The sequence below is a fragment of the Triticum aestivum genome, chromosome 4A (genome assembly GCF_018294505.1).
Source record: "Triticum aestivum cultivar Chinese Spring chromosome 4A, IWGSC CS RefSeq v2.1, whole genome shotgun sequence".
Classification (NCBI taxonomy): Eukaryota; Viridiplantae; Streptophyta; class Magnoliopsida; order Poales; family Poaceae; genus Triticum; species Triticum aestivum.
This window is the reverse complement of record NC_057803.1, coordinates 626,227,793-626,299,881: the sequence shown is the minus strand read 5'-3', so window position 1 is coordinate 626,299,881 and position 72,089 is coordinate 626,227,793. Positions and strand designations below refer to the sequence as shown.

General features: G+C 45.7%; 1 pseudogene; it reads right to left on the bottom strand.

Moving 5' to 3' along the window:
* Positions 1-26,372: 26,372 nt before the first annotated feature.
* Positions 26,373-50,456, bottom strand: LOC123084130 (uncharacterized; annotated as a pseudogene).
* Between the last annotated feature and the right edge of the window lie 21,633 nt (positions 50,457-72,089).

Genomic DNA, 72,089 nt, shown 5'->3' with positions numbered 1-72,089 from the left:
GTTTCAGCTCTTCGAACATCTCATATGCTCCGTGATGCTCAAAACGCTTTTGGAGCCCCGGTTCTAAGCTGTAAAGCATGCCGCACTGAACGAGGGAGTAATCATCAGCGCGAGTTTGCCAAGCATTCATAATGTCTTGGTTCTCTGGGACGGGAGCGTCACCTAGCGGTCCTTCTAGGACATATTGTTTCCTGGCAGCTATGAGGATGATCCTCAGGTTCCGGACCCAGTCCGTATAGTTGCTGCCATCATCTTTCAGCTTGGTTTTCTCTAGGAACGCGTTGAAGTTCATGTTGACATTAGCGTTGGCCATTGATCTACAAGACATATTTGCAAAGGTTTTAGACTATGTTCATGATAATAAAGTTCTAATCAAATTATGAACTCCCACTTAGATTAGACATCCCTTTAGTCATCTAAGTGTTACACGATCCGAGTCGACTAGCCCGTGTCCGATCATCACGTGAGACGGACTAGTCATCGTCGGTGAACATTTTCATGTTGATCGTATCTTCTATACGATTCGTGTTCGACCTTTCGGTCTCCGTGTTCCGAGGCCATGTCTGCACATGCTAGGCTCGTCAAGTTAACCCTAAGTGTTTTCGCTGTGTAAAACTGTCTTACACCCGTTGTATGTGAACGTAAGAATCCATCACACCCGATCATCACGTGGTGCTTAGAAACGACGAACTGTAGCAACGGTGCACAGTTAGGGGAGAACACTTCTTGAAATTTTATAAGGGATCATCTTATTTACTACCGTCGTTCTAAGTAAACAAGATGCATAATACATAATAAACATCACATGCAATTATATAGTTGTGACATGATATGGCCAATATCATATAGCTCCATTGATCTTCATCTTCGGGGCTCCATGATCATCTTGTCACCGGCTTGACACCATGATCTCCATCATCATGATCTCCATCATCGTGTCTTCATGAAGTTGTCACGCCAACGACTACTTCTACTTCTATGACTAACGTTTAGCAATAAAGTAAAGTAGTTTACATGACGTTATTCAATGACACGCAGGTCATACAAAAAATAATGACAACTCCTATGGCTCCTGCCGGTTGTCATACTCATCGACATGCAAGTCGTGAATCCTATTACAAAGAACATGATCTCATACATCACAATTCATCATTCATCACAACTTCTGGCCATATCACATCACATGATCAATCGCTGCAAAAACAAGTTAGACGTCCTCTAATTGTTGTTGCATCTTTTACGTGGCTGCAATTGGGTTCTAGCAAGAACGTTTTCTTACCTACGAATCACCACAACGTGATTTTGTCAACTTCTATTTACCCTTCATAAGGGCCCTGTTCATCGATTCCGCTCCAACTAAGGTGGGAGAGACAGACACCCGCCAGCCACCTTATGCAACTTGTGCATGTCAGTCGGTGGAACCGGTCTCACGTAAGTGTACGTGTAAGGTTGGTCCGGGCCGCTTCATCCCACAATACCGTTGAGCAAGAAAAGACTAGTAGAGGCAAGTAAGATGACAAAATCCACGCCCACAACAAAGTTGTGTTCTACTCGTGCAAAGAGAACTACGCATAGACCTAGCTCATGATGCCACTGTTGGGGAACGTTGCAGAAAATTAAAATTTTTCCTACGGTTTCACCAAGATCCATCTATGAGTTCATCTAAGCAACGAGTCTAGGGAGAGAGTTTGCATCTACATACCACTTGTAGATCGCGTGCGGAAGCTTGCAAGGTGATGATGTAGTCGTACTCGACGTGATCCAAATCACCGATGACCTGCGCCGAACGGACGGCACCTCCGCGTTCAACACACGTACGGAACAGCCACGTCTCCTCCTTCTTGATCCAGCAAGGAAGGGAGGAGAGGTTGAGGGAGATGGCACCAGCAGCAGCACGACGGCGTGGTGTTGGTGGAGCTGCAGTACTCCGGCAGAGCTTCGCTAAGCGCTATGGAGTTGGAGGAGGTGTTGGGGAGGGAGAAGGAGGCAACCAAAGGCCAGGGCTCAAGGTATGAAGTCCCTCCTCTCCCCCCACTATATATAGGGGTGCCAAGGGGGGGTGGCCGGCCCTAGGAGATCCAATCTCCTAGGGGGTGCGGCGGCCTAGGGGGGTTTCCCTCCCCCCCAAGGCACCTAGGAGGTGCCTTCCACTAGTAGGACTCCTCCCCCTTGGAAACCCTAGGCGCATGGGCCTTGTGGGGCTGGTGCCCTTGGCCCATGTAGGCCAAGGCGCACCCCCTACAGCCCATGTGGCCCCCGGGGATGGGTGGCCCCACCCGGTGGGCCCCCGGGACCCCTCCGGTGGTCCCGGTACAATACCGATAACCCCGAAACTTGTCCCGATGCCCGAAACAGGACTTCCCATATATAAATCTTTACCTCCGGACCATTCCGGAACTCCTCGTGACGTCCGGGATCTCATCCGGGACTCCGAACAACATTCGGGTTACTGCATATACATATCCCTACAACCCTAGCGTGACTGAACCTTAAGTGTGTAGACCCTACGGGTTCGGGAGACATGTAGACATGACCGAGACTCTCTTAGTCAATAACCATCAGCGGGATCTGGATACCCATGATGGCTCCCACATGCTCCTCGATGTTGTCATCGGATGAACCACTATGTCGAGGATTCGATCAAAACCCTGTATGCAATTCCCTTTGTCAATCGGTACGTTACTTGCCCGAGACTCGATCGTCGGTATCCCAATACCTTGTTCAGTCTCGTTACCGGCAAGTCACTTTACTCGTACCGTAATGCATGATCCCGTGTCCAACACCTTGGTCACATTGAGCTCATTATGATGATGCATTACCGAGTGGGCCCAGAGATACCTCTCCGTCATACGGAGTGACAAATCCCAGTCTCGATCCGTGTCAACCCAACAGCTACTTTCGGAGATACCTGTAATGTACCTTTATAGTCACCCAGTTACGTTGTGACGTTTGGTACACCCAAGGCATTCTTACGGTATCCGGGAGTTACACGATCTCATGGTCGAAGGAAGAGATACTTGACACTTGCAAAGCTCTAGCAAAACGAACTACACGATCTTTTATGCTATGCTTAGGATTGGGTCTTGTCCATCACATCATTCTCCTAATGATGTGATCCCCTTATCAACTACATCCAATGTCCATAGTCAGGAAACCATGACTATCTGTTGATCACAACGAGCTGGTCAACTAGAGGCTTACCAGGGACTTAGTGTGGTCTAAGTATTCACACGTGTATTACGATTTCCGGATAATACAGTTATAGCATGAATACAAGACAATTATCATGAACAATGAAATATAATAATACTTTTATTATTGCCTCTAGGGCATATTTCCAACACCGGGAAGAGAACACGGTCTCGAGTTATGCTTGAACGTAGGTTGTTCTAGGATCACTTCTTGTTCATAGTTGTTCGACCGTGCCTTTGCCTTCTCTTCTCGCTCTCATTTGCGTATGTTAGCCACCATATATGCTAGTGCTTGCTGCAGCTCCACCTCATACCTTTTACCTACCTATAAGCTTAAATAGTCTTGATCGCGAGGGTGTGAGATTGCTGAGTCCCCGTGACTCACAAATTACTTCCAAAACCAGATGCAGGGACCGATGATTCCGCTCCAGGAGATTCGACTAAGCTCAAGTGGGAGTTCGATGAGGACTCAGGACGATACTACGTTTCCTTTCCAGACGATCAGTAGTGGTGCCCAGTTGGGTTGATCGGGGACTTTGTCGCTTTTGGGGTTGTTCTTTATTTTGGTTCCGTAGTCGGACCTTGAGTGTAACTGGATGAATGTAATGATATTTATGCTATTGTGTGACATGGCGAGTGTAATCCAACTGTGTACCTCTTTTCCTTATTCTTTTACATGGGTTGTTGTGAAGATTACCTCACTTGCGGCATTGCTTACAATGCGGTTATGCCTCTAAGTCGTGCTTCGACACGTGGGGGATATGGCCGCATCGTGGACGTTACAGAATGGCACCGCTGAAGCTACGTGGTTACAGTCTCTGCTGAAGGAACTGCAGGTAGCTCAGCCTCGACCCCCTGTACTGTGGTGTGACAATCTCGGGGCGACGTATCTCACTGCGAACTCAGTTTTTCATGCACGCACAAAGCATATAGAGGTGGACTTCCATTTTGTGTGGGAAAAGGTTGCCATGGGTGCTCTGGACGTTCGGTTCGTCTCGTCAGCAGATCAAGTTGCAGACGCCTTTACTAAACCTCTCACCAAGCAGACACTCAAGCGACTCCGTTCCAATCTCAACCTCTGTACCGGTTAAGATTGCGGGGGAATGTTAAACGAGTATGTAGCCTAACCGTAGGTTGTTAGGATCAGCTCGTGTGCTGTATAGATAATCATCAAGTTAGGTTGTTGTAGATAAAATCCTAACTGAATTGTATCTATCTTGTACCCTGCCTGAGTATAAATGGAAGGCAAGGCCTGACACATAAGTCACGGCAATTCATTACTTCTGACTAAATCAAACTTTCACTCCGTTTGATTAGATTTTGATCTAGCTAGCTAGAAAAACATTTCACTGAAATAACGTATAAACGCGATGAAGTGCGCGGGGAGGAGGGGGGCTATAGCCCCCCTGCACATTATGTATTAGTCCCGGTATTTTGTTTTGCAAATCAGAACTTACCTTTCTTTTAATAATTGTTTTTTAGATAACTCATCATTGATGCCAAATGGTCAAATCTTGTATTTCTTATCTATGAAGACGTGGCCCGTATGTCATCCGGTTCCAGGTCAGCAGCGACGCATTGGCACAGCAGAGCGATCCCGTGGCCAGCGCCAGGCCGTAGGCTACCTCGTACCTCTGGCACGTGGCTGCCTGGTGTTTGCCAACGCAGAACTTCCTGAAGGTGGGGTCGATGATGACACCCAACATGGTAGGGGTGGGCATAAAAACCTACGAACCGAAAATCGAACCGATACCGAAACCAAAATACCAAATTTTAGATTTTTGTCGCTGCTATAGTAAATTTTGTTTTCTAGTATACTAACCGAATTTAATGTGGACTATCTTGGCATGGTGATTGGGGATGGGGGTGGTGGCGGCAATATACCTGTGCGAGGTGAGGTTGGGGGAGGAGCTGTCGGTGGTCTTGTGTAGATCAGTACGGGGGCGGGACATCGGTCGACCTTCAGCTCGAGCTCGCCCCAGGAGGTGGAGGAGGAATTGGTGTTCTGGGATATAGGGTTGTGAGAATGGGACGACTGAGAGCATGGGAGGCAAACCTGAGAGTGTAGGGGCGTGTGCTCGATCGGTGGGTGATTGTAGTGAAAGTCGGCGCCGTTCGTTCTTTGGAGACACAGGGAAAGATCTTCGACGAGGTGGCGGCAAGGGAATGGGTCGAGCACCTTGGACGAAGCACGGCTAGGCGGCGCCAGGAAAATGGGCAGCACACAAGGGAAGGGAGGAAGGATGGCTAGGCGACGGGTGTCGTTCTTCTTCCTCTCCTCCCGCCTTCTGGTCGATGAGATTGAGCGAGAGCTTCAATATGATGAGCCAGTTTTGCCCTCTTGCCGCGCGCGAGAATATTTCCTCTGGTGGAGTAGCAGCCACATAGTGGAGGTGGCTGATGAGTTTCTGTTTTGGAGTATCATGCATGCATGGGTGTGACCAAGAGACGTTGTGAAAAGGACCTAGTGTTGTTCTAAGCCCGAGGTCATGTGAGCTCGGTGCAAAGTAAAATTAAAAATAATTGATTTTTTTATAAAAACTCTGTTTTTTTGTGTGAAAGATTGACAAAATGTTTGTTTGCTTGCAAAATTTCATCACCATATGACATTCGTGCAAATCATGGGAAAAAAATCAAGGCCCCAAAATGTTATTTTCAAACGCATATTGAAGCATCGATTTTGTTATTTTCCTCGATTTTCATGAATGTCATATGGTGTTGAAATTTTGCAAGCCAACAAACATTTGTCAATGTTTCACACACCAAAAACTTCATAATTTTTTGAATTTCTTTTCATTTTTTTTGATTTTACTGTGCTCGGAAGTAGAACATTCGCGTCGCCTTAAGTGGGGGAAAGTACGTGTAGGGCGTATCCCACACAACTTTGGAGAAATTGAGGGAATGAGCTAGCTCTGTGGTATCCACTACATCGATCAATGATTGATTAATTTCCCACTGGACACAGCATGAGTATGAATGCACGGATGCTGGGCCGTCTCCAGAAATACAGGGCCTCGGCCGAAAACCAAAATAGGGCCCAAATTTTTGACGAATTCATATAACAGAAGAATTATTGTGCGTGGAGCACACTCTCACATTCTTATATAATTTGAAGTCTCTTTTATTTTGTACAATATTTATGCAAATATCAAATACAAATCCTAAAAAGGGAATGGGGTAGTAAAGCAATAAACAAACCTCATGTTCAACCTCTACAGCATTATCATCACGAACATCATCGACATTTACATCTGCAGTTCGATTTTCAGAATCAAGTTGAGAGTCTCTCACAAAGTATCTATCAAGTACACCCGTTTGAGATTTAGCCTCAACTTTCGTCTTTTGTTTCTTCTTACGCTCTCCAGCACCAGAACTGTACTTCCTAATTCTAGTAGTCATGATGAAGATTCAGGAAGAAAACCTAAAATAATGCAAGTGATCAAATGAAATGTAATTAGTTTCAAATAGTAAGGATTACCAGATGACTAGATCGTTCAAACACAAAAACATAAATTGAAAAAAAGAACCTTGCTCTTGGAGATTAAAACATAATTGGTAGTCCAAGAGTGTGGGTATTCCTGAATCCTGATCGAAACAACGAGTGGCACCTCGGTCCGCGGCTGTTGCATCCTCGGGCAGCAATTTGATCAGCCGATGGGATCGGACCTGAGGCAACTATGGCGGCACCATTACGTAGAAGGAAAAAGTCGAAAACAAACCTTAAATTTGTACGTGAAAGCTAAATCAAACCCTGAATTCCCAATCCCTGAAATCAGCACACCAAACTCTCTAATCCTGGTGTATTTTAATCCTTGAGAGGATTGAGCTGGTATTTGTTGAACTGGGCCGGCCTAGTAGCGCAGTCGCTCGCGGCGCACTACTCTGGTTTTTCTTTTTTATTCACACATGCCTAATTTTACTCAGCAGCCAATGTACATTTTTAACGCATACATGAAATATTTTTTTGATAAACTATGGACATTTTTAAATACATTACATACATTTTTTAAAATACATGTTTTCAAATAATTTCTGAATACATGGTAATATTATTCCAAATAGACATTTTACATTTTCTTAATGCCAATAAACATTTTATAAAACTACACGAACATTATTTTACATTGTTCAACATTCTAAAATTGTATACACTTTTTCAAACACATGTCACACATATATTCTGGTAAGGGTATGACACATTTTCTTACAACACGAAAAAACTTTTTTTACATTGTATACACTTTTTAAAAATCGCATGAACACATTTTTGAAACTCGTGAACATTCTTGAACTGTTACATTTTTTTGAATCTACGAATTTGTTTTTGAACCACACGAATAATATTTTACATTGAATAAACCTTTGTTTGAAATGGCCCATACATTATTTAAAACCCGCGATATTTTTTATATGTCACATATTTTTTATCACACCTTTTTTTCAGATTTCAAAATTTGTTCCTATTTTTAAAATATTCAAAAATTGCTCGCACTTTAAAATTATGTTCAGTTTCAGATAATGTTTCAAAAATTGTTCTGACTTTAAATTTATGTTCAGGTTTCAAAAAATGTTTATTTTTCAAAAAGTGCTCACACTTTAAAATTTTGTTCAGGTTTAAAAAAATGTTTATGTTTCAAAAAGTGTTCACTTTTTCAAAAATTATTTTAAAAAAATTGTTGGTTCTTTAAAAGTAGTCGGAATTTTCAAAAAGTGTTACCACTTTATAAAATGTTCGGAGATTTCAGAAAAGAATATGTTTTCAATACTTCTTTGCCCCTGGAGAATGTTTCCAAAGTTAGAAAAGAATACGTTTTCAATACTTTTTTCCCCTGGAGAATGTTTCCAAAGTTAGAAAAGAATACGTTTTCAATACTTTTTTGCCCCTGAAGAATTTTTCCAAAGTTCGACGCTTTGGTTCTACTTAAATATTTTGGGCTTCTGTTTAGGTCACTCATCGTTGTCTTGTGTAGTGGCTAGCAGAATGAGGTCAACCCTGCTAGGTCCTAAGTTCGACTGGACGGAAGTCATTTTTGATTTGGAATTATTACGTCGCGTGTTTAAGAAAAAGAAAGATTTTTTTACGTCACGTGTTAAGAAAAAAAATGCCAAGTGGACAATTCTTGTTTGAAAAAGCTCTCAAGGTTTAAAATAGACCGGAATCAAAGAATTCAGTATGCTTCAGGGATTATTACGTCGCATGTTTAAGAAAAAGAAAGAATTTTTTACGTCGCGTGTTAAGAAAAAAAATGCCAAGTGGACAATTCTTGTTTGAAAAAGCTCTCAAGGTTTAAAATAGACCGGAATCAAAGAATTCAGTATGCTTCAGGAATTTGAAGTTTGGGGTTCGATTTAGCTTTCGTCTGCAAGTTCAGGGTTTTTTGGGCTTTTTCCTTCTGAAAAGGGAGAGCCTCAACAAGCAAAGAGTTTGAGTGATGTCCCCAGCAGATACAAAACAGCATGCAGTAGGTACACACCAATCAAGTACAAAAAGTCATGGCTGGCAATTCCTCGGTAAATTCAAAGAGAGAAACATGCATCCAGATTGCAATACACAAATAATTCAGCTACTACATTGTGAGGTTCACACGAACCAAGTATGCTAAGGCCTTTGACAACTTTTTTTTAAAAAAAAGATGACCCTCGGCCTCTGCATCTGGGAGATGTATGCAGCCACTTTATTGATTATTTTCAAGGACCTTACAAAGTATTACAACAATATGCCTGAATTCGCCATCTTGGTAACATTTGACGCTACTCCTATCCAAATGATAAAGGCGTGCTAACTGGCCACTACCCAGACCACTCATCTAAGCCTAACATCAAAATGATGAAGGGGTGCTAGCTAGGCCACTACTCAGACCACTCACCTAAGCCTGCCTAACATCAAAAGTCGGAAGCCACGGTCGAGCCACATACCGGGTCTGGGGTACAAACCTCAGTCCGACGCACTCGTGTGTCGTCGCCGCCATCTTCCACAGGATCCGTCTTCAGAGCAAATATTGAGGCTTCTACCTTGTCTGGCCACTCAGCCATCGACGTCACCACAACACCAGACAGCTTCGTCCTCCTGCGCGAGTCCATCGCCACACATCGGACGCCGAATCTCCACTGCGCCACGCCGCCGAGATACGCCGCCATCAATGAGCACTAGTAGAAAAAGAGGCTTCCGTCCAGCCTCATTAGTCGCGAAACTGTAGGAACCGCGACTAATGAAGTCTTCAGTCGCGGTTCGGCAGATGAACCGCGACCAAATGCCTGGGCCCAGGGCGCTCGCGGGCTTTAGTCGCGGTTGGCCAGGCCAACCGCGACTAAAGGTGCCCAAAGGCCTTTAGTCGCGGTTGGCCTGGCCAACCGCGACTAAAGCTCGCGGGCTCTAGTCGCGGTTTTCCAGGCCAACCGCGACTAAAGGTGCGCAAAGGCCTTTAGTCGCGGTTGGCCAGGCCAACCGCGACTAAAGCTCCTCCCCTATATATACCAGTTCAGCACGCTCACTTAGCCATTTGGTGCCACTTCTCTTCACAAGCTTCACAAGGGGGTGTAGGTTTGCTTTTGGTTCCTCTTATGCACACAAGGTGTTTGATGAAATGCCCTAAGAGGGTGAAACAAACATGATATGAAGTGTTGGAGCCACACTTGAGGTTCCTCATTTATTTTTTCCTCCTCGATCGCGGTTAGCAACTTGAACCTTTCATGCATGTGTGTCATTGATAAAATATGCATGTGTGCAGTTCATTGTTTAATTTATATTATTTGTAGCTAGTTAGTTTAACAAATGCATGATGGTTAATTATATATTTTATATTATAATAATGCAGATGAATCGGCAATGGATGTACGGTAACCGACTCTCCGGCGAGTTCACTACGGGTTTGAAAGATTTCCTCGTAGTGGCTAATGCGAACAAGCAGGGGGGTTTTGTTATCTGTCCATGTGTTATCTGTAAGAATCAGAAGGGTTACTCTTCCTCAAGAGATGTTCACATGCATCTGCTTCGGCACGGTTTCATGCCAAGCTATAATTGTTGGACCAAGCATGGAGAAAGAGGGGTTATAATGGAAGAAGATGAAGAAGGGGATGATTTCATCGATGAAAGCTATCTTGCTCATTTCGGTGATACTTTCATGGAGGATGCTGAAGGTGAAGGGGAAGGTGAAGAAGAGGCACGTGATGATCCCGTTGATGATCTTGGTCGGACCATTGCTGATGCACGGAGACGCTGCGAAACTGAAAAGGAGAGGGAGAATTTGGATCGCATGTTAGAGGATCACAGAAAGGCGCTGTACCCCGGATGCGATGATGGTCTGAAAAAGCTGGGATGCACACTGGATTTGCTGAAATGGAAGGCAGAGGCAGGTGTAGCTGACTCGGCATTTGAAAACTTGCTGAAAATGTTGAAGAATATGTTTCCAAAGGATAACGAGTTGCCCGCCAGTACGTACGAAGCAAAGAAGGTTGTCTGCCCTCTAGGTTTAGAGGTTCTGAAGATACATGCATGCATCAACAACTGCATCCTCTACCGCGGTGAATACGAGAATTAGAATGAATGCCCGGTATGCACTGCATTGCGTTATAAGATCAGAGGCGATGACCCTGGTGACGATGTTGAGGGCCAGAAACCCAGGAAGAGGGTTCCCGCCAAGGTGATGTGGTATGCTCCTATAATACCACGGTTGAAACGTCTGTTCAGGAACAAAGAGCATGCCAAGTTGTTGCGATGGCACAAAGAGGACCGTAAGTCGGACGGGGAGTTGAGACACACCGCAGATGGAACGCAATGGAGAAAGATCGACAGATGGTTCAAAGATTTTGCAGCTGACGCAAGGAACATAAGATTTGCTCTAAGTACGGATGGCATGAATCCTTTTGGCGAGCAGAGCTCCAGCCATAGCACCTGGCCCGTGACTCTATGCATCTACAACCTTCCTCCTTGGTTGTGCATGAAGCGGAAGTTCATTATGATGCCAGTGCTCATCGAAGGTCCGAAGCAACCCGGCAACGACATCGATGTGTACCTAAGGCCATTAGTTGATGAACTTTTACAGCTGTGGGGTGGTGTCCGTGTGTGGGATGAGCACAAACAAGAGGAATTTGACCTACGAGCGTTGCTTTTCGTAACCATCAACGATTGGCCTGCTCTTAGTAACCTTTCGGGACTGTCAAATAAGGGATACAATGCATGCACGCACTGCTTACATGAGACTGAAAGTGTACATTTGCCAAATTGTAAGAAGAACGTGTACCTTGGGCATCGTCGATTTCTTCCGAAAATTCATCCAGTAAGAAAGAAAGGCAAGCATTACAACGGCAAGGCAGATCACCGGCCGAAGCCTGCGGAACGCACTGGTGCTGAGGTATTTGATATGGTCAAGGATTTGAAAGTCATCTTTGGAAAGGGTCCTGGCGGACAATCAGTTCCGAAGGGAGCTGACGGGCACGCAGCCATGTGGAAGAAGAAATCTATATTCTGGGAGCTAGAATATTGGAAAGTCCTAGATGTCCGCTCTGCAATCGACGTGATGCACGTTACGAAGAATATTTGCGTGAACCTCCTAAGCTTCTTGGGCGTGTATGGGAAGACAAATGATACAAAGGAAGCACGGCAGGACCAGCAACGTTTGAAAGACCCTGATGACCGGCATCCGGAATGGTTTCAAGGTCGTGCCAGCTACGCTCTGACCAAAGAAGAGAAGGTCATCTTTTTTGAATGCCTGAGCAGTATGAAGGTCCCGTCTGGATTCTCGTCCAATATAAAGGGAATAATAAACATGGCGGAGAAAAAGTTCCAAAACCTGAAGTCTCACGACTGCCACGTGATTATGACGCAATTGCTTCCGATTGCTTTGAGGGGGCTCCTGCCCGAAAATGTTCGAGTAGCCATTGTGAAGCTATGTGCATTCCTCAATGCAATCTCTCAGAAGGTAATCAATCCAGAAGTTCTACCACGGTTACAGAACGATGTGATCCAATGTCTTGTCAGTTTCGAGTTGGTGTTCCCGCCATCCTTCTTCAATATTATGACGCACCTCCTGGTTCACCTAGTCGAAGAGATTTTCGTTCTCGGTCCTGTATTTCTACACAATATGTTCCCCTTCGAGAGGTTTATGGGAGTATTAAAGAAATATGTTCGTAATCGTGCTAGGCCAGAAGGAAGCATCGCCAAGGGCTATGGAAATGAGGAGGTAATTGCGTTTTGTGTTGACTTTGTTCCTGACCTTAAGCCGATTGGTCTTCCTCGATCGCGGCACGAGGGGAGACTAAGTGGAAAAGGCACGATCGGAAGGAAATCAACGATATGTATGGACGGCCATTCTCTGACTGAAGCACACCACACTGTACTGACCAATTCCAGCTTGGTGGCTCCGTACTTTGAGAAACACAAGAATATTTTACGCTCGGACAACCCGGGGAAGCCTGAATCCTGGATTAGGAAGGCCCACATGGAGACTTTCGGCAGTTGGTTGAGAAAACATTTAATGAATAACAATGATGTTGTAGATCAGCTGTACATGTTGGCCAAGACACCATCTTCGACTATAACGACTTTCCAAGGGTACGAGATAAATGGGAATACATTTTACACGATCGCCCAAGATAAAAAGAGCACCAACCAAAACAGTGGTGTCCGCTTTGATGCAGCAACCGAGAATGGGCAAAAGGTCACATATTATGGTTACATAGAGGAGATATGGGAACTTGACTATGGACCCTCCTTTAAGGTCCCTTTGTTCCGGTGCAAATGGTTCAAGCTAACAGGAGGTGGGGTAAAGGTGGACCAGCAATACGGAATGACAATGGTGGATTTCAACAATCTTGGTTACCTTGACGAACCATTCGTCCTAGCGAAAGATGTCGCTCAGGTTTTCTATGTGAAGGACATGAGTAGCAAACCGAGGAAACGGAAAGATAAGAAAACGATCAGTGCATCATGCGATGATCCAAAGCGCCACATTGTTCTTTCAGGGAAAAGAAACATCGTGGGAGTGGAGGACAAGACAGACATGTCAGAAGATTATAATATGTTTGCTGAAATTCCGCCCTTCAAAGTGAACACCGACCCAAGCATTAAGTTAAATGATGAGGATGCTCCATGGATACGGCACAATCGTAAGCAAGCAGGGACACAAGGGAAGAAATGATGTGTAATAATTTATTGTATCAAACCTTTTGTCAAACCTTCAAGGGGTTTTAAAATGAATTAGTTTTATTTTTCTGATTTTTTGATATATAATTGTATTTTTAAGATTTGAAAATGAAGAAAAAAACAGAAGAAAAAAGGAAAAAGGAAAAAGGAAGAAAAAACAGAAGAAAAAAACAGAAGAAAAAGGAAGAAAAAACAGAAGAAAAAACAGAAGAAAAAAGGAAAAAGGAAAAAGGAAGAAAAAACAAAAGAAAAAACAAAGAAAAAGGAAGAAAAAAATAGAAGAAAAAAGCAAACAGAAGAAAAACATAAGAAAAAAGGAAAAACAGAAGAAAAAACAGAAGAAAAAACACAAGAAAAAAGGAAAAAGAAAAAAGGAAGAAAAAACAGAAGAAAAAACAGAAGAAAAAGGAAGAAAAAACAGAAGAAAAAAGGAAAAACAGAAGAAAAAAACAAACAGAAGAAAAACATAAGAAAAAAACAGAAGAAAAAGGAAAAGGAAAAAAGGAAGAAAAAACAGAAGAAAAAAACAGAAGAAAAAGGAAGAAAAAAACAGAAGAAAAAAGGAAAAACAGAAGAAAAAAACAGAAGAAAAAAGGAAAAAGGAAAAAAGGAAGAAAAAAATAAAATATGCCACCTACTGGGCCACCACGGCCTGAATACGACTAGAAACCCATTAAAGGGCCAGGATTCAGGCCCGCAGAAGGCCCAGTAGGCCCACAGGCACACAGTGACAGAATAGGCCCGTAAGCCTGCATTTGAGAGGAGCTCGAAGTGGTAAGCGCAGCCGCGCTTATAAACCACTGTCGAAGCCTCTCGGCTAGCGAGGTGGGACTAAACATCCCACCGCACCGCGCCAGTTCTAGCACAGCCCTTTAGTCGCGGTTGGGGAGGCGGACCGCGACTAAAGGGTACCTTTAGTCGCGGTTGGGGTGGCGGGCCGCGACTAAAGGGGTGGCGGGCCGCGCAGAAAGACCCTTTAGTCGCGGTTGGGGTGGCGGGCCGCGACTAAAGGGTGCCCTTTAGTCGCGGTCCGCCTCTCCAACCGCGACTAAAGGGTCTTTCTGCGCGGGAACGGAGGCGGCGCCAAAACCCTTTAGTCGCGGTTGGAGAGGCGGACCGCGACTAAAGGGCACCCTTTAGTCGCGGCTGGGGTGCGGGCCGCGACTAAAGGGTACCTTTAGTCGCGGTCCGCCTCTCCAACCGCGACTAAAGGTGCGTCCATAAATACTGCACTTAGCAGTTTCGCCACTTCCCATTCTGCTCTCTCTCGACGCCGAAGCGCTGCCCCGACGCCGACGCCGACGCCGAAGCCCTGCGCGCCGACGCCCCCGTCCCCAGTGAGCGCCGCCCTCCGCCCGTGCCCTGCCGTCCTCCGCCCGCCGCCGGCCCGTGCCCTGCCGTCCTCCGCCCGTGCCCTGCCGTCCTCCGCCCTCCGCCCGTGCCCTGCCGTCCTCCGCCCGCCGCCCGCCGCCCGCCGCCCTGCCGCCCGCCGCCCGCTGGCCCTGCCTGCCGTACGTCCTCCGCGCGCCGGCAGAAGAAGAAGAAGGAAGAAGAAAAAGGAAGAAGAAGAAGAAAGAAAAAGGAAAAAGGAAGAAGAAGAAAAAGAAGGAAGAAGAAAACAAAAGAAAAACAGAAGAAAAACAAGAAAAAGGAAGAAAAAAGGAAAAAGGAAGAAAAAAAGAAAAAGAAAGAAAACAACAGAAGAAAAAAAGAAAGAAGAAAAAAAAGGAAGAAGAAAAAAAGAAAGAATTTTTAAAATTAAATACGTGAAAAGGATAAAAACAGGAAAAGAAAAAATGAAATGAAATGAAAAAGAAAAGAAAAAAGAGTGTGGCCAGCACCCCCGCCCTGCACATGGGCCATCCCGACCCCACATATATTCGTCTCCCCTCTCCATGACGCCGTGGTGTCTTTTTAGGGATCGAGAGGGGACGGCGAGGGTTATAAATGTGTTGTCCTCGCCTCCCCTCTCCGTGACGCCGTCGTCTGCCGCCCCGTCTCGCGCTCTACCGCGACACCCTCTCCCACCCCTTCCTCGCCCCCTCCTTTCGCCACCGCCCTTTCGCCACCGCCACCGCCACCGCCCCCCTTCTTCACTTAATTAATTTGTTTTTACTACATGTTTTCAGGACTGACATAATGGCGGACGATAGAGCTGACCCGATTATGGACAACTATGATCCGGACGGTGAAGCACATATGTTCGGCATCATAAACGGCGATATTCAATATGTGCCGACCGGAGAAGAAGAAGATGATATCTCTTCTTATCTGAACCTTGACGGTGAAGATGAAGGGCGCCGTCAGCAAGATGATGCCGAACAAACGTCGATAAACTACCGCGCCGAGGTATATATATACATTGAGCCTCTGGTGATACAAACTAACTGATTTGAATAAATATGTGTGTACTAACGCGCGCGACTCTTTCTTATTTTAGCCCTCGGCCGGATCGTCGAAACAATCGAGTACGTCGTCAAAGCGTGGCGCAACCAAGACGATGAAACAAGGAGAAACATGCACCATCGAGGTTGTCGACAGTGCAACCGGCAGGCCGCTGGAGCCCCGCAAGAACGCCACCAAGTTTGTCAGCCAATGCGGAGCCATTGTTAGAGACAACGTCTCGATCACCGTCCAGGAGTGGAATGAGCCAAAGAAGGCACGAATTGATGGTTTCACTTTTGTCGATAAGAGAACAAAAAAAGATTGCTTCAAGAAGCTTATGGAACATTTCGTTCTACCTCCGGAATACAACAAATTCGATGAGGAGGGTAACAAGATTGAGGAAAACAAGGAGAGGAGGAGGCTAGTCAAACAGTTCGCTCTTCATAAGATGGCCGACGCATTCCGGAAATTCAAGCAAAATCTAGCCCATGACTTTGTCAAGCAGAACAAGACTCCGGATTTCAAAGGACAATATGAGAAACTGAAAGATGATTGGCCAGAATTTGTGAAGCAAAAGAAATCGGAGCAGTTCATTCAAATATCGAAAAAAATAAGGAAAATGCGGCTAAGAAGGAGTACAATCATGTTATGGGGCCAGGAGGGTATCGCCTTTGGGAGCCTAGGTGGGAGAAGATGGAGAACGAGCTGAGGGCGCGAGGAATCCGTCCAGGTACAGAGGGATGGGACCCAAGGGCCAAAAGCTGGTGGTACGGGCATGGGGGAACGCTGAACCCGGAGACAGGGGAGTGTGTTTACCGGGGCAAATTAATTAAACCCACCCAAGCCCTTATTAACGCAATGAGGGATGCTCAACAGGGGAAGATCAAGTTCAACAGAGAGAACGACGCGCTGACAAAAGCCCTCGGGAATCCTGAACACGGAGGACGTGTACGAGGCATGGGGCACATTCCGTGGAAAATAGGGTTCCCCCAGAACGATGACCCGTACGGTTACAGAAGCCGTAAGAGAAAGATGGATCAGGAAGCAGATGTTGTGGCGCGGTTGGCATCGGAAATGGAGGTGATGAAGAAAACCATGAGTGTACTAGTAGCCGAAAGAGATGCAGCTCGGGTGCAGCATGAAGATCATCCAGCGGATCTCAGAAGCCAGCAGCGGAGAAGCAGCGTGGCTTCCACGGAGGCCCCACCGGAGCCTCTGGTGGTCCAAATTACTGCACCGGAGCCTCTGGTGGTCGAAATTACTTCATCGGAGCCTCCTCGCTACCCCGTGGACGATATAAAGGAGATGAAAGAATGTCATCTGTATTATCCTATCGGGAACATGTCCATGAAGGTAGCCATCGGCAGTGCTTTACCATGTTTACCTGGAGCACTCCACCACAACAACCCCATTCAAGATGGCTATGCTCGTGTCACGGTGGAGGACATAGTCCAAGGGTTTGAGGACCTGGAGATTTACATTGCTACACCTGAAGGGGAGAAAAGACTTGGAGATGTCAAGCGCCATTTCATTCTATGGCAAAAGAAGTTTATCAAGTTTCCAGGCGAGGCGCCAAGGACAACAAGTCCACCCCCCTACGGTGGTGGTGGTGGCGGTGGCGGTGGTGGTGGTGGTGGTGGTGGTGGTGGTTCACCTACACCTCCGTCACGTCAGCCGACGCCGCCCCCCAGTCCACAACGTCCGGCGGGTGATCAGCCGCCGCCCCCCAGTCCTCGTCCGGCGGGTGATCAGACGCCGCCCCCCAATCCACCTCCGGCAAAGAAGCAGAAGCAGTCCTGGATTATTAACCCGGACCCTTATGTACCTAAGACCACAAAGGTACCGGAGCCATCACTGAAGCCTCTCCCCACAAGGCCTTGGGAACGTAGTGCCGAGGAAGTCGACGCGGCCGCGGCTGCTGATTTGGAGAAATGGAAGGCGGACTGCAAGAAGAAAACAGAGCCCGAGCCCAAGCCAGTATTTTCTGATGAGCAAAAGAAGTGGGCTAAGTCATTTTTTAGCACACCGTCCCAAGCCGCGAAGAATCTGCCTAACGACTATGCACGTGAACTTCGCAGGCAGGCACTCATGTTCAAGGAGAACAAAGAGCGGGAGAAGGCCGAAAGTAAAAAAAGCGGGAAACAAGTTGCCCAGCTCGGGGAACAAAGTAAACAATCGATTGCCCCGCTTATAGTGGAAGCCTTCTGTCCGGATGACCCCGAGATCATACAAGCTGCGGCAGCACAGGGATTGACTGTAACGAGTGCCAGAGAACAAGCGGCCAACTTAGGTATTACTCTTCGTGAACTGTTAGGCCTTGATGAGGCGCCAGTGAAGGAGGTAGTAATTACATATGTCAAGAATGGGCCTCTCGTCGAGCCTGCGGAGGAAAAGGATCTACCTCCACAAATGAAAGGTCTGCTGAAATGGTACAAGGGTTACATAAAAAATAAAAACGCCAAAGAATATATTTATGCGGAAGTTAGACATGAGCATCACTTCAAACATTACTATGTACAAATTGAACTGAGTGAATTGTTCCAGCTTTTCAATCTGCGCGAGCTCGATAAATCTATCATCAGTTGCTACGTTCTGTAAGTGATTTATTAATTTCTACCCCATCTCGTTCATATTGCCTGCACTATATATATGTCCTAACTATATTGTTGTGTTCGCTATTATACATGCAGAATGAAGATTAAGGAATGCAGAGTAAGGAACATCCATGATGTTGGGTTCATTGACCCACACATCGTTAATGGACATGTGTTGGAGCGTTACCCCCGCCGACGTGGAGGCAGACCTGTGGCAGTTTCTTACAAAGCAGGAACTCAAAAGTGATATTCTATTTCCTTACCATTTTGAGTGAGTGTTTCTGTCTTGAGCACATTCTCTTTTGTTTACTCCATGCATGGTATGTGGCCGGCTAATCGATGAGTTATGCATGACGTACTGTGCATGTATCGTGTCCGCAGGTTCCACTGGATCCTGCTAGTAATTAAAGTTAACACCTCAGAATGTCTCGTCCACGACTCTGTGAATATGGATCCAAAGCTTTGGGGCGGCATGAGAAGAATGCTGCAGAAGTAATTATTTTCATTCATTTGCGCTCTATATCGATCGGCCTATTTCGTTCATTTCCTAATATCAAGTAACTAATTAATAACTCTCTTGTTCATTTAATTTTCTTTGCCTCGTAGGGTTTGGAGACGGTTCATAGATACAAAGGTCGGTGAATTCAAAAAAGAGCTAGAATTCAAAATGTTAAAGGCTAAGAATGCTGGGGATATTCAGCCACCGGAGACCAATCTATGTGGATACTATGTCTGTGAGATGATCCGGAGATACACCTCTGAGCGGGTTCCGAGTGATACCAATGCTAAGAGGAATAACCTCCGGTGGATGCTTAGTCCAGAAGCTCGCTTCCGACCACTTCAAGAGGAACTAGCTGGATGGTTCAGCAGGGAAGTCCTCCATCCTAAAGGAGAACACTATTACGAGGACGTAGAACTTTATATGCATTAAATCATGTATGGAAACTTGTTCAAAATTGTATATGGTCATCCGATGATATTGAATATATATTGTATATTCCTCTTGAATTCTTTTCGGTTCTAATTTCAAATTTATTTGAAATTGTACATTCATATGCATGTATGTAGTACCGTAGAATATATGAAACTCCTTCTAAATTAAAATAAAGCACAAAAGAAATAAAACAATACAAATTAAACAGAAAACAGGTTTAAGGGGGGAGGTTTAGGGGGGGGGCTAAAACCCTAAACCTGCGGCGGCCTTTAGTCGCGGTTGGCCAGAAGAACCGCGACTAAAGGTCCTCCGCCCCGACGGCCACCTGGCGCCCACGTGGACGGGCCTTTAGTCGCGGTTCTTAAGCAACCGCGACTAAAGGGGGGGGGCCTTTAATCGCGCCCGGTCGGTCGCGGTTGCGCAACCGCGACTAATGGCAGTTGCGAACCGTGACCAAAGGCCTTTTTTCCACCAGTGGAGTAAGACCAAGCACGGTGGAAGAAGGACTCCGAGGCTGAGCACATAGGCGGTAGAGCGCCAACGCACCGCCACCAGACGAACTCTAACCACGCCACCAACTGCCGCCAAGCATCCACCCCAAGCTCACCACGAACGACACCCCCAAAAGGGTGATGACGCCCGGACATTACTAGGAAAAGGGCTATAGATAGGATTGACACTAATGGCGCACCAGGGAAGTAGTGCGCCACTACTATATACTAATGATGCACCAGTTGGTGATGCGCCATTAGTGTGGAAGACACTATTGGCGCACCAGAAAACTGGTGCGCCACTAGTGATAATTTTTTTTTATTTTTAATACATACTAATGGCGCATCCTACCTCTGGTGAACCTCACATTACTAGTTCTAACTAGTAATGGCGCACCAAACATGGAGTGCGCCTGTACTGAATTTTTTTTTATTCTTTTTTTGCAAAACTACTAATGACGCATCGCCTCACAGTGCGCCATTACTAGTTTAAACTACTAATAGCGCACCCTGTAAAAGTGCGCCATTAGTGTATATATATATATATATATATATATATATATATATATATATATATATATATATATATATATGGCGCACCCTGTAGAAGTGCACCATTAGTATATATTTTGATATCATGAATATTTTTAAATATCATGGACACTTTTTGATATCATGAGATTTTTAAATTTCATGGGCACTTTTTGAATTCATGAATATTTTTTCAAATTTGATGATATTTTTTCATATTCAATATGATGAAATATTCAATATTCATGAGGACACTCGATCTCGATCCCCCTCCATCTCGATCTCGATTCCCCCTCCATCTCGATCTCGATCCCACCCGCGCCTCCTCTCCCCTCTTCATTTTTAAAAAAAATAATAAAAAAGTGTAGACTACAATTGTTGTTAAACAACAATTATTACTGTTTTTATAAATAAAATTACTGTTTCATATTCATATTCATTTTCTAAAAAATTATTACATGCAACAAAAAAATTACTTATGGCGCACCTCTGGCTAGTGCGCCATTGCTATATATAAAAAAAGATTACTAATGGCGCACCTCTGCCTGGTGTGCCATGCTATGTAAAAAAAAGATTACTAATGGCGCACCTCTGCCTGGCGCACCCTAGTAATTCCCTCCCTCGTCAGATCCCCTTCATCCCTCTCCCTCGCCCCCCGAGCTAATTCCCCCCGCTGGCCTGACCCACGCCGCCGACGACGACCCCCCGCACCCTCCCCCGCTCCACCACCGCCGACGACCCACCGCACCCTCCCCCGCTCCACCGCCGCCGACGACCCCCCGCACCCTCCCCCGCTCCACCGCCGCCGCCGACCCCCTACACCCTCCCCCGGCCCGCTCCACCGCGGCTGCCGACACCCCGCACCCTCCCCCGCTTTTGATAATATTTTCAAATAACAAATTTGATGATATTTTCAAATAACAAATTTGATGATATTTTCAATTAAAAATAAAAAACAAATTTGATGATATTAAAAAACAAATTTGATGATATTTGATGATATATTTTGTTCTAGTCCTCATGAAAATAACAAATTTGATAAAAACAAATTATTAGATGCAACAAGAAATAATGAAAAAAAGAAGTTACTAATGGCGCACCAGAGGAGGGTGCGCCATTGCTATCAAAAAAAAAGTTACTAATGGCGCACCAGAGAATGGTGCGCCATTGCTATGAGTGTTTTTATGGCGCACCCCTCGATGGTGCGCCATTACTAACATTCCCCCCTCTATAGCTGGATACCCGGCCCTTCGCCCGATATCTCCTTCCCTCTCCCTCGCCAGATCCCCTTCCATCCCTCGCCACACCTGCTCCGGCTCCTCCGCGCCGCCGCCCCCGCGCCCCCCGACCCGCGAAGCACGTGGCCGCCGGCCTCCCCACGACCAACCGAGGCGCCCAGGAGGACCGCCGTCGTCTTCCTCTTCGACTACGAGGACCCGGACGAGCTCGGACGCCCTCGAGCCACCCCTTCGACGCCGCCGCCGACCCCGACCCCGACCCCTCCGGCGACTGGCCACGCCCGCCCAGGTACCTCTCCTCCTTCCTCCCTCTCCACCCTTCCTCCCCATTCCCTCCCTCCCTAGTTCTTCTTGCTATATGGATCAGAACATATGGAGCATTACTATTGCTATATGGAGCATTACTATTGTTCTTCTCTGAACCATTACCATTCCCTCCCTCCCTAGTTCTTCCTCCCCATTAATTTGCAGGATCAGAACAAGTTTGTAACAGGATGCTCTACAATGTTGATTAGGTGCATTACTATTGCTATATGGAGCAGCAATTTACTATTGCTATATGCTCTAGTTTGTATCAATGTGATTGTACTTTTTCTTGTCATCAAGTTTAGTTGATGTTTATTTAAATATAGCTTATATGATCAGCCACTCTATGTATGATTGTGGCTTGAAGGTTCTGGAAGAACGTTTTTCCTTCAAATTCTATCTGGTGGCATTGTCCTAGACTCCCTAGTTGTGTTGTTAATTGTGCTTCTATTAAAAGAATTGGGAGTTACTCACTGTATTAGAACTCTGTAGGTTGAATTTTGGTTAACTAATACTGACGTTAAGAGAATGTAAGCACCTATTATTGCTACTGATATCATTGGCTCATTGCTGCCTTTGTGCAATGCAGAACTGTTAAGAGTGATTTGGAGGATTCAAGATTCTGTGAAGCTCTTTTGACATTTAAAACTCAGAACTGAAGGTACTTAATAAACTCAAAAGCATTGATGATAACTCTTGTTGCCTAGAAACAGAGGTAGTATACATATTGCATTGCTGGTGTTTGTTTATGTTCAGAGTTTAAGCATGTGTAGTGTAGTGTAGTGAGCTTGTTCTAGTGTAGTGAGGTCTGAACCATTGCACGATGTAGTGTAGTGTAGTGAGCTCTGAACCATGTTTAGTGTTGAGTACTTCAAGTTTACTGAACCTATTCATTTTTGTGGACTTAGTGAACATGATAAGACAAGCCAGATGCTCTATTTTTAATTAACAGTAATCCATGATCAGCAACAGTTTCTTTCACTAATTTTCAGTTAACAGCAATCCATGATTTTTTTTTCAGCTAAAACTATTCATGATTTTTTGTTGGGTGACCTATTAGATCTGGAATGGAAGCTCACATAAGTTGAGCTGATTTTTGTCCATATGAAAGCAGAGGACCATATGGTCTGTGGCCTTTTCATCCATATGAAAGTAGAGGCACATTGTGGCGCTAGTTTGCTGGGTTTTGTCTCCGACCATCGTGTCGTGATGATTTTGCAGGTACCTCGAGAGGCCCTTGAGTTTGCCGGAATGTCGATTAACTTCCGTTCCGGAAAATTCGGGTACTCCATATGTCTTATTTTCAGCAAAGGTCATGCTGAAATTTTCCGTGAATTTTAGCATGACTTTGCTAAAAATCATACATATGGGGTACTTGCTACTAATGCATGGGCCGGGGTATCTTAGTACTTAATTAAGTAGGATCAACTGCCCCGCCATTCTTGCTGCATTAAACCATAGGTGGCAATAGAGCCAAGTGATTAGGCCCAACTTAGAATTCTCGTTAGCATCGATAAACCCTAGATGATAAACCCAACATAGGTGGCAATAGAGCCAAGTGATTAGTGCCAAGTGATTAGGCCCAACATAGGGTGCCTCGGCATCGATAAACCCTAAATGATGAAAACTTAACTTGGCTTCTATAGGGTGCCTCGGTGTCGATGAGAACCTAAATGATGTACGCTTAGGCTTTTAGGGTGCCTCGGCGTCGACAAAACCTAAATGATGAAATCTTAGGCTTTTAGGGTGCCTCGACGTCGACAAACCCTAAATGATAAAACCTTGGCTTTTAGGGTGCCTTAGTGTTGATAAGAACCTAAATGATGAAAGCTTAGGCTTTTAGGGTGCCTCGGCGTCGACAAACCCTAAATGATAAAAGCTTAGCTTTTAGGATTCCTTGGTGTCGACAAACCCTAAATGATGTAGTTTTGAATTATGAACGTAGGATATGTCGTCATCATCATCGAATGACGGAAGTCTCCCGACGGAGTGCGACTGGTGCCACAACGATCGAGGTCTGTGCGACATGCCTCACCTGAACGATGATCGGCGCTTCAGCATTAAGCTCGAGGAGACCTTCGAAGTTGAAACGGTACACAACGACGACAAGTGTTATTTTCATAATTAAGCATGACTTCAACTATTTCAACGTGTAATTTTCATCTTATACAATTCGAGTACAGCTTATCCCATGCCATGCAAGACGCTATGTCTTGGAGAGGATGGATTTTGAAGACCATGAAATTTCTGAAACAAAGAAAATTCACCTAAGGACTCATCACGATGTGGACTTTGAAGTAAATCTATATAATTCTGAGAGCGTAACCCATTTTTATTGCAAAAATTGGGAAGCATTTTGCAAGATGTATGGTTTTGATGAGGGTATGCTTATCACCATGGATCTTGGTAATCCTGACATCAACCAAGACAATATGGACACTTGGGTCCTTGTTGATACGCCTCCAGTTCTACCACTATGTGAGTTTCTCAAACATAGTTATTAGCTAATTTATATTGTTTATGTCAAAATAGTTGACAGCTTATTTCCATTGACAGCTTATTTTTATTGTTCAAAGAATGTGCGGGAGATGGTAGACAAAACCCACTACACCGATGGCTCCGAATTAATAACTTACAAGGAGAAAAATCATTTGGTCGGATTTTGTACTGACATTGAGAATTACAATATCTACAATCAAACTCCTCAAAATTATGGTAAATATGTGCCACTAGTGCATGTGGTAACTACCATGGAGATACCCTGGTAAGATTTTTACTATTACGACATCCGTGCATCTTTTGCATACTTCTAAAACTAGTACATCATTGCTAACTATGAAGTTATTACTATGTTTTTCAACAGATAATCCCAGAGAATTGTGTGCCTCATATGATGTATCTGAAAGGTAGTGTTAATGTTTCGAACATACAGCTAGGTCGTCCTACGAATCTCAACTGTCCATACGAGATTTCTAAAAGAAGTGGAGACATGAAAATCAAAGGATGGAAAAAATGTATGGACAGTCGTAAGGAGCTTCTTGGAAGCAAAAGGAAGCGAAGCGCAAGAATTGGAGACAGGATGTTCTCCATTCTCCATAATGGAGAGTCAGGGTCTATATTGTTTTATGCTATTTTATCTTAAGTAGGGTATTTAGGTCCTGCCTAATACTGATGATCATGTGCTAAGAACAATTAAGTAGGGTTGGTTCGAAGACTATCAAGATGATGATCGTATGACTTGTTATGAATAACAAGTAGAAGTTGTATGATGATGATTAGTAGGACTTGTTAGGATTAGTATTACTTCCGACAAACTCGATACTCCCGGTCTCGAGACTTGTAATGTTTTATCTTTGTTCGGTCTTTTGAATTCGGAGACTAATATGATGAATTGTATTCGGAGACTAATCTTCTATTATATTCGATGAATCTGTTGTTGTTGTGTGCTACTGTCTATATTCTGTCAAATAATATATTTTGTAACATGTGCAAAAATCAGAAAAGTAAAAAAATAAAACCTAATATTCATACTAATGGCGCATCACTATAGAGTGCGCCATTAGTATGCCAAGTATACTAATGGCGCATCCATCCACAGTGCGCCATTAGTGTGCCAAAGCACATGGTTAAATATGGCCCCTGGGAGGCACACTAATGGTGCATGGTGTTATATACTAATGGCACACTGGATGGTGCGCCATTAGTATACCAGATACTAATGGCGCACCAGTGGTGCGCCATTAGTAAAAATTACTAGTGGCGTGCTACTAATGGCGCACCGGTGATGCGCCATTAGTAGGCAAAACCGATGCGCCATTAGTAGGCCTTTTCCTAGTAGTGGGAGCGCCGTTGTCGCTCGATCCGGCAAGGATTTGGGCTTTCGCCCGGCATATGAGCTGGGTGGAAGGAAGAGGGGAAGGAGGCAACCTGGACGGCGCCTACAAGAAGGGTACGTCGCCCTCGGGCGTCGCCGCCGTCGTGGCCAGCACTGCTGGCCTCGGATTTCTTCGGAGCCACCTCCCACCTCCAGCCGCCAAACAGGTACAATTACGGCGACAAAGGCCGCCCAAAGCAGGACCATCGAAGGCAACCCTGGTTGAAGTAGACGGAGGTCTTCAGATTTGGATCGTGCACCGCCGAGACGCCCACACCACAGCCGCCACCTGCCGCCGCCTCACCGCCCCCGCGGCCGAGGAAGAACGGCCAGCACCAACGAGCACCGGTCATCATAGACCCGGTGTCGATCAACCAGCTGAGGTCGCCGCCACGGGTCCAAAGCCCCCCCCCCCCCCCCACGAGGAAGAACGGGGCGGCCAGATCCTCGCCGCCACCTTCACCGGTGGCCGAGCGGCGAGCCGGTGGCCACCTCCGGTGGCGTCGAGGGAGAGGAGAGGTCGGGGAGAGGGCCGACGGCGGGCTAGGGTTACGCCGCCCGAGTCGCTCCGGGGCCTTATGGAGTTCTCGAGGTTTGTTACAACTGGAGTTAAAATTACGACTGAAGGTGTTTGCTGCTGCAAAGCATGTGAGCGCTATGAGACTCATCATTCCTTCACCATATCTTTCAGCGCATTATTATCTCCACAGACCAGGAGGATTCATGGGTGAGTTCCTCCTTAACCCGACGTCTGCTTGCTTCATCCTGTGAAAAGTAGGGTTAAGCTTATGCATGTTGCAGGGACACGTACGTGTTAATATAGGGCCGAAGCCAGGATAGATGAAAGGTTAGTTGGGCTTGGATTGATCTACAAGTTAGCTAACAACCTGATAAGATCATATCTCAGAGTCCCAACAGAATACACAACACGCACGCATAATTACAGCACATATACGGTTTATATACTCCACCGTATATGCTTACAATGTTTAACACTCCCCCTCAATCACAACTATCCAAGTTGAGATTGCGTCTAAAGGCCTCAAGCTGCTTAAGAGTAAGAGGCTTAGTGAATCCATCTGCAACTTGATCTCCAGTAGGTATGAACCTAATATTCAACAACTTATCTGCCACCCTTTCGCGAACAAAATGATAATCTATTTCAATGTGTTTAGTCCTAGCATGAAAAATAGGATTAGCAGACAAATATGCGGCACCAAGATTATCACACCAAAGTGATGTAGCTTTTGGATGATAAACACCCAATTCTGTCAGCAGATTCTGAACCCAAATAATCTCTGCAGTGGCATTGGCTAGAGCCTTATACTCAGCCTCTGTGCTTGACCTGGAAATAGTGGGTTGCTTGCGAGCACACCAAGATACCAAATTAACTCCAAGAAATACCGCAAAGCCTCATGTTGATCTTCTGTCATCAGGACAGCCTGCCCAATCTGCATCTGAGAAAGCACTTACTAGCATTGAATCTGACTTACCAAGTTGAAGACCATGATCCTTGGTTCCTTGAAGATATCGAAGTATCCTCTTAACTGTTGTCCAATGCACACTAGTAGGAGCATGTAAGAACTGACAGACTTTGTTTACTAAATAAGAAATATCTGGCCTAGTCAAAGTCAAGTATTGAAGTGCTCCTACAATGCTCCTATACCTGGTTACATCCTATGCTCCAAGTGCTTCTCCATCATACAGGGACAGTTTTTCAGAAGTAGACAGAGACGTGGATGAAGGCTTGCAACCCTTCATGCCTACTTTTTGAAGTATTTCTTGTAAATACTTTCCTTGTGACAGCACAATCCCTTCTTTAACAGGTTTTACCTCGATTCCAAGGAAGAAGTGAAGACTTCCAATGTCCTTAAGTGCAAACTCCTTGCCCAAGTCCTTAAGTAGGGCTTCAACAGCACTAGGTGAAGAACTTGTAACCACAATATCATCAACATAAATGAGCATAAAAATGGTAATCCTATGCCGATGATAAAAGAATAGTGAGGTCTCCCCCTTTGAAGGAGAGAACCCTAGAGACTGTAACTTTGACGACAGTCGAGAATACCAAGCTCTAGGTGCATGTTTTAATCCATACAGTGCCTTATCAAGTTTGCAAACGTGACGTGGAAACTTTAAGCTTTCATACCCAGGAGGTTGTTTCATGAACACTTCCTCTTCCAGAACACCGTGCAAGAACGCGTTCTTTACATCTAGTTGTCGAATGCACCAATTTCTATACACTAAAATTGAGAGAATTAATCTGATAGTGGCTGCTTTGACTACAGGACTGAACGTGTCCTCGTAGTCAATTCCATACCTTTGCTTGAACCCTTTTGCAACTAAGCATGCCTTATACCTATCAACACTACCGTCAGATTTCTGCTTGACTTTGTAGACCCACTTGCAGTCAATAACATTCCTCCCCTTGACTGGAGGCACCAAACGCCATGTTTTGTTCCTCATAAGAGCACCATATTCCTCATCCATGGCCTCCTTCCACCGACGTTCTCCAAGGGCTTCTCCCAAATTTTGTGGTTCACCTATGGCACAAAAAGAACCCCAACGGACACAACCATCATTATAAATCTTAGGCCTGATAATACCACTCTGTGACCTGGTATGAGACCGCGGAGGAGGAGGCGGAGCTGGACGCATGTTGTTGGAGGCGATTTGAAGAAGCAGACACAGCAGATCCAGAATCCACAGAAAATCCACCCGAGAACTCCTGGTGGAGCTCCTGTGTTGGCTCGGCGCAATTAGCCTCGACGCGCGCGCCAACCGCTTCGAAACTGTCACTTGTCGCTGCCAGCGACGCGTCAGGCAACGACGAGGTGCAATCGCCCAATCCAGCGGGCGCGCTCGTTCCCGAGGAAGACCGACCGGATGGGGACCCGCCTGGTCCCGTCACAGGCGCGGCCCGTGGCCGACCAACGCCATGCAGGGGGGACCCACCTGGTCCCGCAATAGGCCCACGCCGCGGTATCACGGGCGTGTCTCGCGACTGGCCGACGCCATGTAGGGGGGACCCACCTGGTCCCGTGACAGACCGTGGCGCAGATCCCATAGGAGATCCTCCTGACGCGCCTGCTTCAGCAGATCCTGAGAGGATCCCGCCCTGATCTGCTCTGGGATCAGCAGGCGGATCTTCTGCGGCTGAAAAAGAGGACTCCGTGGCCTGCATAAAATCATGGGGATTTTCTTCCATGTTTGCATTGTTTTCCTGCACACTTTCATCAGAGTTTTGATCAAAGGAGTTATGGGGCATTGACACATGATCATCAGCATCTTCTACGCCCCCGAGAACAAAGTTGGGTGATGGCAGAAGATGAGAGGGAAGAAGAACAAGTTCTTTACGAAGTTGAGCGCCGGCGTTAGGGTGGAGTTTTGCAAAGGGAAAAATTTGCTCATCGAAAACCACATCACGGGAGACATAGATGCGACCCGTGGCAACATCCAAGCACTTGTAGCCTTTGTGAAGACTACTGTACCTAAGAAACACACACTGTTTCGAGCAGAACTCAAGCTTATGTTTATTGAATGGACGAAGGTTGGGCCAGACGGCACAACCAAATATGCGGAGAAAAGTGTAGTTTGGTTTAGTGCCAAAAAGACGCTAAAGAGGAGTCTGATTATTGATGACTTTACTAGGAACACAATTTATGAGGTACACCGCCGTGAGAAACGCCTCGTCCCAAAATTTGAGAGGCATATAAGCTTGAGAAAGAAGGAAGAGACCAACCTCCACGATATGGCGGTGTTTACGTTCAGCGGATCCGTTTTGATGATGAGCATGTGGACAAGAGACATGGTGAGTGATACCTATGCGCTCAAAAAACGAATGAAGTTTTTGGTATTCACCTCCCCAGTCCATTTGCATGGCAAGAATTTTGCGATCAAAAAGACATTCAACATGTTGCTGAAAGAGATTAAACTTTGCAAACACATCAGATTTATTCTTAAGCAAATAGATCCAACTGAACTTACTAAAATCATCAATGAAAGTGACATAATATTTTTGTCTGCCAACAGAAAAAGGTCCAGGACCCCAAACATCTGAAAAAACTAGCTCTAAAGGAGCCTTTGATTCACTAGTAGAGCGAGAATATGGAAGTTGATGGCTCTTGGCCATCTGACACGAATCACACACATGAATGTGATCTTGCTTATTTGATACTGGAAGACTAAAATCTCGAAGAATTTTCTGGACCACCGGAAAAGCAGGATGCCCTAGGCGTTTGTGCCATCTTGAGGTGGATGGCTTGACCACACTGAGAGCTTGTTGAGGAGGGGCATCATGGCGGCCAGAGATAGGAAACAGGCGACCCCTAGTCCTGTTTTGAAGCACGGTTCTCCGAGTGGCCCGATCCTTAACAAAAAAGATTTCGGGGTAAACTTCCAAGAAAGCATTGTTATCTTTGATAAGTTTATAGGCAGAAAGAAGGCTTTGATCGGCTTGAGGAGCATGGATGATATTATTTAGATGCAAGGAGCCGTGAGGGGTAGTAAGAACTGAATGACCAATGTGGGCAATGTCCATACCTTGACCACTCGCAGTGTGGATTTGCTCCGTGTCGGTGTAGCGATCGTGGACCGCAAGATTTTCCAGTTCTCCCGTCACGTGATCAGTTGCACCAGTGTCAAGATACCAATTGGTATCAACTCCATAGGCGTGGGCGGCGTTAGCCGAGCAGTGTCCTCCACCACCACCACCACGTCCTCCGCCACCACCGCCTCCTGTGGGGGTTGCGGACGTTGTTATTGAAGTTGCGATCGTAGCGCTTCTTGCAGCGCCATGCACCATGCCCTTCAAGCTTGCAAATCTGGCACTTCTCGCGCTCGCGGTCACCGCGGTCACCACCTCCTTGCCGCGGACCACCTCCAAAGCCGCCACCACCGTGGTTGTCAGGGTAGTGGGCACCCGCGTTGTTGTTGATGTAGCCGCGGGAGCCACCTCCACTGTTGCCGCTGCCCCTTGAGTTGACGCGGCCTCCACCCCTTGCCGCCAGATTTGCGGAGTGGAGAGCAGTGTTTTGGGCAGCAGAGCTTCAGCCGACAGCAGCAGGGAGAAGAGCTCGCTGAGGCCGATCGGCTGCTCGGTGGCGGTGCGGGTGGAGATGGCTGAAACGAAGCCGCTGTAGTCGGGGTCGTGGAGGAGGCCTTGCAGGATGTGATCGACGATGTCATCTTCATCCAGGGGCTTGCCTGCAGCTGCCAGCTCGTCGGCAATGCTCACCATCTTGGTGTAGTAGGCCGCGTCAGACATGTCCCCTTTGCGGGTGCGCTCGATGGCCGAGCAGAGCTAGATAACCCTAGCCCTTGACTGCGATGAGAAGCTTTACAGCAGGGCGTTCCAGATCGATGCGGCGGTGGTGTGGGAGCTGACCTGCAGTAAGACCTCACGGGAGAGAGATGAGATCAAAAACGTGAGGATTTGCTGGTCTTGAGTAACCCACACAGCATGCTCAGGATTTGGCGAGGACGTGGTCTCCTTCTTGCCGGCGACGTCCTTCTCGGTGTAGAGCACGGTGGCTGGCTCCTTGATCGAGCCATCCAGATAGCCCATCAGCCCCGCCCCCTTGATGTGTGGCAAGACCTGCGCCTTCCACACCAGGAAGTTCTCCCGGGTCAATTTCTCGGTGATGGTATGACCAAGGGAGGCGATGGAGGGGGTGGCCATGGCGACAGCTAAGGAGGAGCTCGACATCTAGATGCGATGGAAAAGGATGGCTCTGATACCATGGGAAAACTAGGGTTAAGCGTATGCATGTTGTAGGGACGCATACGTGTTAATATAGGGCCGAAGCCAGGATAGATACAAGGTTAGTTGGGCTCGGATTGATCTACAAGTAAGCTAACAACCTGATGAGATCATATCTCAGAGTCCCAACGGAATACACAACACGCACGCACAATTACAACACATATACGGTTTATATACTCCACCGTATATGCTTACAATGTTTAACACATCCACCCGGGACTTTGTTTCACAGTCGGTGCAGTCCTCGCATGGGGGTTCTCCAAGCAGCACGATTTTCTTCAACCCCACAGCTCGTTCCATGACTAGCCTTATATAATTTGTCACCTTGCCTTCCTCCCCGAACCCTTGAATCTCCAGCCACTTCAAGTTGAAGTGCTTGAAATCCTTGGATGGTTCCCACACCACGTTGGTCTTCTCCGCACTGTCCTCGGACAATTTGGCGCCTGGTCGAGCTCGAGATAACTTCATGCAAGGGCATAGAAAATAAATAAGGCATGTTAATTAAACTTGACACCAACCCATACAGGACGATGTAATAACAATTGATATTAAATATATCAACCATTTAAAAAATAGCAACATACTCAATATTAGTATCTAAATTTGGACGAACTTGCACGAACTAAATCATATGCTGAGTAAGATATAAGAATATGCTTCAGTTACACCCCCCCGAAAACAAGAATAAGCTTCAGTTACTCTAACACAAGGTACGATCCAACATGATTATTTTCAGTCTTGCATGGACATTGTCCCTCTGCAGAATTTAAATGGAGCATCAGAGTTCAGAACTTCCGTTGGCATTGCACTATAGTTCATATACACCAATATCCATGTGTTCCATATTATCCCAATTACTATGCGACCTGTATCTATATGCACTACTTGTAAGATTTAGATTAGAGTTGCTGAGTGTTTGAAAATCAGATAAGCTTGCTGGTGTATTGTTAAAGCTGGTTGTTCGAAAACCTATCATACTAGACAGATCATATCCGGTTAAATTACAAAAGAAGGTAGAGTAACAGACTTACATGAAACTTCTGCAGGACAGGTGCAGCTTCAAGGATAAACAGGGTCCAGCTCAGATCACACTCAGGAAAGATACAGAAAAGCCCCACATCCGTTAGGTTGCTGAATATAACAGCGAGCTGTTTCGGTTGTTCTGGCTGAATCCAAATCTGCAAGAAGAAAAGGAACACAGATAGACAACTGAAATTGGTAGAGAAGAACATATGAGATGTGTGCAGAAATTAGTTGTACCATTTGGTGGCAAAAATGTTGGAACCGCCAACTCCTCGCCTCACTCCTCCTAGCTTTCTCTGTCGCCGTAGCTCTCACCGAGGAAGAAGAAGATCAGAGGAAGAAGAAAGACACGGGGACACGGTGGATTTTCCCGGCGCACGAACGCCAACACCCACGAGCTTGTACTCGTCACCTCCCGCACCGTTACAACGATCACCGTCGCGGCTTTATACCCGGAGCCAGCGACCGGGCACGCACCCACGCTCCCTCCCCCCTCGCGCCTATGATCTGCCCGCCATGCTTGCGCCCACGACGCACTCTCCGCGCACGGGCCACGGCATGACTCCAACAGAACACACGCAATCACCCCGCGCGGCTGGCCAACGGCCTGCGGTCACACCCGCGCACACTGCGCACACTCACACGGACACGCCCGTGCTACAGACACACGCACACATGCGCTACTCGCCGTGGACCCGGCGCGCCCGACCAGGCCAGCCCGCGCCCAGACACGCGCTGGTCGTGTCCGGTGCATCGCCGCGGCTTATTTGCCCTAACATTCGCGCCCTAAGCCGCGGCTCAGAGCAGCCCGGCGTCCTCGACATCGCCGTCGTCCACCAGCAAGGCCCGCTCCGCCACCGGCGCCTTCTTCCACTGCGGGCACTCGCGCTTGAAGTGCCCGCGTTCACCGCACTTGTAGCAGCGCCCGCGCCGGTTCCCGCCAAAGCCCGACGCCTCGCTGCGCGCCCCATCGTCATCGTCCCGAGCTCCGCTCGCTGCCGCTCGCGCGCCCGCCACTGTGCCGCGGTGAACATGAGCGCGCCATCCGCTCGCTCGCCGTCTGCCTGCCCCCGACGCCGCAGACGCTCGTCGAAAGCTTTCAGCCGCCCCAGTGCATCCTCGAACGCCATGGCGTCGACGTCACAGAACTGCTCGATCCCGGCCACCGCCGGGTACAGGCGGTTCGGCACCGAGTCGAGCAGCTTCTTAATGAGGGTGGCGTCCTCCAGGGTTGAGCCCAACGCGGCGTAGCGCGCTGCCATCCCACCGAGCCTGCCGGCGAAGTCGTCCAGAGTCTCGGCGTCCGCCATGCGCAGCAGCTCAAATTCCCCGCGCAAAGTGCCCAGCCGCGCCGCCCGCACGCGGTCCGCGCCGACGAACCGTGCCTTCAGAGCAGCCCACACCTCCGCGGCGGTCTTCTTCGCCGCCACCTGCAGCAACAGGTTCTCCGCGAGCGCGCCGAGCAGGTATGCATTCGCCGGCTTGTCCTTCTTGGCGATCACGACCGGCGCCGCATCCTCCGGCACGACCACCGCCTCCCACAGCCCTGCCGCGTCAAGATTTGCCTCCATCTTGATCACCCACGCCGTGTAATTCTCGCCAGTGAGCTGCGGCACCGCCTGCGACAGCGATCCGCCGGTTCCGCCGGCGTACGGGACGATGGACATCCCCGGCGCGCCCTGACCAGAACGTGGCTCTGATACCAAATGTTGGAACCGCCAACTCCTCGCCACATTCCTCCTAGCTCTCTCTGTCGCCGTAGCTCTCACCGAGGAAGAAGATCAGAGGAAGAAGAAAGACACAGGGACACGGTGGATTTTCCCGGCGCACGAACGCCAACACCCACGAGCTCGTACTCGTCACCTCCCGCACCGTTACAACGATCACCGTTGCGGCTTTATACCTGGAGCCAGCGACCGGGCACGCACCCACGCTCCCTCCCCCCTCGCGCCCGCGATATGCCCGCCATGCTCGCGCCCACGACGCGCTCTCCGCGCACGGGCCACGGCATGACTCCAACAGAACACAAGCGATCACCCCGCGCGGCTCGCCAACGGCCTGCGGTCACACCCGCGCACACTGTGCACACTCACACGGACACGCCCGTGCTACACACACATGCACACACGCGCTACTCGCCGCGGACCCGGCGCGCCCGACCCGGCCAGCCCGCGCCCATACACGCGGTTGTCGTGTCCAGTGCATCGCCGCGGCTTGGTTGTACCATTTGGTGGCAAAAATTGAGATGCAATTTCGACAGGTTCGTTGCACTCCTTGACAAGCACTCGCTCAGCAGGAATGGCGCCTTCCACACCTTGGGCTGACGAGTGAGGCTGACGTTGCAAAGCTCGGGAACATAGCCGAAGCGAACCGAAGGGTTCTTCAAGGACCAGTGGCTGTCCACTTTACTGAGCTTGGGGACAGAGATGAGCTCGATCCTCCTGCATACAAAGTGGATGAACTCGAGCTCCTGGAGCCCAGAAAACGGTGTGTCAATCTTGAGCACGGAGTGGCGATGAACTAGTCTGCAGGATCTCCGAGTGAGGCACTTGAGCTTATCGCAAGCTCTAATGAGGTCGTTGACGTCAGAGTCCCCGAAGGCAAGACCCTTGAGGGATAGCCTTGTGAGCCACCGGAACGCGACCTGGTAGGCACGGGAGAATGACATCAATTCCTGCCCGAACTCGGTGAGCTGCGAGGGCGTGTATTCCCCGGGCAGCAGGGATATCAGAAGTTCGAGGGATTCGGTCCTGCCGCAGCTGAGGGAGCCCTGCTCTAGTGCTTCCCTAACCTAATTTCGGAGGGGTATTTTTGTCCCCACGAATTTGTTTTTTTCCTGGCCCGCCGCAGCCCAGATCCAAGCCCTGTCTAGCCCTGTATAACCCAGAACGTATACGTACAGTACCCTGGTCCGAAAAAAAAACATCACATGACCCCACGTCCACGTAAGACCTGCCAAATCCAATCATTCACGCGAGCAGCTCCATCAATCTTGCGAGCATTGACGCAGCTCCATAAGTCACGTAATATATCTCCAGCGGCGGCTATCTCGTCGCCGGCGATCTCGTCGGACAGCTGGCGCGACAACGTCGTGAATCTCCAACGAGCGCGCATAGGTACCGCATCCCGCGTCCCCCCTCTAGTCTCGCTCGCGGCAACATCGAACAAACTGCCGCCGCCAGTGGTAGTGGTTAACCTAGCGAGGCGGGTAACCTAGCTACCCGGCGGCGCATGCGATCGTGGATCTTGTTCCGGTAGTGCTGCTCCTCGTGATCTAGGTTCACGTAGCATCGGTTGCCGTCAGCTGTGCGCACCACCGGTATCGTTATTTGATGTGGCGGCTAACCTAGGTATCTGGCGGCAGAGGTAATCACAGATCAAGCTAGGTTTTGAGATCGTGCAGTTCCTCGCGATTGAAAGTGATCACGACGGGTGCCGTGGCCATCTTCCTTACTAAGTTGGGCAGATCTGAACGGCCTCGGTTGCGGTTGTTTACATAACATCCGTTATCGTGTGCTATGTGTTTTATATTTCATCATTGATAATGTTTGCACATGTGATGATACATAATATTGGTTGTAGGAAATGGCGGACGAGGAGTTAACTGATATCATGGTAGACATGGAGTTTGGAGAACTGATGAAAGACTGGATAGAAGATTGGTCAGATGATGAAAATTCAGATCGTGAAGATCGGTCAGAGAATGGGAACGAATGGGACGATCTTAATTTGAGTGGCATTGTCATGTTGTAATTTTTTGGTGGCATCCGACAACATTAATTCTTTGTGTTGAAAATGTATAGATTGATGAGCTTGACGATGATCAGAAAAACAACTCGGAGCTCTCGAATGAAGATTACATTAGTCAGGTACGTAAGTGAAAAATTTTGTTGGCATGCAAATTGAATTTCTTCTGGAATATTACATGATAAGTAATTATGTATTTGTGTTGTATTTTTCAGTTCATTTCCGAATGTCATAATGCGTACGACTATTACGGTGAATCCGACGCGGAGACAGGCCTTAACGACGAATTATTAGATGCACCTAGTTCTGGGGAGTCCGAGTCGTCGGTCTTCATGAGTGAGGTATGTGTGTAATCAATGTTCTATGGAAGTAAGTAATGTTAAACCTTAGAAATATGTTTTCATGGTTGTGGTTTGATTGTGTAGGTGACACAAGATGATGGGGCAAAGAATGTCCAAGATACTGCCAGTGCATATGATAAGAGGGATATGTTCATGCAGATAATGGAAATGACCTTTACGTCTCACGATGCTGCGTATGATTTCTACAACAGCTATGCTAGAGATAATGGTTTCAACATTAGAAAGAATAAGGTCAGGTATAGCAAAACAGAGTCACGTCATATGCGCTATAGGGGGTTTGTTTGTTCAAAACAAGGGAAGCGTGACAACAAGTTGCTAACCGAGGAAGGACACAGCCGTAGGCTCAGAGCCAAGACATGCTGCTTTTGCAAAGCGCACCTGACCGTCAAGCTTGACCAAAAGCGTGGGGTTTGGTATGTTGAAAGTTTTGAGGACAAGCATAGCCATATGTTGGCAGGACCGGACAAGGTACCTTTTTTTTGGTCCCACAGAAAAATCAAAGAGTACCAGAAGCATGAGATAATGTCCATGGGAGCTGCAGGGATTAGAATTCACGACATGATGGATTGCTTCATCAGCAAACATGTATGGTACGGCGGTGTTGGTTTTACCAGGCGTGAAATATACAACTTTTGCGCCAAGGAGAAGAGGAAGCTGCTTTCAAAAGGTGATGTTGCCACAGCCATAGGGATCATGGCCAGTAGGAAAAAGAGGGATCCTAGCTTCTTTTTCGAGTACAGGCTAGATAAGGAAGGACATTTGAATAGGATGTTCTGGTGCGACTCCCAGTCTCATCATGACTATGAGGACTTCGGCGACGTGCTTGTATTTGATAGCACGTACAAGATGAACCGCTATGGTATGCCATTCATACCTTTTGTTGGTCTTAACAATCACCGGAAGACCACTGTTTTTGGTTGTGCCATAGTTTCGGACCAGCCTGAGGAGACATACGTGTGGCTTCTGCAGACTTTTTTGAGGTCCATGTGTCAAAAGATGCCTAAGAGTGTTATCACAGACGCAGACGCTACGATGATCAAGGCAATTCGTGAAGTCTTGCCAGACGTGTGGCACCGTATATGTACGTCGCACATAGAGAAAAATATGAAGATTCACCTCAGTCACAAGTCCTTGAAGGAGTTCCGAACTCTTCTGTACTATAGCACGTCCACGGCAACGTTTGAGGAGAGATGGCACGCATTTTCCAAAAGATGGCAGTCGGAAAAAACTGTAACATGGTTGACGCGGATGTATAAGAAGAGGAGACCGTGGGCCGCGGCATATCTAACTGAGGGGTTTTGGCTTGGCACGAAAAGCAACCAGCGGAGTGAAAGCCTGAACTCATGCCTTCACCTCCACCTAGACGGTGAAATGACCCTGATGGATATGATTTTGCACTATGAGAACGCCGTTGTGCGTATCCGTGAAAATGAGGTGTGAGATGACTGCACGGCCTCACAGAGTTTACCGATGCCAGTTACTAGCTCGAGGGAACTTGAGATAGTTGCTTCTCACGTCTGCGCTCCAGCAAACTTCTATATGTTGCAAGATGATCTTAGAAAAATTGACGGCATGGAGATTGTAGAAATTAAGCTGGGAGATGGATCACAACAGTACATCGTGGCCTGGAAGAATAACCGGAAGTGCAGTTTTTGGGTGGAGTATACACCAGTAAATTCCGCAGAAACTATAAGGTGCAGCTGCAGAAGAATGATTCGAAAGGGTCTACCTTGCAAGCACATATTCCATGTACTGAAGCACTTGAACATATCTGAAATACCAAAGTGTTTAGTTCTTATTCGGTTCACGAAAGAAGCAAGGTTGGGACTGCCCGCGAGGCGCACAAGCGATCTGTTGGGATTTGGTTAGACTGGGGCCGGGGAAAGAATGAAATATAGCCAGGTCAGTGTGTTAGCGTCTTAAGCTATGCATGCGGCATGCAAACACCCTGCTTTGTGGGATCAGTTACAGGAGAGTTTGAAGGCTGTGATGGCTAAGAGTCATGAGTATGATCTACTACAGGAAAATTTGTTGAAGCAAACAAATGACATCAGTAAGTGTGCAGTTGAATATGTGGACGATGGTGAAGGCAACATGACTGAGGTTAAAGATCCTATGAAAGTGTCAAGCAAAGGTGCAACAAAGGCAGATGAGAGCCGCCCTATCTCGAAAAATGGTAGACCACTCTCTTTTGATGAGTTGAAAACCCGATACGACGCTTGCAAATTGGTAGGACACACTAGACGTAGCAAGAAATGCAAACTAAATGAGAAGTAAGTGTTTTTATGCATTGTGGATTATTAAAGTTTGTATCATTCATTAACTTAGCTTGTCTTCTATCAGGTGCAGAAAAGTGGAGAAGGAACAAGAGTAGAACACTTGCTTCAATTATTTACTATGTTAGTCGGCCGGCTCATACTTCGGCTAAGGTAGCTGTAGGCGCTTGTGTTTCTTTGGTTTGGAGGCTTTGGCCCCGTGATTGTATCCTTAGTGTATTAGCAGACGAGATCCCAGTCTTTGTTTAAATAAAGTAAGATGTTTCCCTGTAAACAAAAATCAAAAAAATTCTTTACTGTGTAATGACTGGGGCTGTGTAATGATCGGGGCGGGAGGTAGAAAGAATATTATTGTACATTTCCCCTGCCAACGTCCTAAATGCCATTAAATAAGTAACTGTACCACTCTCCTCCCCACCACACACTCACCCACCTCCCACGGGCGCCGGTTCGAACTCCCCTCTTATCCCCACCTACAGTAGATTGAGAATACCCTCGCCGGCTCCATGGAGAGAAGCCGCCTCCATGGAGAGAAGCCTCGGCTGGCAGAGAGCGATGATGGACCTCGTCGGCGATGACGAGTGGTGGCGCGCACAGTTGACGGAGGTGTGCGGCTGGTTCCCCAGCACGAAGATGTTGGTCAACCACGCGTGTGGCCTCGTCAAAGTCCTCACCGACACCGAGAGGAAGCGCGCCTTCCCCTATGGCCGCGGCATCCCGCCGTCTGTCCTACTCGTGTGGGCAATGCGAGAGGCCACGCTGAGCGACTCCCCTGTTCAGCGCACAAGGTGATGGATGTACTGCTCCGCCACCATGACGCTGTGGCCAGATTCAGCACGCGTCGCGTCGAGGGCGGACCGCGTCGATGTCGAGCTCGCTGTCCCTGCGCCCGTCAGCCCGGACTACCAGGTCCGCCATGTGTCGAAGCCAGTGCTGCCGTTGGACCATGAGGAGGGCGAGGAGGACGCTGTGCAGATGGTAGCGTCGGTCGCCGTTGAGGGTGGCAAGACAATTCCCATCGACGTCGAGCTCCTTCCCCTCCTCCCTGACATAGTGAAGGTGGAAGAAGAGGAGGTGGCTCAGGATGAGGTGGCGCAACTGTCCAACAGAATGGTGGTCAAGAAGAAGGCTTCTCCGTGTGTGGTGCGCTGCTCACGCCGCCTCAAATTTCTGAAGAAGTGAAGATGGGCACAGTTGCTGAAGGAGGAGGAAGCTGCTGATTATCTTAAGTTAGGTATGTTGTTATATGTTTCAGCATATAAGTTAACATTATTTTGGGTTTGATGTTGGTTAGGTATGCTTTTATATGTAAGCATATAAGTTATGCAATCGGCACAGTTTGATCGGGTTCTTTGTGGCTGAAGAACTGAATATCTACTGCTCACCCTAAGTGCCAAGTTCAGTTAAATTTCTGAATATTGAATATGTATTGTTGCTATGCTTCAGTGTTGCATGGAAGCTGCTAGATGTTGCTCCTATGTTGCAACAAGACAATGAACTAGTCTGCTACATAAATCAGTAGTGTTGCTAGGTGATGTGCCCATGTGCATCACATACCAAATATAGAACATGCCAAAAGTGCATTGTCTGTTAAATACAGGACATGCCAAAAGTGCATTGTCTACCAAATATAGAACATGCCAAAAGTGCACTGTGTACCAATCATGATGGCCCCATGTTATTTATGCTGCAATCTCTGTTACACTTTGCCCATAAACTGAATAGCAAATAATTTAGCATCATTTCATCATGTCAATTACATTGATGTCAATAATTTTATGAACAATCTACTTGCTAACTATGACAACAATCATAATGGCAAGCAGGCCAAGATACAGAAGACCTCCAAATCCTAAAATCCTATCCCTATAGAGCAATGTCTCCTGTGCATCTTAACCATTGCCCTCTTTTCTTTCTCATTCCTTTTAATTTTAGCTTCATATTCTGTAATCTTAGTCTCCAGTTTCTTGTTCTTCATGGCAAGATACTTAATGACTGACTTTGCTTTGCTATACCACTCCCCATCAACCCATTCAACATACTCAGAAGTGATATCATCCTAAATAAATCATGAGCAATTCAAGTCATTTTATAACTGAACTTGTCGCTGCAAGTGTTAAACACTGAACTTTTTTGCAGCTTGACTGCAATAACAGTACTAGTTTGAAGATCATGCTCAGTAGACTAACCTCAAACACACATCCCCCGAGTGCGCTGCCAAAATTGTCTGCATCTATGTAGACACGGCCACTAGGAGTTTCCTGATGACCACATAGATGGAGCTTGTCATGGCCACATGTGATGAATTATGGGCGATAATGCTGGGATGTAAAGAACAACGGTAAAGAACTTACCTTTTTGCCACCAAAGTGTAGGACTGAAGAAACCCTAGCCGTGGGTTCTCCCGGCCCGCCGCCGCCACGAAACCCCCGTCCCCTGTTCCACTAGATCCGCCGCCGCTGCCTCCTGTGCCACTGAATCCGGCCCACCTGCTTGCAGGACCCAGGGTTCGACCTAACTTGCGGTCGCCACCGCTCTTCTCACCGCAGCCGCCGCCGCCCGATGCCCAGCTCCCTGTCATGCTTTCGCCGTTGAGATTTTGGGGCGCAAATAGAGAGGGAGGGCTAGGGATTTGGAAAGGGAAACGAGAAAAGGGGAAAGATCGATGTGAACCTGGCAAAATGGGCTGGTGTAGCGCTGCCGGGAAGATATCCCACCTGTGGGGCCCCTCACGTGGTTAGATGGGCCGTTCCTGGCATTATGGTGAGTACAGAAAAAGTTAATTATACATATAACTAAAAAACGACGGGTTTGTAAAACAAACTAGAAAAACATGATGCCTGATAACACGCGATAGAGCCAATGAGCTGACATGACTAATTTTGATGAGTGTAATATTACATTTTGGCTCGATATATTTACTTATCTACCATGACTACTTTTCATAATAATGTGATGAGGGGGAATTACTAGGAGATTATGCAAGATGATGACATGCAGATAGCTAAGGCAGAATGCTAAGCTTGGTAGAGTTTAAAAAAAGTTAAGATTGTGAAAATTTTAATATGAAACTTACGAGAGCAGTTGAAGAGAAAAATAGACTATTATAAAAAATTGGAGAAGGAGAAAAATATTAAGCAAGAACACTTGATAAGTGAAGCCGTGAAAAATAAAATTATAAAAAATTGGAGAACGAGAAAAATATTAAGCAAGAACAATTGATAAGTGAAGCCAAAACTTTATTAGTACGACCAAATTGTCTTCTCCGAGTGAATTTTATGACCGAATTGTCTTGTACGAGTGAATTGTCTGACAGACACATACACATGCATGTGTCTGGTTTATTACATAAAAATTATAGAACCCCTAAGATAATCATGCCGTTGAAACCTTCGACCGAACTAAATCCAAACCACTAAAACTTAAATCTTGCATGCCTCATGAATTCTTCAGGCGCCTTTTCCTTGCGATTTCGCGAATTTTGTTCTTCACACACTCCATCGAGTTTGAAGGTGACATAATCAACTCTGTGACGAAACATCTTCTCCTTGCGTCAACGGTGGCCTGCAAAAAATGACATAAAGGTTACATGAACCGAAGTTGCTACACCACCATAGTAGCTAGTCTACAAACGAAAATAACAGCATACCTGTGTAAATTGGTGGGTGATTCGGTCCCCGTCCCAATGTTCTAGACATTCTGTGACAAAAAGGCCACAAGAGTTCCTGGTACATATGCAAACATTAGCGGTGGGCAATACAAACATGTGTGTTGTTGTTTGATTGTGCATGATGTCCTATTAACTCACCCATCCTCTTGCTGGGGTATGTCATACTCCTTGATAGGACACTTACTTACGTCCGGATATTTCCCTGGTGTAATAAGATTTGCCTGACGCATAACGTTTGATATAGCCATTCGCTATAAAGAGGATAGTGTTAAAGAACAATCATAAACAATATGTATGAGCAATGGTACAAATGTTGGTTACATTACCAGTGCTTTAACAGTCCTTTCAGTCAGGTCCAGAGGATAGAGCGAATCGAGAGCTTGGAATTCTTTCTTTATCATTTGCATGACCACGGTCATCCAGTGGCTATTGTCGATATTCAACGCGATATAGGTCTACAGTGCAAAAAACCACGGGCCTGCATCCTGGCCCATGCACCGCAGGGTTCCTAGTCGTATGCAGGCCGTGGAGTATGTATTCTCCTGCTCTGGTAGGTGGGCACTTTTTTGGCATATTTCCATGTGTATTGATCTTCAAAGCACACACTAAATTATACACATGCTCACTTGCATTCAATACACAATTTTTTTGTGCATATATGACAAGTTAATGTTTTGACCTTCAAGTCATCTAATAAATTTTACACATGCTCACTTACATGTAATACACATGGATATTAATTGGATTTCAACAAAAATGAGGCCGTCGTGTATGAATTCTACTACCACATGCATGCCATGGTCATGGTACAGTGTGCAAAAAGTTTGGGATCTTTTGGTGGGACCGTCAAGGAAAACCTCTTCCAAACTTGCCCTCCGGCAGACCCGAATGGTCCGGCTTGTACGTGGTGCATGTGGGGGCATGCATGAGATGACCCCAACTTTTGGGAGCATATGAGCATGGCCAATGTGCCCCCCCCCCCCAGGCAAGGTGTGCACGAGTTCGGACACAAAACACACGTTGCGTCATGCCGCGGCAGTGTTCTAGGGTTTTATCACCGCAAAACACCTACAAGATGCATAGAGTGTCGGAAATGAACGGTAGTTGCCAGGCATGCTTGCTATGGTCATCGTAGGGTGTGCATAAAAGTTTGGTATCAATTGGTGAGACCGAGAAGAAGAACCTGCTTGTAGTACATGGTGCAAGCGGAGGCATACATGCGATTCTCCCAACTATATTTGATTTAATAATATTTCAAGTATGAAACAGAAAATAAAATTTATAATTAGGAAAGACAACCATGAAAAGTGAAATATGAGAGGACATTATATCATACATTATCTAAATTTATAACTGTCAGAACAAAGAAAAAAGAAGAATATAGAAAACAGAAGAAAAAATTTGAATGAATAAGTGCAATAAAAGACAACATATTATCTTACATTTTGGAAATATTTCAAATATAAAGAAGAGAACAAATATTAGAATGAAGAAGTGAAATAAAACAGAACATTTTATCTTACAAACTAAAAATATTTCAAATACAAAAGAGTACGAACAAATGAAATAAAACACAACAGAATTTGGCATATTTTTTTAAAATTTTAGTAAACACTGTTAGAAATAATATAGAAAAAAAGAGACTTGATTTTAAATATTAGAAATATAAACAAGAAAAGAAACAAATAAAATATAAAACGTATCAGCGAGCGGAGTAAGGCTGCCCTAGGCCAGCCCGCCCGAATTGGGCCCAAGGCGGAGCCGCGCAGGGCACATCGCAGCACATAGCCGTTGGGTGGTGGGAGTTTAGTACCACCTCGCCAAGCGATAGAGCGCTGCACCGGTTTATGTACCCTGCCGCGACTCCCCTCCCAAGCTCCTCTCTATTGCAGCCAGTACATTGCCTAGCTCTTGTCCCCTTTGCCCCATGGGGCCTACTAGCAACAGAGATATTCTGCACCACGGGCCTGCATCCTGGCCCATGCACCGCAAGGTTCCTAGTCGTATGCAGGCCGTGGAGTATGAATTCTCCTGCTCTGGTAGGTGGGCACTTTTTTGGCATATTGCCATTGTGTATTGATTTGATCCTGAAATCACACACTAAATTATACACATGCTCACTTGCGTTCAATACACATATTTTTTGCATATATGACAAGTTAATGTTTTGACCTTCAAGTTATCTAATAAATTTTTTTGAATTTGTTTGAATTTTTTATTAATTTATAATGCCTTCTAGACTGACTGGTCAAAACATCGGTCTATACCTCAGGGGGCATTGTAAAATATTCTTTTTCAAAATTTTCTTTCATATCCATGATTGGCACATGTGGGTCACCATGTTCAAGAAAGTTTGTGTGATTTGGAGGTGGTGGGAAAAATCACATTTTTTCAAAAACTGGCTTAAGTTAGACCAAATGGCCCCTCCGGAATGCGGTAATTTTTTCGACCACCTCCAAATGACCTCAACTTTGGCATACATGATCTACTGCACAAACAAAGGTGGGTATCCAAGGTTTTATATTTTTTTGAATTTTTTATTAATTTATAATGCCCTCTAAACTGACTAGTCAAAACATCGGTCTATACCTCAGGGGGGCATTGTAAAATATTCTTTTTCCAAATTTTCTTTCATAGCCATGATTGGCACATGGGGGTCACCATGTTCAAGAAAGTTTGTGTGATTTGGAGGTGGTGGGGAAAATCACATTTTTTCAAAAACTGGCTTAAGTTACCATAATATCTAGAAATGTAGATCTTAAACTAGAAAGGCTTTTTTGGATGGAAAAACTCTGACTTCCTAGTTTTAGTTAGTAGAAACCTAATTGGTTAAAATTCCGTCCAGTAAAACGGAAGAATTATAAATTTCTAATAGACCAAATGGCCCCTCCGGAATGCGGTTATTTTCTCGACCACCTCCAAATGACCTCAACTTTGGCACACATGATCTATCGCACAAACAAAGGTGGGTTTCCAAGGTTTTATATTTTTTGAATTTTCTACTAATTTATAATGCCCTCTAGACTGACTGGTCAAAACATCAGTCTATACCCCAGGGGGGCATTGTAAAATATATTCTTTTTCCCAATTTTCTTTCATAGCCATGATTGGCACATGTGGGTCACCATGTTCAAGAAAGTTTGTGTGATTTGGAGGTGGTGGGAAAAATCACATTTTTTCAAAAACTGGATTTAAGTTAGACCAAATGGCCCCTCCGGAATGCGGTCATTTTTTCGACCACCTCCAAATGACCTCAACTTTGGCACACATGATCTATTGCACAAATAAAGGTGGGTGTCCAAGGTTTTATATTTTTTTGAATTTTTTATTAATTTATAATGCCCTCTAGACTGACTGGTCAAAACATCGGTCTATACCTCAGGGGGGCATTGTAAAATATTCTTTTTTCCAAATTTTCTTTCATAGCCATGATTGGCACATGTGGGTCACCATGTTCAAGAAATTTGTGTGATTTGGAGGTGGCGGGAAAAATCACATTTTTTCAAAAACTGGCTTAAGTTAGACCAAATGGCCCCTCTGGAATGCGGTCATTTTTTCGACCACCTCCAAATGACCTCAACTTTGGCAGACATGATCTATTGCACAAACAAAGGTGGGTTTCCAAGATTTTATATTTTTTTGAATTTTTTATTAATTTATAATGCCCTCTAGACTGACTGGTCAAAACATTGGTCTATACCTCAAGGGGGCATTGCAAAATATTCTTTCTATATTTTTGAAATTTTTTGAATTTATAATGCCCTCTTATATTTTTTTACTTTTTTAATGCCCTCTTATTTTTTGAATTTTTTATTTATAAAGCTAGGTTTCCAAGATGGCTAGGATGGCCCATGCTTTTCCTTTTGTTTATTTTTTTTCCTTTCCTTCACTTTACATAAAAATTACCTGAGCACTCCAAAAATAACATAAAAATTACATGACCCCTCAAATAATAACGTACCAAAAATTCAAAAGGTATTTTTATCAAACACATCTTTTTGAATATTTATATTTTCTTTTCTTATAAATAAGTGATATTTTCAAAATTCTAATAAGTAGGGTAATATGACTTCATTACAAAATAAAGTAGATCTTATTTCAAATTCCTTTTTTCTGCACACATTATTTTTAACTAGTATTACATTACTCTTCTAAATTTACATTTAATTCCTTCACACTTTGATGATGGAATATTTGCTCTCTAATTGCAACATAGGTTCAAATGATGGAACATTTGATCTTTTTGCTTATTCAAATTATGCGTTGATGGAATGTGTGAGGATGAACAATTATCAGTAACTTTACTAAACCCCATGTACTATAATTCATGATAGCCATTTTGGAACATTGCCACATTCAATATTTGGTATAATTGGCACATGGGCACAGCATGTTGCACTTGCCCACAGCATAGACAAGTGTTGCAGCATGTCTCAAGCAACACTGAAGCACCATTTGTGATCATTGCACCATCGAAACAACAACTAAACATGAAGGAAGCATTCACCACCAATAAAGTTAAGGCCACACATATATAGATAGCATTCTAGGTTACCACCATAGGTAGCAGGCAGTTCACAACAGATCCAGTTCAAACACACAATACATTACATTACATTACATTAATATAGCAAGTTTTAGTTCAGACCCAGATGCAGCTTTCCAAAAGTAAAACATCATCAAATATACTGATGATGAGTACGGCTTCCAGCTTCCGATGATCAGCATGATGTACGACTAGAGGTCAAGGTTTCTCAGGACCTTCAGGAGGGCAGAATGCTGACCAATGATCTTGTAGTCATGACTGGAGATCGATGTAGCCCGGCAATGTTCCATCAGATGCTCCAATAACCCAGACCTGGGCTTGGGCTTGCTGCAGTAGGGGCACCGGTATTTTTCATTCCTCCAGTTGTAGTACTTAGCAGGTCCTAGGACCCTGATCTTCAACACCTCCTTCTCTTTAAAGGACTCGACGTTCCCCTCGACCACATCATCTCCAGATTCATACTGCACACATTAATGACTGACATTAATACATTATGCATTCAAAAACTATAAACACATAATACTAACTCAATGCAGAAATAACATTTCAACTAGGCCTTACCTCGTACGGCTCATCTTCATCAGACTCATATGGGTAGAACCCAGTCTTGTCCCACTTCCTCTTGTTACCCAAAAGATCCTCCTCCTGCTGCTATATTGTCAAACAAGCACACCAATTATAATGAATTGAATTGCAGTTCATAGAATGTCATTACAAACAAAATTGTGAATGTGAACCACATTGGTATGTCGCAAGTGACCAAATGCTTTCCTTATAAATACAGAATCTAAGCAATCAATCAACAGATAAATGATGTCCTTCATAAATGCTAATGAAAATGCAAGCTGGATTCTTGACATTCCCTAGATCAACCCAACACTTTTCTTTTGAGGGAACCCCCCCCCCCCCACACACACACACTACTTAATGGAAGCATATAGTATATTTTGTTGCTAGGATCCTGCCTTGGAATGTTTACTTCACACTTTACATATAGTATATACTAATTACAAAAGCCAACTACAAATTTTAATATGCACAAATTATTGTTTTTGGGATAATGCAGCAAAGCTCCTACACATATTAACATAATGCAGTAGTTAATTAGGTACAACTTCAACTATAAATGCATACATCTCCAACAAACATCTAAAATTTCATTACTTACCTAAACAACAACAAATTATACTATAGATGAATCTTGTATCATCTAAATCAATTCATTGGCACATCTTAATTAATGCATTCCAAATCAAATATGTTTCCATCCAGTATCATTGAACCACAGATCAAATCAAATAATCATAAATGGCAGCAGCATTGAACTACAGATCTAATAATCATATGACATCTATCTGACCTTAAATTTCCCCTTAAATAAGGTATTCATCCTCATACTAATTAAATTCTAACAAGCAAAAATTCAACTACTAATCTAATAAGCATCTGAAAAAACTCCAAGATGCTTTTATCTCTGAAGCAACGGCATTACAGAGGATGTTCAATGCTGTCAATATCTCTGAAGCAACGACAAAATTCCACTACTAACCCAAAGTAAATAAGCATATACTGCCCCTTCCCCTCGACCACGCTTCCCCTCTCCTTCAGAAGCCCCAATCTAGCACAAAAAAATCCAGCCCTTGAGAAGCTCTTTTTGATTAACATGACAACACCCAGTACATGAGCACATCCTTCACTATATTTACAACCAAACTAATGCACCATCTAATCACCTCACGTAGACAATTTCCAAAAACACAAGGCCATGCACAACTCATCACATAGCCTCTGCCTGACAGGCATCAATCAAACATCAAATAACTGCAACTATGACAACATGCATCAATCAAGCATCTAAGAATTGCAACTATGAGAGCCATAATCCCTAGAACTAAGCATCCATTTAATTAATCATCAAGCCAAAGAACTAAAGCAGGCACCAACCCAAACCAATACAGAAGTATATATTTGACTCCAAACACCTAAAGAATTGCAAAAATTCCACTAGTAATCTAATAAGCATCTGGAAAAAAAATCCATCCCTTGATCTGGCTACTTCTAACCTAATCTAATAATCATATGTGGTCCACCATTCTTGCACGAATCAAATACAGAAAAACCCTAATGGAGAGAAAACCCTACCTCCAACAAATCTAACCAAACAAAGTTCTGGCCACAAACCCTACAATCTAAAAACTACCAACTAAAAGTTAGCCGCAGATACCTTCTGCTCCGCTTCCTCCTCGCTGGAGCCGGCCTCCACCTTCTCCACCTCGTGCGCCTCGCCAGAGCCCGCCCCCACCTTCTGCGCCTCGCCAGAGCCCGCCTCCACCTTCTGCGCCTCGCCAGAGCCCGCCTCCACCTTCTGCGCCTCGCCGAAGTTTGCCAGAGCGGGCGCATCTGGCTGGACCGCGCCGTTGCGGCCTACCCCCGCCTTCTCCAGATCTCCAGCGGAGGGAGCACCGCACTGGACGCCGGCACGCCCCCTCACGAAGGTGCCCGCAGCGACCTGTCGCGCCTTCTCCACCAGATATGCGCCCCAATCGGGGCGCTCGCCTCCTGTGTCCGCCATGGCGATGGAGAGGATGCGGTGAGTGAGACGAGGAGGTTGGAGAGGAGAGGGAGTGGGGAGTGGGGAGTGGAGAGAGGGAGACGATGCGGCGGGGGGAAATGGTGGGCGATGCGGCCGAAGGTGGTTGCCGTCCACATTTATATGATGCAACAGTTTTGGCAACTACCCGTGACACGTGCTGCCCCACACACGGGCGGCTTCACGCATGCACGAAAGGCCGCCGTACACAAGCAAATACGTATACGGACGGGCATACGATCTAACTGGGCCCGTACGGGCCTCGCAGGGCTCCTCGACGGCTATACGCGGGGGAAACAAAGATGATCGTGCCCCTCGTTATGAACTGTTTTTGGTTCATCCTGGCTGTCGATGTGTTTTTCCACCCCGCGTTCATCCCAGGGGGGAGCACCGGAGCAGAAGGCCAGCTGAGGACGTCCTCAACGGCACGGCCAACGGAGTTCAGGTGAGGGGCCGACGGGTAGAAGCAGAGGCGGAGATCCTTGATGGCATAGCTGCGCTGGCATTCGCAGTGGTGCTGGGCCGGAGGACACACTGAGACCAAAGCGGCCATGAACGCGTCCATGGTCTCGGCCAGCATGGCGCGGCGGAAGTGGCGGATGCTGAGTGCCACGAGCGAGAGCTAGTGTGGGAGGTGCCGCCACCGCGTGGAGACCGCGCCAGCACGGACGGCGTCGCGCAGGGCGAGGCGCTCGAGGGTCCGGAGGAGGAGTTCGTCGGGTAGCACGCTGATTCTGTCCTCACATCGGGTGACGTTGAACTTGAGCGGCGGCGATTCCATGGTCGGGATTCGGAGGCCGATGGATGGAGGCGGGCTCGAGGCTATTAAATTGTGATCCAAATTCTAGTACAGTATTGGATAGATGTAGTACATACGGTGTGAGCTTTTGTGTTGGTACCGACGCGTACGAGTACAACTCGTTTACTTGTCCTCCAAGGACTTTTATGTATTGCCCTCATATATACCCCATGTAGTCGCACCTTAGACGGCATGTCGTCGCGTGCTTGTAATACTCCTCCTCATAGTGATTGCGCCTTCGTGCGTCCGTGGTTTTCTCCCGCAAGGGTTTCCATATAAAAATTCGTGTGCTCTCATGTCTCGTTTATTCTCGTTATTATCTAACAAGTGGTATATAGAGTCAAGTTACAGATACGAGATTGAGACGAGAGAATTAGGGTTAGCATCTGTCGCGCGCGCCGCCGGACGCGCTTCGTCCGATCGCTTCTGTCGCCGAGACGATGGGAGTTTCCACCATAGATTCTGCCTGTATCTTTGTGGCTTGTGTTTGGATCAGAAGCGACAACACTGATCGGCCGAGATATACGGACACAAGACCCTAGGCCGCAGCCGTTGTTGTCTGATCCACCAAATTCCGCTGCTGCTCCGGTTAAGTCCTGAGGCACCAGATCAATTTGTTTTTTCTGCTGCTTCACGTCAGGCCTACCGTAGCTACTGCTGCTACTCACGTGACGAGGCTACAGTACCTGTTACTACGTGAGACTAGTAATAGTTTATTAGTACTTGCTACGTCCACTGCCTATACAATATCCGGGTGTTATTTATCCTATTTTTTGTCTGCTCCGCATATTAAATTCTGTCAAGAATTTTTCTATGGCTTGTACTACTTTGTGTATACAGATTTATCTACTGATGGCTTCCATGAAGTACGATCTTCCGCCGTTGGACCGTGACACAAGGTTTATCCTATGGCAAGTCAAGATGCGGGCGTTGTTGGCACAGACCGACAATGATGAAGCACTGGATAGTTTTGGGAAGAACCGAATTGAGGACTGGACTGATGAGGAGAAAAGAATTGATTGTAAGGCTTTGTCAAAAATTCAACTCCATTTGCATAATAATATTTTGCAGTAAGTTTCGAGCGAGAAAACTGCCGCCGCTCTATGGTTAAATCTGGAAGGGATTTGCATGACAAAAGATCCTACCAGCAAGATGCATCTGAAGCAAAAATTATTCCTGCACAGGTTACCCGAGGGAGGTAATGTTTTGAATCATATTTCTGAATTTAAAGAGATCATATCCGATCTAGCTGAAATGGAGGTTAAGTATGAAGAGGAAAATACTGCTTTAATGTTACTTTGTTCACTGCCAAGTTCTTATACCAATTTTAGAGACACCATATTATATAGCCGTGATACTCTCACACTTGATGAAGTTTATGAAGCTTTTAATTATAAGGAGAAGATGAAATTAATGGTGCCTCATGATGGTTCGAGTTCATCCCAAGCCGAGGGATTATCTGTTCGTGGCAGGACAAAGGAGAAGAACTCCAATAATGGAAATAGAGGCAAAAGTAAGAATGGCTACAGGGGCGCTCGCAATCCAGAGACAAGAAATATTGCAGATATTGCAAGAGAGACGGGCATGACATCTCTGAGTGTTTCAAGTTGCAGAACAAGGAAAAAAGGAAAGGTAACAAACAAGGTGAAAATTCTGCTAACGTTGCTCGTGATGATAGTTCTAATGATGCTCTTGTCGTTATTGCTGGATGTGTTGAGACCAATAATGAGTGGGTACTTGACACCGCATGCACTTTTCATATGTGTCCACATACAGATTGGTTTAATACTTTTGATTCCACTACTGCTGCTGGTTCCGTTTTGGGTTTTGATAATTCACCATGCAAGATTGAAGGCATAGGTTCTATTCGAATCAAGATGTTTGATGGCATAATCAGAACTTTGACAGATGTTCGGTATATTCCAAAGATGAAGAGAAATCTTATTTCTATGAGTGCCCTTGATGCAAAGGGGTACAAGTATTCAGGTGGAGATAGTGTTTTGAAAGTCACCAAAGGTTCCCTTGTTGTTATGAAAGGTGACTTAAGTTCGACCAATGGTCTTTATTACCTTCGAGGTTCTACCGTTTCAGGTAACGCTACTCCATTTATTTCAAAGAATTCTGATTGTAATGTTGCTAACCTTTGGCATATGCGTCTTGGACATATGAGTGAACTTGGTTTAGGAGAGTTAAATAAGAGAGGTCTTCTTGATGGATATGAACCTGGTAAATTAAAATTTTGTGAGCATTGTATCTTCGGCAAACAAAAGAGGGTGAAGTTCAATACTTCGACCCATACAACTAAAGGTATTCTTGATTATGTGCATTCTGATTTATGAGGACCATCTCGCAGAAAGTCACTAGGTGGTGCTAGTTACATGCTGACTATTATTGATGATTATTCCAGAAAAGTTTGGCCTTGTTTCTTGAAGCATAAATATGAAGCAATCTCAGCTTTTAAGGAGTGGAAGATTATGATTGAAAGGCAGACTGAAAAGAAGGTAAAAATACTTCGCACTAATAATGGTATGGAATTCAGTTCTAAGCAATTTAAGAATTATTGCAAGTCTGAAGGCATTGTCAGACACTACGCCGTTCCTTATACTCCTCAACAAAACGGTGTTGCTGAGCGTATGAATAGGACCATTATTTCCAGAGCCTGTTGCATGTTGTCCAATGCAGGTTTGCATAGGCTTTTTGGGTTGAGGCCGCTTCCACTGCTTGTTATCTCATTAATCGTTCACCATCTATTGCTCTTAATAAGAAAACTCCAATTGAGGTATGGTCTAGTTCACCTGCTGATTATTCACAGTTGAGAGTTTTTGGTTGCACTGCTTATGCTCATGTTGATAATGGAAAATTGGAGCCTAGGGCTGTTAAGTGCATCTTTCTTGGTTATAAGTCTGGTGTTAAAGGTTTTAAATTACGGAATCCTGAAACCCAGAAGGTTGTTATTAGCAGAAATGTTATCTTTAATGAATCTACTATGTTACATGATGTTTCATCTACTAATGTTCCCGTTGAGAGTGAATAGTAGCCTATTGTTCAGGAGCCTACTATTTAGGTGGAGCATGTTATTGATTCAGGTGATACATCTGGTAATGAAATTGTTGATGCACATGATGAACCCGTCGTTAATGATGATCATGTCACCCCCACTCCAAATCAGCATATTGTTCCACCCAGTTGGAATCTTGCACGTGACAGAGTTAGACGAGGTATTAATAAACCTGACAGGTTAATTGAAGAGTGCAATATTGTTTCTTGGGAAACTCTTTAATTCAGCCGGATGATTTGTCTCTCCCATAAACCGTCTCTCCCGCTTAACACGTACCCCTGTTAGGCCCACCCACCGCTTTGCCCACCCTTTGCCTTATCTCTTGCCGTGGCCTAATCGCCCACTCATCTACTAGTTGGGCTCCCATGCAAACCAATGTTGCTACATATCGAAGAGGGCGCCGGAGCTCACCACTGTTACTCCCGTCACCGGAGCCCGCCGCTGCGCATCCTGCTGAAACAATCGCGCTGCTGCAAGATCAAGAAGGTTGCCCCTGCAATCGCGTTGTTGCGTCCATCGCCATGGCCGCAGCCACTGTGGCTGCAACAGCGGATCTCGCCGACGGCGGCTGCTTCCATGCAACGATACTACCACCGGTGGATCTTGTCGCCGGCGGAGCTGTAATGCCTACTGTTGCGCCTCGGATCTCGTCGGTGGAGGAGCTGCAATGCAACGCCCGTCGTGCTGCGACCCGGGTCTCGCCGCCGATGGAGCTGCATAGCAACACACATAGTGCTGGGACACAGGTTCATCACTGGATCTCGCCGGCGGCGTCGAGGACCGCTGCATCACAGCTCCACCGGCCGCTGCATCATAGCTCCCACGGGGTCAACGACCGCTGCATCGTAGCTCCGGCATCGGTGCATCGCATCTCCAGCGGGCGGCCGAGCATCGCAGCTTCGGCAGCGTCGGGGACAGATGCATCGTAACTCCGCCGACGGCATCGACGACTACTGCATCGCAGCTCCGGTGGCCTCGCTGCATCGTAGCTCCGGCGGCCTCGCGTCCGAGCATCGCAGCTCCAGCGGCATCGGGGACTAATGCATCGCAGCTCCAGCGGCTGCTGCATCACAACTCCGACGGTGTCGTTGACCGCTGCATCGCAGCTCCGGCGTCGCAGCATCGCAACTCCGGTGACCTCTCTTTATCGTAGCTCGGGCGGCGTCGCGACCGAGCATCGCAGGAGCTCCGACAGCGTCGCGACCGCAGCCTCCATGTTGCTAGGTGTGCTTGGAGCACGACCTTGGGTGCTGCATAGTGGTGCCTATGCTGGTGTTCGTCGAGGCAAATTGTGATCCATGAGAAACAAAGCGAATGAGTATTATATGCACGATCGGACGGCTATGAAGGCGGCTTATAGTTGCGAGCTACTATCAGTCGGCTTACGCCTAGCATCGGCCTTGTTTCTTTTGCTTTATTTGTTGCAGAAGAAATTTAAGGTAATGCTGAGCCTTCTTCATATTCCGAGGCTATTATTTCTGGTGATAGTAATAAGTGGATGACCGCTATGCATGATGAGATGGAATCACTTGAAAAGAATGGCACTTGGGATTTAGTAAAATTACCTAGAGAGAAGAAATCCATTCGTTGCAAGTGGGTTTTCAAGAGGAAAGAAGGTGTTTCTCCTAATGATGAGACAGGATATAAAGCAAGGTTGGTTGCTAAAGGTTATAGCCAGATTCCAGAGCTTGAACAATTGGGTGTTAAAACTGCATTCTTACATGGAGAATTAGAAGAGGATATTTATATGGAACAACCTGGAGGTTTTGTTATTCCTGGAAAAGAAAAGCTTGTCTATAAGTTAAAGAAATCTCATTATGGATTGAAGCAATCCCCTAGACAGTGGTATAAGAGATTTGACACTTATGCTCTCTCAAGGTTTCAAAAGGTCTAATTATGATAGTTGTGTTTATTAGAAAACTGTCAAAGGTTCAACTATTTATTTGCTCCTTTATGTTGATGATATGCTTATTGCTGCAAAGAGTATGTCAGAGATTAATGAACTAAAGAAGCAATTGAGTAATGAATTTGAGATGAAGGATTTGGGTGCAGCAAAGAAAATACTTGGCATGGAAATATCTAGAGACAGACCGTCTGGAAAGTATATCTAACTCAGAAGGGATATATTGATAAAGCTTCATCGTTTTAATACGCATGATGCCAAGCCGGTGAGTACTCCATTAGCTGCACGCTTCAAATTATCATCAGCTTTATGTCCTAAGTCAGATGCAGATATTGAGTACATGTCTAGAGTTCCCTATTCGAGTGCAGATGGTTCACTTATGTATGCCATGGTTTGTTCTCGTTTGGATTTATCTTATGCATTGAGTGTTGTCAGTAGATACATGACTAATCCTGGAAAAGAGCATTGGAGAGCAGTTCAGTGAATTTTCAGATACCTGCGTGGTACTTCTAATGCTTATTTACAGTTTGGGAAAACTGGAGATGGACTTGTTGGTTTTGTTGATTCTGATTTTGTTGGTGATTTGGATAAGAGAAGATCACTCACAGGTTATGTTTTCACCATTGGTGGTTGTGCTATGAGTTGGAGAGCACCTTTGCAGTCTATTGTGGCTTGTTTCACTACTGATGCCGAGTATATGGCTATTTCTAAGGCATGCAAAGAAGCTATTTGGTTGAGATGTTTGTATTCTGAGTTTTGTGGAGATTCATCTTGCCCTACCGTATTTAGTGACAGTCAAAGTGCTATATATCTTACAAAAAATCCAATGTATCATGAGAGAACAAAGCACATTGATGTCAGATTTCATTATATTCGAGATGTTGTTGCTGAAGGCAATCTGAAGGTATGCAAGATAAGTACTCATGATAATCCTGCTGATATGATGACAAAGCCAGTTCCAACCAATAAGTTTGAGCTTTGCTCAGGCTTAGTTGGTATTTCTCACTAGTCCTATGGATTTTGACGCACAAGGTGTTTATACTGATTTGGATGGAGTTATTCATTTTATTCGACTACTAGAGGGAATTTGGCTCAAGGTGGATATTGTTAAATTGTGATCCAAATTCTAGTACCGTATTGGACTAGACGTAGTACATACAGTGTGGGTCTTTGCGTTGGTACCGACGCGTACGAGTACAACTCGTTTACTTGTCCTCCAAGGACTCTCATGTATTGCCCTCATATATACCCCATGTAGTCGCACCTCAGACGGCATGTCGTCGCGTGCTTGTAATACTCCTCCTCATAGTGATTGCGTCTTCGTGCGTCCGTGGTTTTCTCCCGCAAGGGTTTCCACGTAAAAATCCATGTGCTCTCGTGTCTCGTTTATTCTCGTTATTATCTAACAGAGGCGGCGGCCTCCTGCACTTTGCTTCTCACCTCCGGTGTGCAGGCCGTCGGTCCGGACGGAACAGGGAGCGGCACCTCCACCGCGCGGCCAGATCGATGGATACGACTCCCGCCTCCTCCTCTTCCTTCTCGTCGACTTCCCCTCCCGCGTGGTTCAAGATGGCAATGGGCCCCGAAACCCGCGTCCCCGCGGGTTTTTATCCTATTAGGGGACGGGAATGGGCGACTTTTTGTCCCCGCAGGGCTGCTCATGAGTACATTATAAAACTCAACATGTTTCGCGGGTTTAAACCCGTTAGAGTAATACCCGAACCCGAAACCCGACAAAACTCGTCAAAATACGTTATTTAGCATGGACCGATCCATCTTGAGTCAATTGGACCAAAGCCAAAGTGCCCGAGCAGCCGAGCCCCATAGCGTCAAGGTTGTGGAGTACAAAACAACCCCTGGCTTGGTCCCTGCTGTGTCGCTTGCTCTTCAGGCCTCTCTCTCCCGTACAACACAACACCTAAATCTAAACCTAGGTCCCCCAGCCATCACCTGCTACTGTAATATGCTTCTATTTTTTCTTTCAAATGTTGTTGTTTTTATTGACTGCTCGTGAAGACGGGTTCCCCATGGATTTTGAAAACCCGACGGGTTTAGGGGACGGGCAAAAATTTAATCCCGCACGTTGATGAGGATGGGGATGGGTTTGCGATTTTTTTGTGGGGATGGGTTTAGGCAAGCAAAATCCGGTGGGTTTCGTCCTCGTTGTCGACGCGTGGTGCTGCTAGTGGCTCAGAAGCATGGTTAGCCTTGATTAGGTGGTTCCTTGGATTGTGGGGGGCATTGGATTGAACTGGATTTGCGCGGTACTGCTGGATTCCTGTCGGCGGCTGGAGTGGGGTGAGACCGTGAGAGAAGCGAGGAGCACGGGAGGGGAGGAGACAGAAAACTTCGGAGGCAGTTGGGCGGGTGTCGTTTTTGCCGGTGGCGAGCATGGCCGATGCTCTCGGTGGTGGTCGGCAACGAGCTTCCTGGCCAGACGCGTGGTCGGCGCTCTTTGTCGTCGTGGCAGTTCGACTCGAAGCTTTTGACGCGTGTTGATGTTGATCTACACGTGTATCTTCGGGACCTGATTGTTATTTTTTCCTTTATTTAAGGTCTGTCGTCGTCTAATTCGGACTGTAATATCTTCAAAACCTTTTGGCTTCTGCTTTTTTTGGGTTAACCAAGTTTTATTGCTCAAAATCTACATGCCGTGAGATACATGACGGATCATGCAGCCGACAACTAAACATGCCGGCTCTGTTCCAATGAGTGAGAAAGCTTAGCTAACCTATCTGCATATGCAATGGCGTAGGCAGGATATCTCCACGCCCCGGGCCAGCCTCGTTCGCACAGTGTATACTGTAGCTATAGCGTGCTACTGTAGCTACCATATACGAAGGATTTCCTCCACGCCAAGGGCAGCCCGGGGCGTGGCTACGCCCTTGTGCATATGTGTTCGAGGCTCTACCTTTCAAAAATAAATTTACAATTAAAAGCTAAAGATCTAAGCTTAATCTAGCTAAAAATAGCTCCGTAAGAACCACGACTACCTTTGTCAATGTCATTCGCCACCTGTTTTGAGTCCAAGGCCATGATAAAATTATGGAGCATAAGATCTTGCGCTAGGAATAAACCCTCCGACAAGCAATCGCTTCCACTGTCGCCACATTAGTTATGCCAATAATGATCAGGGCTAAGCTACCTATGAAGTTACCCGTCTCATCTCGATACACCACCACCGCTACACTTCTTGCATGGGCTCTAAAAATTCATGCATCAACGTGGGTCTTTGCAAATCCCCGCGAGGGAGCTTTAGGTCTAGCCACTATAACTCCGGCTTCTGCCTTTAAATGCAAAGCAAGGAAGGCCTCCTTGGAGGGCTAGATTTTGCCAAAAAAAAAGAACATTTTTCTCTTGTGGAATAAATCCCTCTCATTTTCACTAGACTAGTTATTGTGTAAGTGTGCATCTCTAGTTTAGCGAACCTGTGATTGAACGGTTAAGAGGATAGTGGTGTCTCTAGCCGACTAGGGTTCAAGTCCAAGACTTGACACCCGTGCTCGTATTTTTCTAGATTTATGTGAGGCATTCCGGTGATGTGTGTTCATTGAAAGGAGACGCTCCCGTCGAGTACGAAGGGGTTTGTGGCAACTTCGTCAATCTCAAGATGATGTGTCGGCTTAGTTTCACAAAGGTACTCATAGGGGTAGCGTGTGCGTGCATGCGTTGATAGGGATGAGTGTACGTGCGTATGTATGAGCGTCTGCGACTGTGTTGTGTGCAAAACAAAGTTTGGTTGTAATATTATTTACTACCTCCGTCTGAGTTTATTAGGCCCCATTATATTTAAAGCCCAAATTTAATCATGTATTTGACTAAAAATATATAAAATATATAGTATAAAAAGTATATTATTGGATTTGTATTTGAAAGATGTTTTCTATGGTATAATTTTTGTGACATATAGTTTGTATTTTAATAGTTAAATTCATGGACAAGCTTTGGCTCAAAAGAAAAGTGGCCTAATAAGCCTGGACGGAGGTAGTAGAAAATTAACCATAATTAATGTTGATTCTGAAGTTAATTGCTTTTAGTGCGATTAGTGCCATTTCCAAACTACTATTAATAAACTTAACATGTTACCAAATTACTGCATCCATGCAAAGTTGTACTTTAGCAACATTTATTTTGGGACAGAAGGAGTATTTATTATGTGATGGATACATTATTGAAGCAGCATGAGACATTGGATATAGATGATTTGGATGGCTCGGATCATTTGGATCCGTTTCATGAAACAAGCTTTCGTCTGTTTATCTACTATATCCCTAGATTCAAAACATCATTATATTCAGTTGAAAAAACATCATCATATTCGTCTATATCCAGATGCATTGATAAACGTGTTTGATCTAAAACATCTGTTCAACTATCTCCATTGCGCCCCACTGATCAAAACTATCTTTCCCCAACATGTTTAGCCACAACGCGGCGAACGTTGAGCTTGACTGGATTTGGATGCCGATGGATGGAGATGCGCTCAAGGCGGCGGCCTCCTGCGCTTGGCTTCCCACCTCCGATGTGCGGTCCGTCGATCCGGACGGACGGGGAGCTGCACCTCCACTGCACAGCCAGATCGATGGATCCGACTCCTGCTGCCTCCCCCCCCCCCCCCCCCCCCCCCCCCCCCGCCCCCTCCTCGTTGACTCCCCCTCTGGCGTGGTCCTGCTAGTGGCTCGGAAGCATGGTTAGCTTCGATTTGGTGGTTGCTTGGATTGTGGATGCATTGGATTGAACTGGATTTGTGTGGTGCTGGATTCCTCTCGGCTGCTGGACCAGGGTTAGAGACGCGAACACGAGGTGATCGGGAGGGGAGGAGACAGAAAAAGCTCACGGTGTGTTTGGTTTGTGCCCCAACTAGCCCAGCCAAAAAATTGGCATGACCAAAGTGAGAGCATGACCAAAATTTTGGTAAGTTATCATTGTTTGGATTGTAGCCAATGTACTTACCAAAATTTTAGTAAAATCACTAAGACTTCATTTGGTTTGCCACTAGTTGAGCTGCCAAATGTCCCGTACGAGTAACTTGGATCGATTAGTGATTGATTTGATTTTAATTTGGATGTACCTTGAGCCAACAAAGAAAGAGACAATTAAAAATAAGTTTTTTGTAACATAAAAAATAATTAAATATAATATGCCAAAAAATAAACATGCAAGAGTATTAGTAGTGGTTTTGAGAACATTTGTCCAATAGTAAAAAAAATCTGATCGAAAGTAGTCCGGTAGAGAAACTAAAGCAAAAAACGAAACAAGACCCACATACAGAGCGGGCAAGAGCAGACTGCCAATTATTTGGCCGAAACTACTTGACAGCCGATACTTCATGAATGATTTATGCACGATTCACAATCAGATGGATGAGCTGCACTTCATTCTATGATCTGACGGCTGGATGTGAGGCATCATGCAACAATCGTACATGCAGTGTCGTCTGCATAGCAGCGTTTTTATTTGGTGAGCGTTTTCCGCGCCCTTGTTGTGCCCATGAATTGGTGAGATAACACGCGGGCATCCTAGACAGGCTGGAGGAGCCAATTTTTTGGTGCTAGTCCAAACGGCAGCCAAATCCCATGGGCGAGCCAATTTTTTGATAAGTCTAGTGTTGGTGGTAAACCAAATCTTACCCTCGGTTCTTTTTTGTTTTTATTTTATGAGTTTTTTTACTGCCATACAAACGCGATGCATGTAATTGGGAGTTGTGAGTGTGGTGGTCCATATTCATATTGGTTCTAATCATGCGCCGTGTGATTGCCGCTTTTCTTTAGCCACGTGGCCGTTTTTATGTTGGTTCTATGGGCTCTTCGTCCGCTGTGTTAGAGCATCTCTAGCAGATACCGTAAACCGTCGTCAGCAAATTTTCGTAAACAAAATTTGCTGTATGGAGAACGTCAAGACAGAACAGATCCAGCAAACATCACCGGAGTAGGTGCGTGCTATTCAAACTAGCGGTTCACGCCACTAAACATCACCGTGGTTCATCCCTAGTTCACATTGTGTCACATAACATATTTCTAACATAGTTCATTCAAGCATGACAAAACGGAAATTAAACATAGTTCATACTGTGCCACATAAACATAGTTCATACTTAAACTACATCTACTCGTCATCACCATCACCAGACTTGCCGACACCGAGGTGGTGCTTCATCTGGAGTCGGAGAACACGAAGGCAAGGTTATACTCCTCCCTCAACGCCGGCAAGTGCACCGCTGCAACTTCGTCCCCGGCAGCGGCCGCCTCCTTCGCCTAGACCCAGGCGCCCCTCGGCTGCCCGCGGGCGTTGGATCTGCGAGAGGAGGTCAAAGTTGCTCCACTCCTGCCGGTCGGAGCTAGGGGACAGCGCGCCCCGCCTGCTCCTACGCCACTCCTCCACCGACGGGCGGAGGAAGGAGCTCCTGGCCTCCTCGTCGTGGCAGCGCTTGCGAGGTGGTTCGTCGCCGCGGACACCGAGCCCCCCTCGACCATCGCGACCGCCACCCACGCGTGACATTAGCCCTTTGTTTAGGTGGCTACGCTCGCCACAAAACTAAGCCGAAGGGAAGGCAATTTCTTGCCAGAGAAGTTGAAATGTGGAAGAGGAGGATAAGGGAAAAGGCAGACGCAAACCCTAAAACGTCGATGCGCCGGTATATATTGCGGATACAAGAGGCAGTTTGCGGGCCTCCCATAATTTTTTACGGGCTGGCCCATTTTTAGAGGATATGTAGAAAGGGCCGGCCCGTTTTTCTAACTCCGATGTATTAGTGTTTCTTTATCATTTACCGGAAACCCTCAAAAAGCACTATCCCAAACGGGGGTAGTACCACCACCAGTTACTAATCAGCATATTCTTCATGAAGTGCAAACCATGTGTAGTAGTTATCATTTTTATGTTTCTACATCAAACTCATGGGCAGAAATAATCAGAATTAACCCAGAAACATGATATCAAGGTCAATTAAACATGATGAGTTGTATACCTTTGAAAACAGTCAGGACATTCTGGTCGGTTCCATTGGTGAAGTTATCTGATGTTAGGATATGTGCAGTCAACTTTAAACAACCCCCTTTTCAAAGATTGACATCGAAACTTTGCTTGGAGCCTTGGAGGTTCTTCTATAGTGTCTTGCATAGTCCGAATAAGCTGAACAACACAAATAGTACTTGGCTCCTACCAAGCAAACCAGATATCTGGAATATGACTGAGGTGTTGTAGCATCATTAGGTCCCAATTCTCCCTGGTTGGCATCCAATGAGTTTGATAACAGAGGCACAAAATTTGAGCTCATCTTTTTCTCTATCAGCCAAGGTGTTCCCCCCGGCTCTCGCGTCGCCCCTCTCGGGCGACTCGGGAGCGGCCCCAAACCCTAGCCGCCGCCTCCTCTCCTCCCTCCTGCCCCCTCCCCGCCGCCACCCGAGGAGCCTGCCGGCTGCCGCGCGTCTTCCGGTGAAGGTGGCGGCGAGGATCTGCTGCCTCGCGCCGGCGTGAGGAGCTTTGGAAGCCAGGGCGGTGGCCCTGGGTGGAGATGGCGGCGTCGATTTTTCCGGTGGATGGCGCGCGCAGGTGCTGGCCGTTCCTCCCGGCCGCGTGGGTGGCGTGAGGACGGCAAGGTCTTGCTGCAGCGGTGGGCGGCTCTCTTCCTCCCAGCCCCTTCCCCCTGCGGTGGTCTCCTCTCGCCGATCTGGTGGCTGGTTTGTCAGATCTGGGCTTCGAGGTTGGGCCGGTGGACTCTTGGAACGGGGGAAACCCCTGGTCGATTTCGCGTCGACCTCGACGCCGGCGGCGCTCCGGTGCCGCTCTCCCTCTTGAGGGCGGGTCGAGCTTCCAGATCCGCCCCCTCCTCCTCCTCCCTTCCCCGGGCGAAAGCCTTGGCCTTTTGGCCGGACGGTGGAGGCGCTCTGGCGTCTCGGCCCTTCCTGGAGGCGCCGTTCAAGGGGTGGTTGGGGGTTGTGGACCTGGTGCGTGGTGGTGGGTGGCGGCGGTGGTGCTCGGTTCCCTTGGTTGCCGGCGTTGGTGGTGGCGTGTGGGTTCTTCCGCATCCTTCAGCGGCTCCTCACTTTGCTTGCTGGTTGGTCGTCGGCCGACAGTGGGCGTCCGCGTGTTCGACACGGTCTGGACGAAGGGGAGATAGTGGTCTCTCCTCCGGCAGTGGCCCGAGGCGGCGGGCGGTGGAGTCGATGGTTTCCTTCACGCGGTCTGGATCTTCATGTTCACGGCTTTTGCTGTCGCCGGGTGGCTTCGGCCCTTCCGTTCTAGCTGTGCAAGCTCTCCGGTGGCTTGATCGCAGTTTTCTTGCTGCCTTATTCTCTGTAGTGAATTTGGCATGTATTTTTCAGTTTGTGGTCAAGTCTTTGCCTTTGTAATTCAGCACCATTGTATCCTAGCCGGTTGATGGCTTCATTAGTTTGAAGTCGGGCCTTTGTGCCTTTTCTCTAAAAAAAACCCAAGGTGTTCCAACTTCCAAATTTTTGCAACGTCTCAAAATCATTAAACAAAGTTGGAAATATGTCACTTCTAATTAGATAAAATAGCCTCTATCTTTTGTCCCCGCCTGCCCTTCTTGAGGGAATAAAACTAACTGAAAATGTGTCTTAGCACGCATCAGCCATATCAGGCAACCAGAATGGTAGCAGACGTTTATTATATCCCTACATCATTTTCTATACCTACCTTTGATGTTTTCTTTGAATCTAGGAAGGTATGCAGTGTTTGTTTGACATAGATAGTTTTATCAACAAGATTTGACTGCATGCTACATCCAAGACGTTCTTTGACGGATCATCGTGAGAGAGAGACTTTTTAGTTACAAATGGTAAGTAATGAAACTATGTGATAATTATCCAAGTTGTACAATCTTTCAAGAGTTCTTTTGTTTGTTCATACAATGGCCATGTAGTGTCCGCTGGTTGGTGCAGAAAAGCATGTCACTCTTTCTCTTCTGAATGGACCGAATGCATATGGTGAAAACGGAATATGAATTTTCAGGGTGAATATGATGAAGTGTCTTGATTGTGATCCCTCTTTTTTCCCATATGTGGATTGTGTTCTTCAAGGAAATTGTTTTTCTAAACCATGCTGAACTTACAGGTCAAAAATAGTACCGGCTTTGCGCAGGAGCTAGACGTTGACGCACACAACATGGAACTGTGGCCACACCGCGGCTGGACCACAGGAGGTGAATCTTCTCCTTCCCCCCAAGCTCCGACAGACAGATGCTGCATTCCGTCAAGTTTTTCTCCTCCTCCCCGTCCTCCATGGAGCTGAGCCGCCGCGCGCCGCAACGGCCATCACTATGGCTTCCTGGTACGTTAGCTTCGGCAACGCCATGAACGCCCTCTTCTTGAGCCCCTTATCCGTCGCTGCCGCATCAGGAAGGTGGTGTAGCTGATGCCTCAGACGTCACGCCAGGAGTGCGCATATCCGGTGACAACCGGAATCGTCGGGGGGGGGGGGGGGGGGGGGGGGGGGGGGGGGCTTCGCGGTTGGGAACGTACCGGGCCATCTCCCCAACTAATTATCGTGTTATCCTCGCACCAGCTAGTTTTTGGCTGCAAACTAATCACAAAAAAGAATCCTAGCTAGGTTTAGTATATTTAGAATACATACGCGGTCAATACCCCATGACCAAACCAGGCCGACCCATTTAACACTATAGTTGTAGTTTAGTTTTCTCGGTTATTTTACTGGTCGGTCTCTTTTCTATTTTGTTTCTGTCCGTTTTAGGCCAGTTTTGGTCCTTTTTGGTAGTTTCTAATCTCTTTTTCCTTTCCTTATTTCTTTTTCTTTAGTTCTTTCATTTTCATGATTTTTTATCATGAACTTTTGTCAATTTTGTGAATTTTTTTCTTAACTTCTTGAACTTTTCAAAGTCATTTTTTCTAACTTTGTGAACTTTTTTACAAATTCAATTCCTTTTTCAAATTCGTGAAGTTTCCCAAATTCTAAACCTTTTAAAATTTTGTGAAGTTATTTCTTAAATTATTGAACTTTGTTTAATAATTCATGAACCTTTTAAAATGCGCAAACTTCTCAAATGCGTGAACTTTTTTAAAATTTACAATTTTTTATTCGTGATGTTTGTCTAATTCATGAACCTTTATCTCCAACCCATGAAGTTTTTTTGAAACTATGATTTTTTTGAATCCACAATCTTTTTATCAAATGCACAAATATATTTAAATCCATGAAATTTTATCAAAATCCACAAATTTGGTTTTCAAAATCTATGAACTTTTTTCCAATTCATGAAATTTTATAATTTTTGAGAATTTCATATTCATGGATTTCTTTTGATATACTCAAATGCTTACAAATTCATAATTTTTTCTAATTTATGATATTTTTATTACATAGTAAAATTCTAAAACAGTTGAGAGCAGAAAAATAAAGAAATAAACTAGAGCGAGTAACCTGCCTACTGACAGATGAATTATGTAGTAGGCCAGGGCCCGAATAACCGCCAAGTTTTTTTAGGGGTTCAAACGACCACTAACTAGGATGTCTCCTCAGTGTAGCCCAAACTCGCCCCGGATGTCCGCTTGGTGGGTCAGAAAACGTAGTCAATGCCTGATGGCAGCGATTGCAAAGCAAGCAGAAGCCGGTTTTTTCCTAACTTTTTTGGAACTAATACAAATGCCCGTGCGTTGCACCGGGCGATAAAAGTGGTAGAACCTGCTTGATGGGTCATTTTTCATCATTTTTAATATCTAATTTTAATAAATGTTGAACATGGAAATTTATTTTTTTAATAAAACTTAATATTTCATTCAAATGTAAACTCTATAAAATAACATTTTTTGAAAAGAATGTATTTTTGTAGTAAGAAGTGATTTTTTTGGGAAAAATTTTAAGTGTTTTTAAAAATTACGAACATATTTGTTTGAAATATTTTTTTAACTATTTTTGTGTTAACTTTTTGGGCAGTTTTGTTTGGTAATTTTTACAGATAGTTGGTAGTTTGGTTGGGAAGTTTATCTTTTTACTATTTGGGCTTGGCCGAAACAAAATAGTTAACATGCATGGAAGGACCCACAAACTCATCTTCATACAGCTGCGATCCCTAAAAAAAGATGATCTTACTGTTAGGCCGTGATGGCTCTTCCTTATCTTTTTCCATTCTCTAGTACTCCCTTGTGCGCAGCCGCCGCGCACACTCCGTCCGCTTCTAACTATCGTCGAAGATCCTCTCCTCGCCTGCCCTTTGTTCCCTCGGGCATCCTAGCGACGCAGTAATGAAGCACCGCCGACGGTCGAAACAACAGAAGCTCGACTCGATACCTCCCATATGAAACTGATTATTTTTAGCAATAAACAAGATTTGCTTTCAGTGAAGGGACATAGTACTACAACACCTGTGATTCTGGAAAATAACAATAATAAGAGTACCACAACAGCCACTAAAATGTTTGCTTTCAGTGAAGGAATATAATATTGCATCAATAGCAATATATGTGATGATATTTGTGCCAATAAAATAATAAAAGCACTGTAACTGCTAGTAAAAGTAATATTATCCAACAGGATAATTTCAACCAACACATAGGACCACCATCAACCACAGCAAACTGTTAAAGAGCACATGTCTAAATTTTATGAAAGCTAAAACTGAAAGTCATTTACAACCAACAATGTGTAATTGACCCTACTGGTCTACATCTAATGAATTATGAAGCACCCTTTATTTTGCTACATATCTAAAACTACCATCAGGGATGCAATTAAGCTAATTGATAACTGAAGAAAGAGCAAAATATATGAAACATCAAGAATTATTCTAGCATCATGTCCAAGAATAACCAAGTTCAAGCCACCATGTTCAGGTATATGTAGTCAGCAACATGAAATTTCTTGGTTCAATCCAAATGCCATGTGTTCATGAGCTAAATATACTTATACTGATCTAGCACAGAAAGAAGTACATGATCGGCAATGGCAAAACCTGAGACAGTATAGACTTGTATACTAAGGGAAACTGGAACAAAATGGTTTACAAAATGTACAAGCTTTACTCTCCAGACTCTGCAGCCTATAAAAACAGAACACACTCACATGACGGTTCTTCAATATACAAAGTCATAGCTGCATTTGTTCAGAACAAAGAATGAAGCATTCATAGCTTAGCCGCCCTCTGCTTCAGTTAAATAATACGTGCTAGCTTGCTTATGGATGTGCCGATAAAAGTCAGAGTGAACAACTCTGAACCTGACTCTGGCTAAAAGAACAAAATCATTGGCTTGATTTAACTTATTATGTGTTTTGAATTATGGACACTGTGACATCAGTAGCAACTTAGTGATATGTTTCAATTGGTAAATATAAGAAACTTAGTGACGACGCGTGTTGTTTGAGGTCCCATACCCTTAATCAACTCATACACTCTGATATGTAAATTCAGGCCATATACATTCAGCTTCTACTACAAAAAAATTGCACCTAGAAAACCTAGCAAGTACAATTACTTTTCAAGGACCAAAAACTTGAAAGAGGAATAACACAGAAGGAATGAAGAACAAACCTCTAGTGGAAGCATTACATGCATTTGTGAGTCCAAGCATAATATCTGCAAGAAATAATTCAGAAAATACAACATGCCTCCAAAATTCAGAGATCTCATGACAGGTGGACTGATGCCCAATATATCTTTAGATAAAGAATGTGCATGTTTCCCTAGGTAGTCTGATGAACTGAAGCAAATTATCCAGAAGGAATAGAAAAAAATCAGTAGACCATCCAAGGACCAAATGAGCAAACAATAATATAATCTTGAAAAGAAACACCAACATCAGTAAATTTTACCACGAAACAATTGCAGTCTCTGGCACTTCTTTCCTTGTACCCAAAATAATTCAAAAATAACATACAACAAATTACAAAAATTCCAGAGAAATCATGAAAGGTAATCTGATGTACTTTAGTCGTCGTATAGTGCTTCTTAGCCTAATAGGGGCAGCGCCACTCAAAAAAGCAACAAATCAAATCAATCTTGCAAGCTTTTTCTCCACTGTAACTATTCCGCAAGACTGCTCAAATATAAGCTATTTAGAGGAGCACAACTATAGTACTGTGCGATATTTAGAAATCAACATGTGCGCGCAAGTGCAACTCAATTGCATACCAGTTTGGTGATGGCAACTAAATCTGGAATCCAAAAGCTTAAGTAACCTCAAAGTAGAAATATCGCATCCTTGCAGCTATGTTTCCACTGACAAATTGACTTCCTGCTAATGGAGCAAGCCAATGATTAGTGGTAACAAAATAAAATAATGCGGTGATACTTTCTTGTTGGTAAGAAACATAATTTCCATGCTAGAGATAAATTATTTGTTTCAACGTGCTAGAGATAAATTCTTTATTTCACCAAAATGACAGAATTTTTCTGTTCGAGAAACTTGATGTTTAGGCAAGATCCTAAAAACAGTAGCAGCAAATGTTTGCAGAAGAATTATCACATATATACTAAAAACTATATGCTCAGACTTGGATGATGATATTCTAGAATAGTTGTTGTCTATGTATGACAAACCAGTAATAATAATAAATCAACAGCAGCAGCAGCATGTATAGAAATTATGCAATTTGCAGGGGGGAAATTTACAGTGTGCACGTTGGTATCATCGAGTGTTACTGGTGGCATGTCCGACAGCCGAATCTCCTTGGCATCCACCCGAGTTATATCAGACGCCTTTGGCACCTGCACGCGCACACACAACAGACATCAAAACCAATTATCCTACACTTGAACAACAACATTTTAGTTTGGATGAAATTCTATCAATCGATGCCAAAATTCAGAATTAGCATGTACACAACAAATTAATACAATGCTACACCATTAGCAGAAAACAAATGCTTAGCCAGACCTATAAACTGAAGCAATGAGCCACTTATGACTCAACCAATTTCAGTCAGGAGCAACATCAGAATGATTTTGTCACATCCCTAGTTCTGGCCTGACCTATGCTTGCTTCCATCTGTGCATCATGTTTAAATTTTTGAAACTTGAACTGAGGAATTCAGAAGCCTCAAAACCCTAAATAAAAGAAGGGCAAAAACCCTAAAATCTCATTCATTGTTCCAAAATGCTCTTCTTAGATGTTTAATATTTTTGGCAAGGGTTTTGATCCAAACCAAAAATAATGAACATTTTAAAAGGATTTATTTTTGGGACTTTGAATTTAAATCATTAGCTATTTGAATTTGAATTATATTCATATAACTAGAATATAATTTCAAATACCCCTGAAATATTTTATGAGCTTTTGGAAAAGTCCATCTAGCCAAATAAAAATATTCAGAGGAGTTTTTGACATTGTTTGAATTTGTTTAAATTCAAAACAGTGGCAACAGATTAAAATAAAAGAAAACAAAACAGAAGAAAAGTAAAACAGAGCAGAACTTACCTCAGCCTACCTGGCAGCCCAGCCGGCCCAGCTCCTCCAGCGGCCCAGCCCACTGCCGCTTTTCCCCCTGTCGTCTTCCTCCCCTCGCACCGAAGCAGCTCGGTGGCGAGCGCCGACGCCGCCCCGGCCACCTCCTGCTTCCCCGGCCCTCCTAGCAACGCCACGACGACGCCCCGTGTCCCCTCTCTCTTTTCCCTCACCCGCTGCATCCCCTCTCCCTCCTCTGTCTCTCTCCCTCGCTCATCCCCGGACGCACCCGAGACCGCCGACGAGCACCACCGGAGCCGCCAGCATCCCCACGCCCAGCCAGTTAGGCCACGAGCTCCGCCTTGGATCCGGGAAGCTCTACCACGACGCACGCGACGCCGGGTGCCCTGAAGCCACGCCATCACCGCCATCTTCATCACCACGGCCGGCGATCGCCGCCGTTCGATTCGCAGCACCGAAGACGCCCCCGAGCCCACTGACCTACCCTGCGCATCCCTGTGAGCTCCTGCTCCTTTCCCCCCTTGCTCGCCCCTCCATTCCCGTCCCCTAGCCCCGTCCTCCGACCATGGCCGAGCTTGCCGCCGCCGTGCCATGTCGTTGCCGTGGCCACAGTCGCCCCCGCCCATTTTTGAGCGTGTCTCCGTGCTCACCGAGCTCCCAGGAGCCGAACGCGTCCAGCACCGGCCCCTGCCGTGCACCGTAGCTCCTTCTCCCCTTCCAGCCGAACTCCGGTCGCCGCCAAAGCTCGTCGCCGGCGAGATTCCGGCTGCCCCGTGACCACCCGTCTGGTCCATTAGATGCGCGAGTGCAAGAGCTCCTCCCCGGTGCACTCAGCGCGCCAAACCATCGCCCCTAGATCAAATCCGAGCCGCGCCGCCGTGCGGAATGGTCGCCGCCGGCGATACTCCGGCGACTGCCGACGTGGCACGCTTAATTAGTGTTAATGATCCAACTAATTAACCCCTAGAGCCACTGACAGTGGGACCCACATAATTAAGTTACCGGCTAACCAAAATAGTTAGATTAATTAATAAAATGTGTGGACCCACGCGTCAGCATTGACCCGCTGACGTGGCCGTTGACCTGGTCCCACCCGTCAGCCACACAAACCAACACTGTGTCACTGACCAGTGGACCCCACTGGTCAGGTTTGACCTGGGACGCCCAGTTGACTTTGCTGACGTCACAGTGACGTGGTGCTGACGGAATAAGTCATTCTCTGGATTTAATTTAATTCAGGAAATTACAGAAAATACCCCCAAACTTCAAAAAATCATAGAAATTCAACCGTAACTCCAAATTAAATAAATTATATATGAAAAATTATCAGAAAAATTCAAGGAATCCATCTGTACCATTTTCATGCATGTTTGAACAATGTTTGTCCTCTGTTTTGGACAAAACAAATAAAGGGCATTTAAATAATCATATATGGAGTTGGAATTTGAATCATGTATTCAAACCAACTTCATTTAAATCATAGCTAGGTGCATTAGCCCAAAACACATTCATATTGCCATGTCATTATCATGCATCATATTGTTGCATCGCATTGATTGTGTTCCTTCTTGTTTGCCGGAACTTGCTCCCCCTCGGTAGACGTTGTACCGATGTTGTGATCGTTGACACTGATGTAGACTCAATGTTATCTTCAGAAGTGCCAGGCAAGCAAAACCCCCTTGTTCATTTCGATAAAATCCCACTCTCTCGCTCCTGCTCTCTTTTACTGCATTAGGACAACAACGACATATTTGTTACTTGCTGCGGTAGCTGAACCCCTTTATCCTTTGCATGACCTGTCATTGCCACAGTAAATAGATGAAACCCACTAGCATGAGTAGGAGTTGTTTGAGCCCTGATGTGCCTACTCATTCATGCTTGTTTGTCATGCCTGCTACTGCTTAGAGTTGAGTCAGGTCTGATTCATCGGGGATGAATCAGAGGCGTGTGAACATGTCCTACTGTGTGTGAGCTAAGTGTGTGAACACGATTTGGTAAAGGTAGCGGTGAGAGACCATGTAGGAGTACATGGTGGGTTGTCTCATTGCAGCCGTCCTCGGGAACTGAGTTCTGTGTTTGTGATCCATGACCAGTTACTACCACACATTGGGTTCCGGTAACTCGACCCCTCTCGACTTATTAATCAACATGATCTCTGTCCAGGAGTTGCAACTAGTTTCTGGTGTTTGTAGGTAGTGTTAGTAGTCTACCAAGTGGCACCCGGTACAGGTGGGCTTGGGACAGACTAGGCACAGTGGCACGGTGTACCAAGTGGCACCCGGATGGTGGGCTTG